Consider the following 72,089-nt stretch of genomic DNA (forward strand, 5'->3'; position numbering starts at 1 on the left):
GGTCAAGATGCTCATCGAAGGCTTCCCAATCATCATCCTCAACAAGTCTCTCAAGAATACCAAAGGCAGCTATTCCTGCGTGAAAGTTCATGCTCTGTTACTCATTGCCAATTGTTACGTTTAGAATAACTCCACAAGACTGTATATCTTAAGCTCAAACTATTGTGACCTTGGTCTCTTTATTGTAACTCCAGAGTGAGGAGGCAGCATGGTAGATTGCCTTTTATATCTGCTTGCCCAGGGTGTTCAGGTGACCTTTGGGTCTCCAACAGCTGCGCCCCCTGGTGGCAAGTCTTACACATTGGTAATGTTTATATACATAACAAAGTCAACTCGAGACATCGAATCTCCCTTCCTGGTTGTAGCTTGTAAGTCCATGGTCGTTAGTTCTGTGACCGGTTGGTTATTCTTCTGGCCGTTCTCTGCAGTGCTGTTCCTTCTGTACCTCGCTTCGGTACCACTCTTCCGTTACCCCACCTAACGATGATGGACGACTGGTGGTGCGTGTACATGTACCTGTACGGATACCCTTCTTCTACATCCGTCTCTTCCTTCCGTCTGTTCTTCTTACATATCCTTCTGTGTTTTGAGCTGCTTCCAGCTCGCATATTTATATCTACGTTTTGATTGATCTCCCACCACTGTGGTTTCTGATAATGTGTTTGTATCGTTACATTGCTTTGTGGCGATCCTGGTTGATTGACTGCAGTAATGGACTCCACTGTTCCCAGTTTGCACATGGAGTCTGCAAGACTCAAAATGACTCCCCATCTTAACACCTCGTTCCCCAAAAATGTGCACCTGTGGTGATTCCTTTGTTGTCTGGTCTTTTTGCAGACTTGGCGTCTCCAGTGAGCTTGTTTTTCCCCATCCTTGGCCAATCAAGTCCAGGGCTTCATGTAACAACTCCATTGTTGTTATGCATAACATCAGTTTTGGTTCCTGACCACAGAGTGTCCTTAATTGGGATGAGTCACCTGTCCTTAGGATGGCGTCTTTTTGCTCCCTTTGTCAGTTTAATTCCAAAAGCTTGTATTAATCAATTTTTAGTTCATGGTCTCCTTCTGTGCTTTTCTGAAGATTTGTAACCTTACAACCCACCTACTATCTATATGAGGTTATGTTGGTCACATTCAAAATCGCAGCCATCTCCATTGTGACTGCTTGCAGCAAATTACATCACTTTATATGCTGGCAACATGTTCCACATGTCAACAAGTCTCTGCAAGAAGAAGTACCTCCTCACATCAAATCTAGTTCTATGTTTATGTAACTTCTACTTATTAACTTCTGGTTCTCCCTAACCTGTCTAGCTTGAATAGCCTATACAGTTGGATTGAGCCGAATCCTTTCATTATTTAAAAAAACCTCAATTAAATCACCTCATGAGTATAAAACCTCAGTTCTCCAAACAAATTGTGGTAACTAAGAGCTTTGTCATCAATGTCTGTCCTTGCTGATAGTAGGCTCCCAAGGTATGGGAAGTGGTCCACATTGTCCAAGGTCTCATCATGGATCTTGATAATCGAGGAGTAGTACTGTGTGGTGGGGCAGATTGTTAGAGAACCTTTGTCTTACGGATGTTTAATGTAAGGACCAGACTCTTATAGGCTTTAGTGAAGGTGTCAACGATTGTTTGGAGTTCGGCCTCCGAGTGTGCACAAACACAAGCGTCATCTATATATTGTAATTCAAAGACAGAGGTTGGAACAACCTTGGATCTGGGCTGGAGGCATCGGAGGTTGAACAATTTCCTACTTGTCCTGCAGACTAACTCCACTCCAGTGGGGAGCTTGTTAAAGGTGAGATGAAGCTTTGCAGCGAGGAAGATTAAGAAGAGCGTTGGAGTGATGACAGTCTTGCTTGACCCCGGTCTGCACTTGTATTGGGTCTGTGGTGGATCCGTTGTTAAGAATCACGGCTTGTACGTCATCATGAAGCAGGCGGAGGATGGTGATAAATTTTTGAGGACAGACGAATTTGAGAAAGAAATTCCATAATCTCTCACGGTTGACAGTCGAAGGCCTTTGTGAGGTCAAAGAAAGCCATGTACAGAGGTTGATGCTGCTCCCTACATTTTTCTTGGATTTGTCACGTGGTGAAGATCATGTCCGTTGTACACCTTAGTGGGCAGAATCTTCATTGCGACTCTGGGAGGAGCTCTTCAGAAACTGGGAGGAGACAATTGAGGAGGATTCTTGCAATGATTTTCCTGTGACAGACAGCAGGGAAATTCCTCTGTAATTACCGCAATCGGACTTGTCCCCTTTCTTGAAGATGGTCATGATTACGGCATCTCTCCTCCTTCCAGATAAGTGAGGCAAGGTGATGGATTCGCACCAAGAGTACTTCTCCGCCATGTTTTAGTACTTTGGCGGGGATTCCATCCGCTCCTGAGGCCTTGTTGTTCTTCAGTTGTCAGATGGCCTTTTCAACCTCATGCCGGGTTGGGATTGTGGTGACGGGTAGCATGCTGTGGGAAGGAGTCGAGAACACTCACATCAAAGACAGAGTCTTGGTTAAGAAGATCTTCGAATTGCTCCTTCCAGAGGGCACTGACTGCCCCTCTGTTCTTGATGAGCACCTCTCCATTCTTGGCTCTCAGTGGGATAGGTGGGCCATAGGTGGTCTTGACTGCACTAAAATATCCACACACATCATGATTGTTGGCTAGTTGCTGGATCTCCTGAGTTTTTTCCACCCACCATCTGTTCTTTAGGTCCTGAGTTATTTGTTGGACCTCGGCCTTCAGTTGCCTGTCGAACTGTTTTCTTTCACTCGAGTTGTGGTGTTATTTTCAATTCAAAATGCTTTGCGTTTGCGATTTATTAGCTCTGTGATCTCCTGACTTGTCACCAGAAATACAGGCACAAGACCTCATGGCAACATCCTCACTCCAGGCACTGTCAATCATCCAAGCGAGAAACCGCAAGCACATCCACATCACTCGAGCCATGACAGGAGCTGACGACTGCTGGACTGACCACCGCCTCTATTATCTCCGTCAACGTAGCCTCAAAACGCCAGCAGCAACAGAAATGGTGCAGCAGAAAAATCAACGTTGAAGCACTCAAAGACCCTGCAAAGAAAGCTCTATTCAGCCAAACACCTCACAGCGAACCTGAGGGCTTCCAATGAACCAGAGCCACAGAGTGTCCATCATGCCTGGTCTGCCCTCAAGTCCACTATAATTAGCAACTGTGAAGAGATTCTTGGGACTAGAATCTCCACTTTTTTTGCATGCTTAACGCCCACTTAATGACCATTTTACCACTGAAATGACGTATAACGCCCATATAGTGCCCATTCTGAGGCAAAATGAAAACTGGCGGGCTTTTTTAGGAGACTTATCGCTGAGCATTATTTTCCCAATGGGCTTAATGCCAAGAAAACTGGAATCATCAGAATGGGTGAATTCAATGCCCATAATATCGCCCAGAGTTACTTTACGCACGGAATTAATGCCGAGATTCAATATTAACGCCCGTCGACTGCTTTTTTGTCGTAAAGAGCATATTTATCCAAACCAGCAGCCATGGAGATCGCCCATCTTCAATTTCACCACCTCGCACACATATCACCCACAATATCGCTCGCTCAAAAAAACGCCCCAAAAAAGTGGAACTAACCAAAACGAACACCAGCGGTGTGGCTGGCATTTGTTAAATCCCACTCTTGCATGAGGAGCTGATATCAGAAAGATTTGACTGAAAGAGTGCTGATGTGAGTGACAATGCTGACACACTGCTGTGTGTGTGCAGCTCAGACATCAATTGTGCCCATCACCTTAGTGCCAGTTAAAGTTTACGTTGATTGATATTAAGTTGTATTTAACCCTTTCATGGTAAGGAATCACCAGTGTGTAACAGTCTAGCTATCTGAGACAATGCGCAACAAGGTTATGTTCAATAACAAAAGTTTAATACCAACATTGGTCTGAAATCATAAGTATCACAGCCAATAACACCCAACTCCCACCCACAGCACACTTTTTTCACCATTGACATAAATCACATGTTCAACATGTCCAGCAACACAGAATACAAAGGCAAGGCAGGAGTGTTGTCCCCAGCCCCCATACATTGCAACAAATTGCATTCACCCAGATAGAGATATAACACAGCCATCACCTGCGCACATGCACCTCACTTTCCTTCCCCCCTCCCCTTCTTCTCCCCACCTCTACCCCTTCCCCTCCTCGCTCCACATTGACTGGCCGAGGAGCTCCTCAGGTGGTGCCTCATTGGGGGGGATGAAGGCAGATGCGGTGGTTGGACGGGTACGGAGCGGGGGGGTGCCGAGGGCCAACATTCTCTGATGCAGAAGCAAGATCTTGGTCCTTGTTCTCATCTGTCATTTGCAGTGGTGGTGCAGAACCTAGGGATGGAGTGCCGCGCTCTGGGGCCACTGGGAGGGCTGTAGCAGCAGTGTTCCTGGCTATCGCATCCAGGGACTCTGCCATGCATGGAATGTACTCGGTCATGGTGGTCAGGTGTTGGGATATGCCCCCAAAGTTTTGATGAGCTGGTCACGAATGTCTACAGTCCTCCTGGACAACTATACCATCTCTCCACTATCATGTTGCACTCGTGGAACAGACCTGCCGCATCCACGAGGCCTCTGCGGGATCGGCGCTGTCCTGGGGATAAATGGGATGCCCTGCGGAGAGGTGCTTGGGGCCGGCCCCTCCAGAGTGGGGGCGGGAATGACCGGTGGACGAATAGATGGCCTCGGGGTGGAATGGGTTCTGAGCGTGCCGATGCATGTTCTTCGAAGTCCAAGCTCTCATCTGTCAAGAACAGACCCAACGGATTGATGAGCGAGAATTGGAGCTCCTCAGCACCAGATGTTGTAGGATCGAACGCTGACTCCTGTCCCATTCCAGCAACTTCTGGTCTCTGTGGTCTTGCCTGGGGCTGCGCTGCTGGCTGAGCTGCAAGACACAGATGATGTTGTTGGAGAAGAAGTGGGTGCTAAGGTGACAAGGTGAGTCCAGCGCTACACACAGCATATGCATGACAAAAGCACCACCACTCTCAAAATCATCGCAGATATCACATTTCATGTCCATCAACACATTGTGCGTTGCAATGATTTTAATTGTGCCAGCAATATTCCTATGACACTTTTAGAAATCATCTATCATATATCATTGGTCGGATATGAGTTGGTGTGGCATCTATTGAATTCACATAACACAATGGTGTAAGCTTTACTTAAGTGGCATCACTTTAGGTTCTGCAAATGTGTCCGTGACTGTCCGGGGTTGCTTCCCCACGAGTGCAAGCACTCGCCCCTCCAACTCAGTAATGTCGCTGGGGACTGGTGGCCTCCCACCCATTCGCCTCTGCATGGACCTCATCATCGATAGCTTCTTCTGTGACAGGACGATATGGCATGAGATCATTGCGAGATATCATTGCTAGGTACTGTCACAGAGACTGTTACAACACATAACCGACAGAAGTAATCATAATTATTATGATTGTTATCATTCTTTACCTAAAGACGTACACCGTGACCACAGACTTTGAGTAATACATTCCCGGTAAAAGTGCAAGACCTCACATCTGCTGCTAGTCACTCATGACTGTTACAAATCAAATTATATAAGTACATGTAAATCAATGTAATATTTACTCTTGAGGATCTCACAAGGTCGTTCCATCGTTTGCGGCATTAGTTGCCGTCACGCACCTCGTTGGTCGCCGACGAGACCACCTGTGCTATCTCGGTTCATATCCTCTGATAAGCTTTTGGGTTGGGCTTCCTATGCGTGACTCGACTTCCTGCAGGAGGGAGGCATTTGCCTCCTCCAAGAACCTCCTGGCTCATTTGCGCTCTCCAATATGTTCCTCTCCCACCTCACTGCTCTCTCCAGCGTCAGTCTCCACAGCGTGCTGTGATGCCTCCTCCTCTCCCTCCATTATAGGACAAATTCAGTCAAATATGTGGCTGGTAACAGCTACTTTTTGTTTGCCTACTTGCTGTGAAGCTCTAAAGTCTCCTTCCTTTCTCCTAAAGCAGCCACACTACACACAGCCACGTCTTCAGTCCCTCTGAGCTCCCTCTCTTTCTGTCTCCTCTTCTGTGCGTGTCATGGTGATCCTTGACCTCCAGAATCGTGGGAATCGAGCGTTGCCATGCCGTTGCTAATGATGGCACTTTATCGCATAAGGTCAAAAAAATGTAATGCTACCGCCCATTTGATATCACTCACGATAACGCCCAATTTCAAAAATGTAAACTAGGTGTTTGAGAATGGGCGAGAAGCCGGCGATCTGAAAACCCTTTTTTACTGCCCGAAAGTGGAGGCTCTAGCCCTTGGTTACACTACCAGAAAACACCAAGGGCTAGAACCTTAACTTTTTTTGCATGCTTAACACCCACTTAACGCCCATTTTACTGCTGAAATCACGTATAACGCCCAGATATCGCCCATTTAGTCACAAAATGGAAACTGAAGTCTATTTTTAGGAAATTTATTGTCAAGCATTGCTTTCCCCATGTGCTTAACGCGGGGAGAAAATATTACCATCTGCCCACTTTTTTTGGGCGGAATCATCAGAATGGGTGAAATCAACGCCCATAATATCGCCCAGCATTAATTTCCGCACTGATTTAAATCTGAGATTCAATAATACCGCCCGCCCACTTTTTTTAGTCGTAAAGAGCATATTTACCGAAACTAACGGCCATGAGATCGCCCAGATTCAATTTCACGACCTCACACACATATCGCCCACAATATCGTTCGCTCAAAAAACCGCCCACAAAAAGTGGAACTGTTCTGAATGAACGGTGTGGCCGGCATTTTTAAAATCCCACTCTTACGTGAGGAGCTGAAATCTCAACGATTTGCCTGAAAGAGCGTTGATGTGAATGACAACGCTGACATACTGCTGTGTGTGTGCAGCTCAGACATCAATGGTGCCCATCATCTTTGTGCCAGTTAAAGTTTACGTTGATTGGTATTAAGTTGCATTTAACCCTTTCATGTTAAGGAATCACCATTGTGTAACGGCGCAGCTATCTGAGACAATGCGCAACAAGGTTATGTTCAATAACAACAATTTTACACCAACATTGGTCTGAAATCATAAGTATCACAGGCAATAACATCTAACCCCCGCCACACCACACTTTTTACACCATTGACATAAATCACATGTTCAACATGTCCAGCAACACAGAATACAAAGGCAAGGCAGGAGTGTTGTCCCCAGCCCCCATACATTGCAACAAATTGCATTCACCCAGATGGAGATATAACACAGCCATCACCTGCACACATGTACCTCACTTTCCTTCCCCCCTCCCCTTCTTCTCCCCACCTCTACCCCTTCCCCTCCTCACTCCATGCCGCCTGGCCAAGGAGCTCCTCAGACAGTGCCTCATTGCGGGGGATGAAAGCAGATGCGGTAATTGCACGGGTACAGGAGCGGGGGGTGCTGAGGGGGCAACATTCTCTGATGCAGAAGCAGGATCTTGGTCCATTGTTCTCATCTGTGGTGGTGAGGAACCTAGGGGTGGAGTACCATGCTCGGGAACCACTGGGAGGCCTGTGGCAGCAGTGTTCCTGGCTATTGCATCCAGGGCCTCCGCTATCCGTGGGATGTACTCAGTCATGGTGGCCAGCTGTCGGGATATGCCCCCCAATGCATCGATGAGCTGGTCACCAATGTCTACAGTCCTACTGGACAACTGTACCATCTCTCCGCTGTCGTGTGGCGCTCGTGGAACAGACCTGCTGCGTCCACGGGACCTCCACAGGGTCGAAGCTGTCCTGGGGACAAATAGTGGATGAGGTGCTTGGGGCCGGTACCTCCAGAGTGGAGACAGGAATGACCGGAGGACCTCTAGATGCCTTGGGGTAGAATGGCTTCTGGAGTATGGAGATGCAGGTTCCTCGAAGTCTGCGCTCTCATCCGTGGAGAACAGACCCAGCGGATTGACGGGCGAGAATCGGAGCTCCTCAGCACCAGATGTAGGATCGTCCGCCGACTCCTGCCCCGCGCCCCCACCTTCTGGTCTCTGTGGTCATGACTTGGGACACATTGCTGGCTGAGCTGAAAAACACAAATAAAGTTGTTAGAGGAGAAGGACCTGCTAGGGTGACAAGGTGAGTCCAGCGCTACACACAGCATATGAACAACAAAAGCACCACCACTCTCAAAATCATCGCAGGCATCACATTTCATGACCATCAACACATTTGCATTCCAATGTTTTTCATTACGCCATCATTATTTCTACGACAATTTTAGAAATCATTTATCATATATGATTGTTCAGATATGATTGGGTGTGGCATCTATTGATTTTACATCACGCAATTGTGTAAGCTTTACTCATGTGGCATCACTTCAGGGTCTCAGATGCATCCGTGGTTGTCTGGGTGTGCTTCCCCACGAGTGTGAGCACATGCTCCTCCCTGTCAATTATGTCGCTGGGGACTGGTGGCCCCCCCACCCGTTCGCCTCTGTCGGGACCTCATCATTGATAGCTTCTTCTGTAAAAGGTGACAGGACATCATGGCATGAGATCATTGCGTGATATCATTGCTAGGTACTGTCACAGATACTGATACAATACATAACCGACAGATGTAATCATAATTATTATGATTATTATCATTCTTTACCTATAGATGTACACCGTGACCGTAGGCTTTGAGTAAAGCATTCCCGGTAAAAGTACAAGACCTCAGATCGGCTGATAGTCACTCATGACTGTTACAAATCAAATTATATAAATACATAAGTATATATAAATCAATGTAATACTTACTCTTGCGGATCCCAAAAGGTCGTTCCATCGTTTGCGGCATTAGTTGCCCTCATGCACCTCATTGGTCGCCGACGAGACCAACTCTGTTATCTCGGTCCCTATCTTCTGGTATGCCTTTGGGGTGGGCTTCCCATGTCCTCCCTGTGTCAAATCACCCCAGGGTGACTCAACCTCCTGCAGGAGGGAGGCATTTGCCTCGTCCGTGAACCTCCTGGCTCTTTTGCGCCCTCCAATGTGCTCCTCTCCCACCTCACTGATCGCTCCAGCGTCAGTCTCCACAGCGTGCTGTGATGCCTCCTCCTCTCTCTCCATCATATGCCAAATTCAGGCAAATATGTGGCTGGTAACAGATACTTTTTGTTTGCTTAGTTGCTGTGAAGCTCTAAGGTCTCCCACCTTCCTCCCAAAACAGCCACACTACACTCAGACACGTCTTCAGTCCCTCTGAGCTCCCTCTCTCTCTGTCTCCTCTTCTGTGCATGTCATAATGACCCTTGACTTCCTGAATCACGGGAATCGAGCAGTGCCATGCCGTTGCTAAGGAAGCCCACACTTTCTGGCAGAAGGTCAAAAAAATGTAACGCTACCGTCCATTTTATATCGCTCGCGGTAAGTCCCATTTTCAAAAGTGGAGACGAGGTGCTTTGCGAATGGGTGAGAAGCCGGCGATCTGAAACCCCTTTTTTAATGCCTACGCCAGAAATATCACCCATTGTGGCGATAACCACAAAAGTGGAGGTTCTAGCCCAATGATTGATTCAATGAGAATGACCAGGAAATCCAGGAGATAATAAACCGCAAATGCAAGGAATTTTTGAATTGGAAACAATACCTGGCCAATACATATTCCAGAATCAACATCACTAAAACAGATTAACTGGTCATTATCACATTGCTGTTTGTGGGAGCTTGCTTTGTGCAATTTTGGCTGTCACATTTCCTATATTACAACAGGTGACTACACTTCAAAGGTATATCATTGGCTGTAAAGGGCTTTGGGACGTCCTGAGGTTGTGAAAGAAGCTATATAAATGCAAGTCTTTCTTTTTTCCCCGACAATACATCTTAATGTGCTTTTATAATAGCCTCACAGCACTGGCCATGGACCTTCAATGACTCATGCACTCAAATACCCAGGTCCTCAATCTGTTCAGTAACCTTTTTATACATGACCCTACAGAGTGCACACATGCTTTGGTGATTCCCATAAGCATTTGGCTATATCTAAACACATTCCCAAATTCAGGCCTGTTCTCCAATCGTTTCTAGATCAGCCTTAAATCTATTTTTCTCAGCTAAGGTACCTACACCCGATCATATCTTTGTATCATCCATGAAGATGCACAGTTCCCCTGACACCTTCATCCAGATCATTGATCAAGATGGTGAAGAGCAATGGCCCTAACACCAATCCTTGTGCCATTCCATTAATAACTACCTTCTGTGTATGAGAATTCAATCGATACCTTATCCAACCCAAAATTGGCCCACCCATCTACAGTTCTCAACCTTATTTAATAGCTTTTTGTATGACATCTTGTCAAATGCCTTTTGAAATTCAAGATACATAGGCTGGAATTTTACCAGCATTGTGAGTGCAAGTTTGGAGGCTGTCAAGATAACAGTGATTGATAATGGGTGGGAAGTCTACTTTCAACCCACTGTCATGTCAGTTTCCCAGATCTGTCTGCGCTTCACAGACCCGACACCAAGTGGCAGGGGAGCCAACTGAAGATGTTACCAGCTTGTTTAAAGGTATTTAAAAAGCATTTATCCAGGTACTTACATTTTTCCAGCTTTTTTACGGGTTTCCCGGTGCTCAGAAATCACGTCAGGTAAGTGTATCGGATTCTCAATGCCTCTCCATTGTTGTGAATCGGTGACAGCTGCAAAAGTGGTACAAAAGCTACCATTTCACTGCTGTTCAACTTCTAATCTTCAAAACTGGAGCCTTCAGGATTTGAGCTGTATGCAGGTTGGAAGTGCTTGCAGTGTCACCTCCTTGGAGCAACCTCTCTCACCATTGACAGATCGCTTCTGTCATCTCAACATCAGCTGCCATTTATTCCATCAGCATCAGTGCCCTTGAAAAAATCTCACCTTGGTCCTCAAAATCCCGCTACGATGAGCCACAACACCAGCATCACTAGGCACAGCAACATCACCAACAACATCACCAACCCTCTCCGCAATCACCTGATGCTGCACAGGACACAGAGCTGCCATGGATGGCCTCACCAGAGCCAGGTTTACTTCACTTGATGCTGTACATCCTGGCTGCCACATGATGTGCCAGATTGGCACCACCCCATACTAGCACCATAAAGCATCCCTGCAATGCCCAAGCCATTCCTTTCTCACTCATCACCATTGTGGGGGGTACACTTATGTCTCACCATTCACTGCAACTCACTACGCCACTTTCAAAGGTGCACACAATTCTGTCCAAGAAGGCAAAGTATTGACAATAAAGATTTCAATGTTTGACAACCCATCAACAAACTTTACATGAACTTTGGCTACCATGTGTGTTGTTAGTTGGTATGATTGGACAAGGATGGGGGTGAGTGTGAGGGGTGGCTAGTGAGATAGGGATGTAATAATGTAGATAGAGAGAGAGGGATGGGTGGAGGTGCAAGGTAAGTTAGTGTGAGTTAAGATGTGGAGGGTAGAGTAGGGAAAGCAGAGTGATGGGGAGGCGATGAGTGGCACAGCAGGATGCGGTTTTGTGTGGCTTTGCAGTCACGTTTCGTGATCTGCTGAGGTCATTGAAACATTTGCACCACTGCTTGTGCTCTGGTGCATTGGTGTCCTGGGGAGGTCTCTTCCACCCATGGAAAGGGAAGAGAATCTCCCTGCGTGCTGTGGAGGGAGTCATGGGAGAGCCTGGGTGCAGCCGTGCAACTTTACATAGTGTTTCTCAGTGTTTGCAGCACCTCAATGCTGCAGAACACTGACAGCACAACTGTCAAAATGAATATGGACATGGTTCCTTTAAGGAAACCATCTGATGACGCATCATCAAATGATGTCATCAGATCCACTTCCTTTTAATTGGCTGGGATCCTTGCAGGGAAGGCTTAACAAGCCTATTCAGGAGAAAGTCATGGGGGGAGCTGACATGAAGCCAGGAGCGGGGTTGCAGCCCACCCCAGACATCGCCTACCTCTCTCCCGGCCCAGTAGGAAAAATCAAGCCTATAATGTCAACCGAGCTACCAACATCCATCAACCTAACTACAGTAGGGTGCCCAGAACGGCATGTGACACTCCAACTGTGGCCTAACTTATGTCTTGCACTCATTCAATATCATTTCCTTGCCTTGTATTCTATGACCCCATGTGCAAAAACAGCTTGCTTTTTTTAATGACCTTTCTTAACTGCACTTTAAAGATCTATGTATATGCACCCCTAGATCTGTCTGTTCCTCCATTCTGGTAAGTCTTACCATTTATGGTATACTCGCCTTCTCTGTTCTTATTCCCAAAATATACTACTTCTCATTTGTCTGTGTTCTCCTGCATCTGTTACCTATTCACTCACTCCGCTAACTTGTTCATGTTCTACAATTTTCTGCATTCTTCCTTACAGTTAGCCATGATCCCTAATCTGGTATCTATTATCAAGTAATTTATATAAATGTTATATAGCCTGTCAGCATGGGGTTTCTGCTAGTTTGGAGAGATCTGGAGAACACCATGCAGTTCTAGTGCATGCCCTTCAGCACAGGCTCGACAAACCGAATAGTATCCTTCTGTGTTGTGACTATTTTATGATTCTATGATATCATGACACTAGAATGTCATCCTAAATCATGTGTGAGTAAAGTGTTTACTTGCAAATGAAAAGCATTCTAACCACAGGCCTTTAGAGGGCTCCAAAGTCTCTTTAATTAGATGATGCTTGGCATTTACCCTTTGAGGAGTCATATTTGTCAAAATAGAAATACCAATTTTACAAATATTTTGGAAATTCTTTTACATTCATAGCAAAAATAAATTGGTATTGCATTTCAAAATATCAGCATTCCTTTTTTTACTTTTCCTTTCTCTTCTGAATTGTGTGCACAAAAATGGAAAGGATTATATTAATATGGTGCTCATACACTGTCAACATGTATTATTTATAGAGGGACAATGTATCTGCCATGAATGACATGCAATAAAGTATGAAATATCTTCCATAGAGTGCTAGTAATCAAAAAAAACATTTACAATTATCCAACTCAATGGGAAACCATCAGTAAACAAAGAATTAAGAGAAGAATTGTCCACAGAGGGAAAATTGCCACAGCATCTGTGCTGTGTCAGAGACGGCCATCTGCATCCGAACATTCCACTGGAATCCTGCCATGCCAATGCAAATACATAGCAGAAGTCCATTTAAACAATATTAGTGTTTTAGTATTTTTTTGATGGTGCAAAATGCTGCTTCGAACAGTAAACCAGAATAAATAAAGCCGTATTTTGAGGCATGGTTCACATGGCAATACCTTGCTAAAAATAAAATCTAATTTTACCCATCGGATGAATGAAATGGCATTATGTCTAACCATTTTGAGTTCATATGTAGATCAAACATAAACACAGATGGGCGATTTTCATTTGTGACCTGATTGATATTGGTGTTCAGGCCTCATTTAATAAGAACATAAGAACATAAGAAATAGGAGCAGGAGTAGGCCATAGAGTAGGCCATACGGCCCCTCGAGCCTGCTCCGCCATTCAATAAGATCATGGCTCATCTGATCATGGACTCAGCTCCACTTCCCTACCCGCTCCCCATAACCCCTTATCGTTTAAGAAACTGTCTATTTCTGTCTTAAATTTATTCAAGGCAGCAAATTCCACAGATTTACAACCCTCTAAGAGAAGAAATTTCTCCTCATCTCTGTTTTAAATGGGTGGCCCCTTATTCTAAGATCATGCCCTCTAATTCTAGTCTCCCCCATCAGTGGAAACATCCTCTCTGCATCAACCTTGTCAAGCCCCCTCATAATCTTATATGTTTCGATAAGATCACCTCTCATTCTTCTGAATTTCAATGAGTAGAGGCCCAACCTATTCACTCTTTCCTCATAAGTCAATCCCCTCATCCCCAGAATCAACCTAGTGAACCTTCTCTGAACTGCCTCCAAAGCAAGTATATCTTTTCGTGAATATGGAAACCAAAACTGCACGCAGTATTCCAGGTGTGGCCTTACCAATGCCTTATATAGCTGTAGCAAGACTTCCCTGCTTTTATACTCCATCCCCTTTGCAATAAAGGCCAAGATACTATTGGCCTTCCTGATCACCTGCTGTACCTGCATACTATCCTTTTGTGTTTCATGCACAAGTACCCCCAGGTCCCGCTGTACTGCGGCAATTTACAATCTTTCTCCATTTAAATAATAACTTGTACTTTGATTTTTACTGCCAAAGTGCATGACCTCACACTTTCCAACATTATATTCCATCTGCCAAATTTTTGGCCACTCACTTAGCTTGTCTATGTCCTTTTTTCCTGGGCCTATATTCTCTATTGGAAGGATAAGGATTCCAGTGACCACACCTGTATTGAGCAGGGAGCTACCAGCATTAATCAAGCTGCTTGGAGGCAGCTTGTCATTTGCGAGGGTAGAAAATCTGGAAAGGTAACACAACTCTAAAGGGGAGGGGAACTTTTCAAAGGTGAGCTGTGAACAGCGCGTTACTGAGGCAGCAGACAGAGCACCCCGATTATCAACGGAGGTCCTCATGGAGCAAATGAAGAACAGGAAAGAAGTCATCTTATAGGCGATGGATGTCCAGTCAAATTAGTCAGTGGCAGTAGAGAGAGATGGCTGGACAGATAGTGCCAGTCATGAGCCAAATGTTCAGGGGACAGGCCATGTCCCAAAGTAGCCAACCTTTCACTTGCGGTGCAGGGGCAAAGAGTGGGAGCATGGAGGATTCGCACAATATTAATGCATCATGGCAGCTGCGTTAAAAATGAACACAGACCTGCACGATGTACCGCTGTGATCACACACCAGTTGCTCATTGATCGAGTGGATGCCCTAGCAATTCATGAAAGCAGCAGGATTGTCTGAAGGTGCCCACTGCTTCAGCAAAGATGGTATCAGCCATCTGCTTATCACAAGCATGGACTGCAAACTGACTGATGTTACCGATATCCTTGTTGCAGCTTAGAAGGAGCCCGAGGCAAAGTAGTCCAGAGCTGCAGTCAAGTTGACTGCAACAAGCAACACAGTGCTAGCTGTGGCATTGTTTGCAGGTCTTGTTGCAGGAGGTGCCACAACTTTGTGATAGCCACCCTAGAGAAGCAGAGCCTCCTTATGTTCCTCATAGAGCTACTGGTATTTTTTCCTGGGCCTATATTCTCTATTGGGAGGATAAGGATTCCAGTGACCACACCTGCTTTTAGCTGCAGCTCTATTTGATTGTCCTCCTGTCCCCACTGCCCCTTTTCCTCTCACCAGAGTGGAACTGCCAGCAGAAATAATTGTGTTACTAGTGTAGTGTATGTAGGCACCTTTAGTAATGACTCCACGAGGCAGGGTATGATACTTAAACTGTGTAGACCTGTAGTCCTTTATTTGCAGCTCCTGAGTGACGACAACAAGCTGTGAGTTCCCTTTTATACTGGGTTACCTGCCGTGTGCAGGCAACCACTAGGTCTCCAGCAGCAGCACCCTCTGATGTATCAGTAAGGTGTGTACAGTATAAGGGTACATTCAATGTGGCATAACACAGTAAACAGGCATGCATACACAACAACTAGAAGCCCCTTAATATTTTGGAAGGTTGTACAGCCACAAGCACTTTAAAATCTGCCAAAACCTCCATAAATTACCAGCCAAATGTCTCCCAAATCTTTGCAGCATTTTAAGTGAGAAAGGTGTATAGTCCTTTATACAGTGCTGTAAAGGCCACCTCCTGACCTCTACCACCCATGTGGTGTGGGCAGGTTGAGGAAGTAGTCATTGCAGTTCTGATTGACATGAAAATGGCATTAGGGATCCTGACACGGTCAGCTGACCCCTATGTGGAATATTTTAATTAGACCCCTGCCTGTTTCTGTTTGCAGCACTGGTCACCTAATTCAAGGTCCACCCAAAAATTGGAACGGGCAGACCTCTAGAGGTAAGTTGATGTTTTTTTTCTCTTCCTCCATTCTTTTTTGCAGGCTTATATGAGGTGATAGCAAGACAATAATCATTTGAAAGTCCCTTCTTGTCCCTTTAAATGAAATGGTAGTGCCCAGATACAGAAGATCAAAATGCTGACCTCGACCGCCATTGATCAGATTGACTATCACTGCAATGAGTTATTTTCTTCCCTTCCAACGAGGCCATAAAATCACAAGTACAAAAGTACATGCACACTCTGCAATAGACTTTAATGGATTGGATAGATATAATCCAACTATGACGCTGGCTGCTTCCTTTTGTTTGCACCAGATTATCAGCATGGATGCATCATGACCAGGGGGTTGTCTACCACCTTCTTCACTCGACTGTTAGTGACAAAACATTGCCACCGGGCTTTGTAACATTTGCCAATTTTCATTAAAAAATAAATACTTGCCTGTATATGACAGTTTATCACATCATTGAAATACCTCGAAACTCTTCACACAATAAATTGGAGTGCAGTATCTCTTGCCCCACGGCGCCTAACACAACCTGGAAAGGCTGTAAAGATCCGGATGGCCCATCAGCCCCGCCCGCAGGGACCATGGGAAAATCTGCAGATTGATTTTACAGGGCCACTACCAAACTCTCGAGGAAGGAAATATTATCTAGTAATAATAGATCAATTCACACGGTGGGTGGAAGCTTTTCCAACCCGCAACGGTACCGTGATCATGGTCACGCGAATACTGGCTGAGGAGGTGATTCTCCGTTAGGGAATACCCGTACAGATTGACTCAGACCAGGGAACTCATTTCACTGGGAAAGTAATAAAGGAAGTCTGTAAGACTCTAGGCATTAAACAAAAGTTCTACATTCTGTACCACCCCCAAAGTCCAGGAATGGTAGAGAGAACAAATCGGACTTTTAAAACCTCACTGGCCAAGGCCATACAGGAAACCGGGAAACCCTGACCGGAATTGTTACCCACAATACTAATGAGATTGCGCGCAACCCCAAATCGGAATACAAGGTTATCATCCTTCGAGCTGATGACAGGACATACCATGAAATTACCTGAGGGTATAATTACGGGAGGATCGGAACTGGGGGTATTACGGGACCGAATCAGACAGCACATAATGGAATTAAGCAAACAGTTAAAAGATATGAGACTGGGGTCATGATGAGGACTGAGGACTTAGGATCCCCGGCAGACGTGCTGCAGGTAGGAGACTGCCAGGGCGAACAGGGTTCACCCCTCAGTGATCAGGCCGTATGAAATCTTGATAAGTGGTGATACCTACGGGTGCGTGGATATGAGAGGAAAAGGGCATTGGAAAGACTGGTCCCAGCTGAAACCAACTGGTATGTAGTGGACAGCCTGAGGCATCCACCCTTTCTCTCTACTGCTGCTCCGAGGGGCAACCCAGATGTACGCGGACGACGGTGAAGACCCAAATGACCCGGACTACAGTCGACACATGAGCCCCGACAGAGTCATAATATACGGGATCTTCCAACCCGGGCAGACAGGATGGCTGCCAAACTACGACGTGCTTCAATACGCGGATGTGGAAGACCTGGTCAAAATCTGATGGATATATTTGTTTTGAAAAACCGAACCATATGTATGCATTGTCCTTTGCATAGTAGGCAAATGAGAGGGCCATTCTCGCTAAAGTATATGAAAGACTCTATGGACCCGTTTAATCTACCGCACGATGCTTTCCAAGCAGTCACCGAAAACGAGCCCGAGATGGGCACAATATGTGTACGGTCAAGCGAGCTATGGGGCCGATTTATCTATAACTGTGAAAACGAAGACGGCTCGTGCCCATCACCCGTGTTAAGAGTGAAATGGGTCGATGAGTGGATAGCAACTACCGGCCCACCCATCACCACTCCACCCGAATCGTTACATTGCCCTGAATTGATGCCGGCTCACCCGAGCGGAATAGTCTTAAGGGCAGAAGGTACAGAATTGTATGACAATGTACCTCATGAGATTGTGCCAGTTATAGTAAACTTAACAGAGTTAGGATTACCAAGTAGATGCGACATAAGACTGCATAAGCTGTATGAGAGATTATTATACACGGTGCTGAGGGAAGCCGCAGATGCCACAGAGGTATCCCGCTTCAGGGAACACTCAGAGAAACCCCATTGACATAAGCAAGGACTAGTCAACGATATTCTAACTGGAGTAAACACCGAGACATCCCTTGTCAATGTCCTAGACATACACGGTGTCCAGGCCAGGGCAGAGCACTTAAAAAGGGTATTGAAAACCCTGCTACAAAAGGACAATCAGACCACCCAACCAGGGTGGAGCTTGGGGAATGGACAGTCCAGAATTTATTAAAGGGGATAATGGTAATGGAAGGACACACGGCCACCATCAATCGGTTGATTGACCAGGAGTATGATGATGCTGTCGCCTCTGTACTGAGGGAAATTTGTCTGGCAAGTAAGACACAACCTGGGTCAAGGTGCCCTATTGGGTAAACAGTACCCACCTTCATGACATTGCACAACTTCCTGGGGCTATAGATGCATGTACACTGAAAGGAATGACAAGGGTATATCCTGTGGTCCAAGGGTGTGTGGACTCACACCAACAACTAATGGGCATGATTCTCTTGATCCCAGCAGTAACCGAGGACGTGATCCCCTACCCACAATATGAGGTCGAGAACCTGGAGCTGATCCGTGGGGATGAGTACCTTCGATATTTCCCCATCGATCAATACGCTATTCGGGGAAGTGGGACCATAAAGGGGGTCGCCCTAACTGGCTATTGACGCAAAGATAGCCTCACCATCTTCCCTCACCCAGTAGGAACCAGGAGCAAAGACGGGTGTGGGTTCAACCAAACAGATGGGTGTGTGGTGGAAGTGTCTCATGTAGACCATCAGCAGACACGCTCCGCTTACCAAAGGAAAAGGGAGTACTGTGTGGCTATAACCGAAACCACCTATGACTATACTGGGTTAGAATGTAACATTACCATGCCCAACTTTTGCTTTAAACCCCGGATTGTAGTAAACATCGGACATGCCTGAAGGTATATATATCCACGCCAGAGAACAGGTGACCCTAAACATCATTGACAGGCTCAGAGTCGAATTAGAACAGTATGGGTAATCAGTGGGGGCACCAATTCCCCACCAGCCAGAAGACCTAAAAGAGATTAAGGCACGTCTCCGGAAGACTCTTAAATGGTATCATGTCTAGAACATGACCTGGATGTGCTAGGCAAGGAGATAGATAAGGAACTTCGAGAAACAGCATGGTACCTCCGAGCATGGAACTGGGGGCTGAATGTGAACATTCACCCTTGGATTTGTATAATCTCTCACATCCTAGTGGCTGTGCAGCTGTTGCTAGCACTCAGCTGGCTTATCATGGCATGCACCTCTTGCAGGAGATGCAGAAACCGGGGAATGGTGAATGCCATCACAGAGGAGCAGGGAAAGCTGCTCGGGAAGAGGATTATTTAGCTTTAGATGCATTATGCATCCCTAACCTAGCGGCTGATCACCACAATCGGGGCGGGATGCATAAGGCAGCTAACTTAATAATAGTTGGTAGCCTTGGGCGGGGCAGCCAAGGACTAAAAGAGGGGGACTGAAGTGGCACAAACCATCCTTCAGCAATTAAGGGGTTAACATCGCACCTTGCATGCTACAGACTTCCACTTAATCAATTCTTAGAAATATAATTAGGACACACACACACCAGTTCAGAGTGACAAACAACACATGACCCGCGTTGTCATGTATCCAAACATGTCTACTGCTTGTACTATTACATATGATGTGCCACCAGAGGGCACTACTATGGGAAACTTGTATACCAACTGTATGGTCACTAAGGTGTGCCACCAGAGGGCACTGCAGTGGGAGACTTGTAGGTTACCTGTACAGGTGTGCCAGGCCTAGTATAAAAGGCAGGCCACCATGTGTGATCCTCACTCTGGAATTACATTAAATGGACTAAGGTCACGACAATTCAAGTACAATACATTGCCTCGTGGAGTCATTATCAGAGCATCTAAAGTCATAACAATTGGCGATGAGATTACAGACTTTCACGTGAAAATGGCTAACCTTGGTACTTTGCAACAGTTCGCCGATAGTGATGATTGGGACGCCTTTGTGGAGAGGCTCGACCATTTTTTCACAGCAAACGATCTGGCAGGCGATAATCCGGCCACACCGGCTGATAAGCGCAGAGCTATCCTGCTAACAAGTTGTGGGCCCACCGTCTCTGGCCTCGTCAGGGACTTGCTGGCACCAGCGAAGACAATGACCAAGACATGCGAGGAGCTTGTAACGCTGATCCAAGAACAACTCAAGCCCAAAGAGAGCATCTGACAGCTGGACACCGGTTTTATACCCACCGACGGCCCGAAAACCAGAAAATCGCGAAATATGCTGCAGACCTCAGGAGGCTGGTGGCACCGTGTGATTTCGGTGACCATCTCACCAAATCGCTGCTGGATATCTTTGTCATCAGAATCGGCCACGAGGGCCTTCTTCACAGGCTACTATTTGCGGATACCACAGTCACACTGCAGAAGGCCATCTCCGTGAGCCAGGCATTCATGACCTCGACCTGCGGCTCTAGGCGGATGACTCATCTTCAGGATTCAAACCCGACAAGTACTGTACACAGAGTGGTGCCTTTTAGAGGCTGGACTGTAGAACGTGAATCTCCTCAGAGGAGAGAGAACAGGCCTCCCTGAGTCCCTTAACTCAGAGTCCACCGAGGGGGGCTAATCGAGTAGCACCATGCTGGCATTGCGGAGGGAATCACAGGGCTCACCAGTGCCGCTTTAAAGACTATGTGTGCAAAGGCTGCAGCACAAAGGGCCACCTTCAGCAAATGTGAAGAAGAAATATGACTCACTGTGTTGATGAAGAGTCTGCAGATGGCCATGAATCCAGCGCGGATTATGAAACGATAGTCAGTGAGGCAGCTCAGCCCCACGATGAGGTATATAGCATGTTTACCTGCACCACCGAATGTTCTCCGTTGAGGATGGAAGTTGAGATAAACGGCGTTGCAGTCTTCATGGAAGTGGACTCGGGGGCAAGCCAGTCAGTAATGTATCAAGAAGCCTTTGAGAGGCTATGGGACAATCAAGCTGAACGACACAAGTTGGTTCCTGTTCAGGCAAAGCTGTGCACCTACACCAATGAACTTATCCCAGTCGTTGGTAGTACGGATGTAAAGGTACTCCATGATGGCACGGTGCACAAGTTACCACTGTGGATTGTTTCAGGTGATGGATCAACGCTACTTAGAAGAAGGTGGATGGAGAAGATCCATTGGAGCTGGGAAGATTTCATCCTTCCAGTGATCGATGTCCCCTGCGCTCAGAGACCAAGCAAGCCCTCACCTGAGGTTGGATCCGGCACCAGAGAGCAGACCAGCACAGCACCCGAGGCACAGACCACTCAGCACGATTGCGTGGAAATGATCCAGCTGAGAAGAACCAAACGCACCTTCCAGGCTCCAGTGGCAGGAAGAAAATTGGATCCAAAGGCAACTTCCCAGAAGCCAGGGAGAAGAGGATCACAGCAGTTGACATCATGGATGGAAGAAAGATGGCGCCCAAGCCATGAGGTGAAGCGCTGAAGAAAAAGATGGCAGCAGCCTGACCACGAGATGCAGCGCTGATGGAGCAACACGTGGTACCAAGCGAAGAAGTAGATTGGGGTAAAGATAGCAAGGCTCTCTTAAAGGAAGCCAGCAACCCACATATACTTAAAGGGACAGGTCCACATTCTCAATCAATGTAATAGCAACTGTGAAATTAAATGTAAAGCTTCTAATTGTTGACCAGAGTATTATACATGTAATAAGCAAAGAAAAGTTGTGCGATTATGATCGGAGTTACAGTTTATCTACAATGCGTAATGAAACGTTGTGCAATACAGGATTTCAACTGTATTCAGTTAATGTAGCGGGCAAGCACCCATCAGGACCACACAGGTCCAGCGAGCTTCCCAATGCTGCAGCCTGCATCCCTGAGAGCAGAGTGATGCACCACGGAGTGTGGCCACAAGCAGCTAATAGAGACAATATAGCTAATATAGCTGCAGAGCAAGCGATCTCAGGAGGGCAACGGCACTGGTATCGATACTCTGCCCCTGATCGGCTCCACCTCTCAGGCACCTGATGGCACCAACCGCCACGAGCCTGCAAGAGCAAACCGCGCTATGGCGCAGCTCCCAGACCCTATCGCCACCAAGGCTACACCCGGGAACGAAGGGTCACCCGCAATGGTTTCCCAAATGGGACCGGGATCAGCCAGGATCCCAAACCAAATAACGCCCAGGCAAGCGAGTCAGCAGTTCCTTGTGCACTGCCAGACGACTGCTCCTCAGGGAACAGCAGCGACCCGGGGCGCAAGGAAAGGACAGGCATCTGTGAACCTGCCCGATGCTAGGAGCAACGGCAGAAGCCCCTAGAGCAGGCAACTTGAGCCAACCAGGTTCCCCCTGCCAACACTGGGCACTGCGCCACCACCAGACTACCTGGACACCATCCAGCAGTTCTGGAACTAGCTTTCCTCACGCACCAGTGCTGACCCCAGCACTGATTCCAAGTATGTATCAAGAATGAACTTCACCAGTCAAATGTACTTGCCTCACAACTGTACCACAAATGTAATGATGTAAATGCAAATTTCTTTTTCTGGACTTGAATGTATTTGAATGTAATGAGCCACCGGCATAACCTATATGTGTGTGGGGGGGGGGGGGGGGGAGGGGGAGAGAATGGAGTGATCATGGATGCACAAACAGAAACCACCAGTAACTCTACTGCCAACGAAACACCACCCACTCACCCAAGATGGAAACGACCCTCCAAGGGTCAACCAGATAGAGCTAAGCCCAGAGCACAGTCAATACAAAGGCGATTTGCACTAAGGACTTGGGGAAAAGTGATGTCATGTATCCAAACATGTCTACTGCTTGTACTATTACATATGATGTGCTACCAGAGGACACTACTGTGGGAAACTTGTACACCAGCTGTATGGTCACTAAGATGTGCCACCAGAGGGCACTGCAGTGGGAGACTTGTAGGTTATTTGTACAGGTGTGCCAGGCCTAGTATAAAAGGCAGGCCACCAGGTGTGATCCTCACTCTGGAGTTACATTAAATGGACTAAGGTCACTACAGTTCAAGTACAATACATTGTCTCGTGGAGTCATTATCAGAGCATCTAAAGGTATAATACGTGTCACAGATGAAAAACAATGGATATGATCAGACGTGATTACACTTAAATTGATTACACTTAAATTGATTACATTTAAAAACTGCTGAATGTTGTTAACCATAACTGTCACGTGCACCTGGTGTATATTCTAAGTTGATCAAGTAAATGTATAAATAAGTTGACAAAATGTTGTTTGGAGACAGTGAATGTTGGACTGAATTGAGAACACAGGCGTGAACTGCTCTCCCTTGCAAGTAAAAATAAACGACTTTTAATTTGTACCAAATGGATTTGTGTGTTGAGTGTTGCATAAACATTCCACTTCCCCTGGTTATGTCCTGTCCCACCAGTAGGACAGACCCACCAAAGGTGGCAGCACAGTGGTATACAGTCAGGAGGATGTGGTCCTGGGAGTCCTCAACAATGTCACTGGAGCCCATGAATTCTCATGGCTTCAGGAAAAGAATGAGCAAGGAAAGTTCCTGCTGATTTCCACTGACCAGCCTCCCTCAGCTGATGAATCAGTATTCCTCCATGTTGGACATCATTTGGAAGAAGCACTGAGGGTAGCAAGGACACAGAATGTACTCTGGGTGGGGGACTTCAATGTCCATCACAAAGAGTGGCTCGGTAACACCACAACTGACCAAGTTGGCCGAGTCGTGAAGTACATAGCTGCCATACTGGGCCTGTGACAGGTGGTGAGAGAACCAACACGAGGGAAAAACATATTTGACTTCATCCTCGTCAATCTACATGTCGCAGATGCATCTGTCCATGACAGCATTGGTAGTAGTGACCACCGCACAGTGATTGTGGAGACAAAGTCCCTTCTTCACACTGAAGACAACCTCTATTGTGTTGTGTAACACCACCACCGTGCTAAATGGGCTAGATTCAGAACAGATCTAGCAGCTCAAAACTGAGCATCCATGAGGCACTGTGGGCCATCAGCAGCAGCAGAATTATATTACACCACAATCTGTAACCTCATGGCCCGGCACATCCCTCACTCTACCTTGACCATCAAGCTAGGGAACAAGCATGGTTCAATGAGGAGTGCAGAAGAGCATGGCAGGAGCAGCATCAGGCATACCTAAAAATGAGGTGCCAACATGGGAAGCTGCAACACAGGACAACATGCATGCTAAATAGCAGAAGCAGTGTGCTGTAGACAGAGATTAATAAATGATTAATAAATGTAATGTAAGATTTCCAAATCTCTGGCATTAACTTGACAGCAAGACCGAGACTTTCGCCTTCATTTTCAGTGGTTTTCTTGGTGGTACAGCTGTTTTTTGATGAAAAACCACCCAGCAAAAGTTTCCTCTTTATTTTTGAAAGAGTTCCGCCCACATTTGGAAAGACCGCTGAGAACCAACCGCCCACGTGCACCGCTGAGAACACTGCCAGGATCGAAGTTTTGCCTCAACTGCCCATACACACCACCGAGGAAACCGCCCACGTGCACCGCTGAGAACACTGCCAGGATCGAAGTTATGCCTCAACCGCCCACGTGCACCGCCCATACACACCACCGAGGAAACCGCCCACGAAAAGCTGCCGGAACAGGGCGGTAGGTGAGTACACTGCAAAGAAAAAGAAAGCAAAGTTAAAGGTTTTTAAAAATTAATTTTTAAACTCTAAAATGGCCATTACATTAAAAATTGGTTTGAGAATGTTTTTAAAATTTTTATTTTTTGTTTTAACTGAAAAAATATTTTTTGAGTTTTCCCCCCTCCCTAGGCTCAACTGCAGCCTTGGACTAGATTTTAGTACTTACCGTCCATTCCGGTAAGAACCACCCATTTCACCAAGTTTTGCTTTTAACCGCCGAGAAACTGTCGAGAATATTGGTGCAAGATCCATTTTCTCACCGGGCGAAATTTTTTACCTTAATCATGGAAATTTTCAACAGTGTTAGTTGCAGTACGTTTTTCTGGGCGGCAATCGGATGTTGAATTGCTTTGTGGAAAGTCTAGCCCCAATTCTTTTAAGACAATTTGCAATAAGTTTATTAAACACACACACACATGCAAATAGCCTATCGAATACAACGGCAGTATTACTATCCGACAGACTCTAATTATTTACAACAGCAACATAGAAACATAGAAAATAGGTGCAGGAGTAGGCCATTCGGCCCTTCGAGCCTGCACCACCATTCAATAAGATCATGGCTGATCATTCCCTCAGTATCCCTTTCTTGCTTTCTCTCCATACCCCTTGATCCCTTTAGCTGTAAGGGCCATATCGAATTCTCTCTTGAATATATCCAATGAACTGTCATCTCTGCAGTAGGGAATTCCACAGGTTAACAACTCTCTGAGTGAAGAAGTTTCTCCTCATCTCAGTCCTAAATGGCTTACCCCTTATCCTTAGACTATGTCCCCTGGTTCTGGACTTCCCCAACATCGGGAACATTCTTCCTGCATCTAACATGTCTAATCCTGTCAGAATTTTATATGCTTCTATGAGATCCCCTCTTATCCTTCTAAACTCCAGTGAATAAAGGCCCAGTCGATCCACTCTCTCCTCATATGTCAGTCCAGCCATCCCGGGAATCAGTCTGGTGAACCTTCGCTGCACTCCCTCAATAGCAAGAATGTCCTTCCTCAGATTAGGAGAGCAAAACTGAACACAATATTCCAGGTGAGGCCTCACCAAGGCCCTGTGCAACTGCAGTAAGACCTCCCTGCTCCTATACTCAAATCCCCTTGCTATCAAGGCCAACATACCATTTGCCTTCTTCACTGCCTGCTGTACCTGCATGCCAACTTTCAATGACTGATGTACCATGACACCCAGGTCTCGTTGCACCTCCACTTTTCCTAATCTGCCACCATTCAGATAATATTCTGCCTTCGTGTTTTTGCCCCAAAGTGGATAACATCACATTTATCCACATTATACTGCATCTGCCATGCATTTGTCCACTCACCTAACCTGTGCAAGTCACCCTGCAGCCTCTTAGCGCCCTCCTCACAGCTCACACCGCCAACCAGCTTAGTGTCATCTGCAAACTTGGAGATATTACACTCAATTCCTTCATCTAAATCATTAATGTATATTGTAAATAGCTGGGGTCCCAGCTCTGAGCCCTGCAGCAGCCCACTAGTCATTGCTTGCCATTCTGAAAAGGACCCATTTATCCCGACTCCCTGCTTCCTGTCTGCCAACCAGTTCTCTATCCACGTCAGTACATTACCCCCAATACCATGCGCTTTGATTTTTCACACCAATCTCTTGTGTGGGACCTTGTCAAAAGCCTTTTGAAAGTCCAAATACACCACATCCACTGGTTCTCCCTTGTCCACTCTACTAGTTACATCCTCAAAAAATTCTGGAAGATTTGCCAAGCATCATTTCCCTTTCATAAATTCATGCTGACTTGGATCGATCCTGTCACTGCTTTCCAAATGCGCTGCTATTTCATCTTGAATAATTGATTCCAACATTTTCCCCACTACTGATGTCAGGCTAATCGGTCTATAAATACCCGTTTTCTCTCTCCCTCCTTTTTAAAAAAGTGGTGTTACGTTAGCTACCTTCCAGTCCATAGTAACTGATCCAGAGTCGATAGACTGTTGGAAAATGATCACCAATGCATCCACTATTTCTAGGGCCATTTCCTTAAATACTCTAGGATGCAGACTATCAGGCCCTGGGGATTTATCAGCCTTCAATCCCATCAATTTCTCCAACACAATTTCCTGCCGAATAAGGATTTCCTTCAGTTCCTCCTTCTCACTAGACCCTCGGTGTCCTAGTATTTCCGGAAGGTTATTTGTGTCTTTCTTTGTGAAGACAGAACCAAAGTATTTGTTCAACTGGTCTGCCATTTCTTTGTTCCCCATTATAAATTCACCTGAATCTGACTGCAAGGGACCTACATTTGTCTTCACTAATCTTTTTCTCTTCACATATCTATAGAAGCTTTTGCAGTCAGTTTTTATGTTCCCAGCAAGCTTCCTCTCATACTCTATTTTCCCCTGACTAATTAAACCCTTTGTCCTCCTCTGCTGAATTATAAAATTCTCCCAGTCCTCGGGTTTGCTGCTTTTTCTGGCCAATTTATATGCCTCTTCCTTGAATTTAACACTATCCTTAATTTCCCTTGTTAGCCACGGTTGAGCCACCTTCCCCGTTTTCTTTTTACTCCAGACAGGGATGTACAATTGTTGAAGTTCATCCGTGTGATCTTTAAATGTTTGCCATTGCCTATCCACTGTTAACCCTTTAAGTATCATTCGCCAGTCTATTCTAGCCAATTTACGTCTCACACCATCGTAGTTACTTTTCCTTAAGTTCAGGACCCTAGTCTCTGAATTAACTGTGTCACTCTCCATCTTAATAAAGAATTCTACCATATTATGGTCATTCTTCCCCAAGGGACCTCGCACAACAAGATTGCTAATTAGTCCTTTCTCATTACACATCATCCAGTCTAGGATGGCCAGCCCTCTAGTTGGTTCCTCGACATATTGGTCTAGAACCCTAATACACTCCAGGAAATCCTCCCTCACCGTATTGCTACCAGTTTGGTTAGCCCAGTCAATATGTAGATTAAAGTCGCCCATGATAACTGCTGTACCTTTATTGCACGCATCCCTAATTTCTTGTTTGATGCTGTCCCCAACCTCACTACTGCTGTTTGGTGGTCTGTACACAACTCCCACTAGTGTTTTCGGCCCTTTGGTATTCCGTAGCTCCACCCATACAGATTCCACATCATCCAAGCTAATGTCCTTCCTTACTATTGCATTAATTTCCTCTTTAACCAGCAACGCCACCCAACCTCCTTTTCCTTTCTGTCTTTCCTTCCTGAATGTTGACTACCCCTGGATGTTACAATAAAAAGGTATAAAGGGTATACTTTACTTCCCTCTGGCAAAGCACAAGCACATGCACATGGCGTTCGTCCTTACTTCTGCTCTGGAGGGAGATTCCTGTTTTGCCATGTGCTAAGGAGAAAAGACAGAGCAATCCTTGGCTTGAGTTTTTATACCTCTGAAGGCCATAGTTTCTCAGAAAGCCTCAGGATTGGGTCTTGGTTCCAGGGCCACTCCTGATTTGCTTCTCCTCATACATGTGTCCATCTGGAGGGCCATTGCCATTCCTTGATTAGGTTAATGGCTTTCCAATTAACACCTTTTCTAGTTTGGTGACTTTCAAAGCCATGTTTCCTTTGTAACTTTAGCTCTGCCCAGCTAGGAGATATGAACTTGGGGAAGGTATCCATTTTGTTTCTTTCAACAATGCAGTCTTTCCATATAATCGACACTTTTACTATTTATATATATACAGAATCAATTTTATCATTACTAAACACTTTTATTCTTACAGTACTGAGACAGTATTAATAAATGATCTCCTAGTAAAGGATGCTGTAGGAAAGAGTGATCATAGCATGGTTGAATTTCAAATTCAGTTGGAGGGTGAGAAAGTTGGATCTCAAATAAAGGCAACTACAAAGGAATGAAGGCAGAGTTGGCTAAAGCGGACTGGGCAAATAGCTTAAAGTGTAAGATGGTTGATGAGCAGTGGCAGACATTTAAGGAGATATTTTATGACTTTTTACAACAATATATTCCAATGAGAAGGAAAGACTATAAGAGAAGGGATAACCATCCGTGGCTAACTAAGGAAATGAAGGATGGTATCAAATTGAAAACAATGGTATACAAAGTGGTCAAGATTAGTGGGAGGCCAGAGGATTGGGAAACTTTTAAAAACTAGCAAAGAATGACTAAAAAAATAACAAAGAGAGGGAAGATAGATTGTGAAAGTAAACTAGTAAGAGATATAAAAGCAGAAAGTAGGACTTTCTACAGGTATATAAAAAGGAAGAGAGTGGCTAAAGTAAATGTTTGTCCCTTAGAGGATGAGACTAGGGAATTAATAATGGGGAACAGGGAAATGGCAGAGACTATGAACAAATATTTTGTATTGGTCTTCACGGTAGAAGACACTAAAAACATCCCAATAATGAATAATCAAGGGCTATAGAGAGGGAGGAACTTAAAACAATAACTGTCACTAAAGAAGAAGTACTTGGTAAAATAGTGGGACTAAATGTGGACAAATCCCCTGGACCTGATAGCTGGCATCCTAGGATCTTAAAATAAATGGCTGCAGAGATAGTGGATGCATTGGTTGTAATCTACCAAAATTCCCTGGATTCTGGGGTGGGCCCAACGGATTGGAAAACTGCAAATGTAACGCCCCTATTTAAAAAAGGAGGCAGACAGAAAGCAGGAAACTGTAGACTAGTTAGCCTAATGTCTGACATTGGGAAAATGCTGGAGTCCATTATTAAGGAAGCAGTAGCAGGACATTTGGAAAAGCATAATTCAGTCAAGCAGAGTCAGCATGGTTTTATCAAAGGGAACTCATGTTTGACAAATTTGCTGGATTTCTGTGAGGATGTAACGAACAAGGTGGATAAGGGGGAACCAGTGGATGTGATGTATTTGGATTTTCAGAAGGCATTCGATAAGGTGCCACATAAAAGATTACTGCAGAAGATAAAAGTTCACGGGGCTGGGGATAATATATTAGCATGGATAGAGGATTGGCTAACTAACAGAAAACAGAGAATTGGGATAAATGGGTCATTTTCCGGTTGACAAACAGTAACTAGTGGGGTGCCACAGGGATCGGTGCTGGGGCCTCAACAATTTACAATCTATATTAATTATTTGGATGAAGGGACCGAGTGTAATGTAGCCAAGTTTTCTGATGATACAAAGATGGGTGAGAAAGCAAGTTGGGAGGAGGACACAAAAAATTTGCAAAGGGATATGGACAGGCTAAGTGAGTGGGCAAAAATTTGGCAGAGAAGTTATAATGTAGGAAATGTGAGATTATCCACTTTGGCAGGAAAAATAAAAAATAAAATTATTATTTAAATGGAGAAAAATTACAAGATGCTACAGTCCAGAGGAACCTGCGTCCTTGTGCATGAAACACAAAAAAGTTAGTATGGAAGTACAGCAAGTAATCAGGAAGGCAAATGGAATATTTGCCTTATTGCAAGGGGGATGGTGTATAAAAGCAGAGAAGTCCTGCTACAACTGTACAGGGTATTGGTGAGGCCACACCTAGTGTACTGCGTACAGTTTTGATCTTATTTAAGGAGGGCTATACTTGCATTGGAGAGAGTTCAGAGAAGGTTCACTAGGTTGATTCCTGAGATGAGGGGGTTGACTTATGAAGAAAGGTTGACCAGGTTGGGCCTGTACTCATTGGAGTTCAGAAGAATGAGAGGTGATCTTATTGAAATATATAAGATAATGAGGGGGCTCGACAAGATCGATGCAGAGAGGATGTTTCCACTCATGGGGGAATCTAGAATTAGGGGGCATAGTTTCAGAATAAGGGGTCGCCCATTTAAAACTGAGATGAGGAGGAATTTCTTCTCTCAGAGGATTGTAAATCTGTGGAATTCCCTGCCCCTGAGAGCTGTGGGGGCTGGGTCATTGAATATATTTAAGGTGGAGCTAGACTGATTTTTGAGCGATAAGAGAGTAAAATTTATGGGTAGTGGGCAGGTAAGTGGAGCTGAATCCATGATCAGATCAGCCATGATCTTATTGAATAAGGCTCGAGGGGCTAAATCGTCTACTCCTGCTCCTATTTCTTATGTTCTTATGTTCTTATGAGATAGGCAATCCCACAGTCACTGAATCAGATCAAAGCTCTGCAGTCCTGCCACATCCAGTCGTGAATGGTGGTGGACAATTAAACAATTAACGGGAGGAAGAGGCTCCGTGACTCATCATCATCCTCAAGATGGTGGAGCCCAGCACGTGCATGCAAACGACAATGCGTTTGCAACCATCTTCAGCCAAAAATGCTCAATGGATGATTCATCTCAGCCTGCTCCTGACGTCCCCACTACCACAGAAGCCAGTCTGCAGCCAACTTGATTCTCTCCATGGGATACCAAGGACGGCTGGGCACATTGGATGCAGCAAAGGCTATGGGCCCTGACAACATTCCGCCTGTCGTGATGAAGACTTGTGCTTCAGAACTATCTGCTTCTCTCACCATGGTGTTCCACTACAGCTATAACACTGGCATTTAGCCGATAATATGGAAAATTGCCCAGATGTATTCTGTCCACAAAAAGCAGGACAAATCCAATCTGGCTAATTACTGCCCCATCAGTCTATTCTCAATCATCACCAAAGTGATGGAAGATGTCATCGACAGTGCTATCAAGTGACAGTTACTCACCAATAACCTGCTCACCAATACTCAGTTTGTGTTCCACCAAGACCAGTTGGCTCCAAACCTCATTACAGCTTTGGTCCAAAAATGGATAAAAGAGCTGAATTCCAGAGGTGAGGTGAGAGTGACTGCCTTTGATATCAAGGCAGCATTTGACCAAGTGTGGCATCAATGAGCCCTAATAAAATTGAAGACAATGGGAATTAGGGAAAAACTCTCCACTGGCTGGAGTCGTATGTAGCACAAAGGAAGATAATTGTGGTTGTTGGAAGTCTATCATCTCAGCCCCAGGACATCACTGCAGGAATTCCTCAGAGCAGTGCCGTAGGCTCAACCATCTTCAGCTGCTTCATCAATGACCTTCCCTCTATCATAAGGTCAGAAGTGGGGACGTTCACTGATGATTGCACAGTGTTCAGCTCCATTATCAACTCCTCAGATAATGGAGCAATCCATGACCGCATGCAGCAAGACCTGTACAACAATCAGGCTTGGGCTGATAAGTGGCAAGTAACATTTGTGCCACACAGCACCAGGCAATGACTATCTCCAACAAGGGAGAGTATAACCACCGACCTTTGACAATCAACATCATTACCATAGCCGAATACCCCACTATCAACATCTTGCAGATCACCATTGACCAGCAATTTAACTGGACCAGCCACATAAATATTGTGGCAACAAGAGCGGTTCAGAGGCTGCGGCATCCCAAAGCCTTTCCGCCATCTACAAGGCACAAGTCAGGAGTGCGCACAAGTCTGGATGAGTAGCTCCATCAACACTCAAGAAACTCAACACCATCCAGGACAAAACAGCCCACTTGATTGGTACTCCACCCACCACCTTAAACATTCAATCCTCCACCACCAGCGCACTGTGGCTGCTGTGTGTACCACCTACCAAATGCACTTCAGCAACTCGCCAAGGCTTCTTCAACAGCACCACCGAAGCTCACGACCACTAGCATCTAGAAGGATATGAGCAGCAAGCGCATGGGAACACCATCATCTCCAAGTTCCCCTCCAAGTTACACACCATCCTGTTTATCGCCATTCTTTCATCATCGCTGGGTAAAAGTCCTGGAACTCTCTCTCTAACAGTACTGTGGAGTACCTTCATCATACGGACGGCAATAGTTCAAGAAGGCGGTTCACCACCAGCTTCTCAAGGCAATTACAGATGGGCAATAAATGCTGGCTTTGCCAGCGACACCCACATCCCAGGAACAAATAATTAAAAAGATGGTAATTTTGACAATGTAGCACGTCTTTCTACCACTCTCTTTTTCCAACATATTATTGGAGGACCATTATCACAAAGTTGCCTACCATCAATCCCAGTGGATTATATAGGATTACGTACCACTGCTCCCAGATATTGGACAATATCCTGCTAGCAGAATTGTTTTAAATTAAAAATGCATCTTAGAAGTTCAATGCTGTGATCATCTGTGATGGGTTCTGTACATTGGAGATGTCTAAGCATTGAACAGTGCAAGATTCTTGGGAAAACCCCCCCAGTGTTTGGACTCATTGGAAAGGAAATTTAATTTGGAACTATCTACCAGAAAGTTTGAAATCCTAAAGTGCACATGGAAGAAACTATGAACTTTAATCGAATTTGGAATTTACAAGACAAGTTTAGTCTGTGTGCGCAGAGCTAAAGAACTAAAGGATAACTATCCTGCAAAGAAGCCAGTTTGCGTATTGAAGCTGTCTGGGGTTTTGAAACTAAAGTAAATTGTCTGGAGAATTGTGGATACTCGAAAATCCTTCTCCCAAGGAGACATTAACATAGCAACAATTGACCCAGAAATAGCTAACCCTCAACCTGATTTGGAAAGCCATTCCAGCATATGCATAATAACAAAGGTCCAGCCAGCCTGCATGAAAACCCCAAGCACAGACAGACATTGCAAATACCAAGCTAATATTTCCATCAAGAAACAGATTTAGAAGATCGACACATCCGAGACAGGTTAACATTTAATGAGCCCGCCAAAATACGATAAAGAAATATCAAACCCACCAAAATTAAACAAAGAATCTGGACTGATTTGGTGCGAAGATTAGAACAGCTCAAAATGTATAACTGGGCCCTGCTTTAACAAAGGATATGCCATGCTTAACAGAAGGTATGCATACAGCAGCATAGCATCATAGAGCATCAAGAAAGGAGAGAGACCATCGCAGCAGTTGTAACTAGCTTCTCCAGCCTCGACGTCCTGAAATCGAAAAAGAAGCAAGAACATCACCATCGCGCCAGCAACCGACCATAACCAACGTGGTACCACCAAAACCACCGCGATCGATCAACTTCGAAACAAAACTCCACAAGGAAGAAACCGAAGAATCGAAAGTTTCCACTCTACAACCTAGGCCTGACTACCAACAGATGAAAACATTATCTAAAGAGACTTTGAATCTATTTCTAACAAAAGAAAGTGGGTACTTACCCCATACATCCAAAACCAGCCCTACCGCATCAGCGGACACCACCCAACTGAAGATTACGCAGTAAGAAGTCCGCTACGACGTTCGGGGTACGGCAAGCCGAATCTACAGAATCCAACGAATCCCGAAATCGCGAACCACCACTAACTAACAGCAAAGGATTGGTAAGCATAGTCCCTGTTTGCCCTGGAGTCTAATCTAGTCAGTGTGAGGTACTGGGAGGTGGGAAGTGTATTATTCACTGTAACCCCTTTGAATGAATGATGTACTGTTCTTTATTTGAATGATTATAAGTTTGACATTGTATTTTCTTGTCTTTAATAAAACCAAAGTTCTTTTGCACCAAACCAGTTGTCTCTTGCACTTTATCACATCCCGCAAATAAATCCAGAGTCTAGAACTCAAGGGAGTGGGAGCGATTCGAACCGCTCAGAAGGTCAGAAATGAACCTGACCCACGAGGCCACCCCTTACAGAAATGGCGATCGCGGCAGGACTCTGGTGTAAGGGATGTGATGCAGAGAGTGCAGTTTTGGAAGAAAGACCCAAGATGGAAGAGAGGATTTCCTTCTATGTGTACAAGAAAGTGAATGTCACTAAGGAATGGGTGCTTGGTCTATTGCGCGCTGTGCATCCGGGAGATGCTACAGCCTAATGGACAGCAAGCAAGGACCATAAAGAATCAGTAGAAAAGGTAATTTGGTTTGTCTGTCCACAGTGACAGGTCCAACTCCTAGATAAAACCATTGAGTCACTATAGGCAGAACTAAGGAAATGTGCAGAGACATCACATGAAAGGGATATGTCAGGAGAAAGGTTATGTAAGCTAAAACATGGAAAGGTGTAGCTAATGGAAAGGTTTAAGAACAGTCAGGACTACTTTCAGTGTCAAGTTACCGAGGTTAGGAATAATAAAAAGATACTGCGGGAGGAAAACACTCGCCTTACCCTTCAAGTAAAAGAGCTGGAGTAGAAGTTAAGAGACGTACAGGCAGCGTATAAAGTAGCTAGCACTAATGGGTTTGAGTGAGGAGACCACGGTCCCTGCCAGAAACAAATCAAGAATTTAACCTTTGCTCTGTCCAAGGCAAAAGGCATGGTATGCCTAATAAGCTCGGGTATGGCCCAGGTAAACCTGGAAGAGAAGGAGGAAACTATTTGACCACCACCTGTGGCACCGGTGATTACAGCGGTTCAGCAGCAGGAGGGGCAAACAAGTTGCGGGACAGACAGGGATAGCGAATCACCACCACCTGTGGTGCGAGGTTCAGCTCGGTTTGGCAGCAGGGAGAGGTGGATGAGCCAGAGCATGAAGAGCCAGAGCCAGGGCCAATGTGCCCAGTCCGGCAACAGAAATTTGGCCCGCCCACCAGTGCTGGGGGTCAGGGGCCCCTGGAAAGTCAATTTGTGGTTCCCCACACTACCCAACAGCTTAGGGCTATGATAAGCCACCTGGGAAAGCTCACTCCAAAGGGAGACCCCTCAGTTCACTTTATGAAAGTGGAACAGGCAGGGGATATCAACGGGTGTGATGATGCCGAGATATCAAAGATGCTCTTCCTCTCACTGGACGGCAAGCTGCACCAGTCCCTCTCTGCCGAGAGCAAAAGGGGGCAGAGGACATGTACCGCCGTCCAGGAAGACATTCCAGAAGCCATGGGCTGTAATGACGGGAGTCCCTTCTCCAGAGTAGAGAAAACAGTGCAACTCATAGGTAGAACCCCACAGGCTTTCGCAGACAGACTGTGGCCTGTGTACCAGAGTGCCTGTGTAGGGGACCTCAATCGGAATCACCTAAACCAGGACGAGAAAGCCCATTAGCTCCGAAACCTGGTGGCAAACAGTTTGCCACGAATAAGAACAAAAGCTGAGGCCTGGTTTGACCCAAGGGATTCCCAGGCCACCGAACAGGGACTGGTCAGGCAACTGATTCTAGCCTACTGGAACAGCAGAGGGACGGAAGAGCACCCACCCAAGGGAAGGGTCCACAAAATCAGACCTAGTCAGGACAAGAGGGAATGGCGCCACGAGGGGGGCAACCCCTCCGATATAAAACGTACCTGCTTCGGCTGTGGAAAGAGTGGGCACTGGAGAAAGGATTGTAAAAACCCATGGAAGAGTAGCGCAGGGAAGAATTCTCCAGCTCCTGCCCAAACGATCGAGACCAAGAAGCCAGTCCCTCCCCACACATTTGATACCTTCCTGACTGCGCTCTGAACAATGCTAGATGGCTCTGGGAGGGTAGCCACTGCCACTGGTACCAAAATCCCATCTGCTCCATCCCAGCCAAAACAGTGACTAGGACAGGCGCAGCCTGTTCACCTGTGTTCCCTCGAGTATGATGCGTGGGGGAGACCGACCGTTCAGATGGAAGTGGAAAAGGGGAATGGGACTTATCTGCTGGATACCGGTGCCTCAAGCACCCTCGTCTATGCAGCTAACCCCGCTGCCTCACCTCTGTCTTGCGGGGTCCCCTACAGCTTGGTGGGTTTCACAGGCGCCAAGCAGGCTGGTTCATTCTCCGTTCCGCTCTCTATTTGTTTGGGAACACTCCCCACCAAGTGAACTTGTGTCCTAATGAAGTGGGAGCTGGAAGGGAGGGGGATCCTGAAGGCTGACTTCATTCCAGGCCATGGGATCCTAGTGGATTTAAGAAACCACTGTCTTTGGCGATCAGCATGTACGGGACAGGAAAGTGAGGTGGTGATTATCCCAGAAAAACATGGAAAAGTGACGGTGTTCACCATGAAGCCAAAGGAGGGTTACGACCTTGAATCACTGGTCAGTAACACTCCGATGGAGTACCAAGAGTATGTGAGGGCACACCTCGCAGCTTTTGCCACTCACAAACACGACTGTGGAAGGATAAATGGGGTCGAGTTTCGCATAGATAGGGACCCCAGACCCGACCGCAAAAACAGTACAACTTCCCCAGGGAAACCCAGGTAGACATGGAAACAGCCTTGGGTTCTTTGGTTAAACAGGGACTATTGAGACCAATAGCTACCCATGTGAACTCTGCATTGTGGCCGATTAAGAAACCGGACAACTCCTGGAGAGCCACGGTGGACTATCGAGTACTCAACCGTAACATTCCCGCCTGTGCACCCAGGGTTGCTGCCATCGCCGACCTCATTGGAAGTATCCCAGCCTCCGCGACCACCTTCACGGTGCTGGATATTTCCAATAGGTTTTGGTCCATACCTTTAAGAAGGGAAGATCAGTACAAGTTTGCTTTTACCTTTAAAGGACAGCAATACACTTGGAACTGTCTCCCTCAGGGCTTCCACAACAGTCCTAGCATTTTTCACCAATGTATGGCCAACTGTTTAAAGAGCTTCAGCAGACCCCAGCAGTTGGTACAGTATGTGGATGACCTGCTCCTATTCAATGATGAGGGGGAGGAGCATGGCCCACTGCTGGCTGAGCTGCTGGAGCTGCTGAAAGAAGAAGGATTTAAAGTGAATCACAAGAAGCACAGATTGGCCTGAAGGAAGTAAAATTCCTGGGACTGGCTGTGCACGCTGGGGATAGGGCCATTGACAAAGCTAGAAGGGAAGCAGTGCACAAGTTACCAGCCCCCAACACAATAACAGGAGTAAGATCTTTTCTAGGGCTAACCGGTTACTGCAGAGATTTCATTGAGAATTATGCAGCCACCGTAGCCCCTCTACTCCGACTCCTACACAAGGGAGTGGAGTGGGATTGGGACGAAGGTTACGAGGCAGCATTTATCCAACTCAAGAAAGACCTGCAGACCGCACCAGCTCTAGGGGCCATCGATGGGGGTAAAAAGTTTTTCCTGGAGGTAGCAGCCAGTGGGGACAGCCTGAGCGCAGTACTGCTCCAAGAGCAGCACGGCCGGCTGAGACCAGTGGTCTACTCCTCCTGGATACTCACAGATGTGGAGAAGGGATACTCCAACTGTGAGCGGCACCTCCTAGCCACTCACTGGGCTGTGAAAAGATCACTGATCTTCACAGGCGGGTCCCCTTATCACACTCCTTACCCACCATAAACCCACCCAAATGCTCCTGGACGGGAGAATCAAGAATCAGTGCCCGCATTGCTCGCTGGATCCTACTCCTCTCTCAGATGGACCTAAGAGTAAAGGGTCTCTGCGAGCCAAGACTCGCACCCAACATGATCTATGGGACAGCCCACCGGTGTTCCGTAGAAGGGGTATGGGAAAGTAACATAGGCTTTCGGGCTGGGTTACACCCCGCAGGCCGAGAGATCTATGTGGACGGTTCCAGCACGGTATCTGTGGGTGAACTACTCACAGGCTGCGGAGTTTATGACCCAGAGGCAGGCATTGTCCTGGCGATTAAACTCCCCAGTACTATGAGCGCCCAGCACGCTGAACTGTCAGCAGAGGTGTACGTGGTCACACATCTCGAAGGATTCCCTACCCCATACATGATTTGCTCGGACAATATGTTCAGATGCAATTCATGTACGGAGTACCTGGCTATCTGGTCCCGCCGAGGATACACATCTGTAGACGGAAGACCCCTGGCAATTAAGCCTTTACTGGAAAAGATCATGACAGCTGTGGGGGAAGGAAGGGAAGGTCTATATACATAAAGTGAAGGCACACTCCACCACTGAACTCCGTAGCGAGGGAAACCAGCAGGCTGACATGTTGGCCAAGCAAGGTGCCCACACGGACAAGCTCTGGGACCCGTACAATCCAGGCCCCATCGCAGCAGTCAGGGGCAGGATTGGGACGACAGGGAGGGCAGGGGTAACATTGCCCCTGGACCTGAAAACGGTTCAGACCCAAGACCCCGTCCTCAAAACTGCCCTGAACACGCTAGCTAAAGGGGAAAGGGTAGACGGCCTGTACGGCACCGCAGCGATTGCCATTAAAGAAGACATGCTGTTCAGGGGGAAGCAATGGGTCGTACCGCAACAATACTGGAGAGAATTCCTCCAGCTGGCCCACGAGGGTCCAGGAGCAGGACACCCCGGACCTGAGACCACTTGGCAATGGGTGGAACAGGCAGGGTGGTGACCGGGACTCAGGGAAGACGTCCGCGAGTTCTGCGCTAGCTGTCTGGTGTGCGCTGCCAACAGCCCTGACCCCCAGAAAATAAAGGTGTCTATGGGACATATCAGGAGGGTAGAGGGACCCTGGCAGTCGATCCAAATCGATTACATCGGGCCCCTACCCACTGCCCAGGGAGGCTACAAGTACTGCCTAGTATTGATGGACGTGTTCACCAAATGGATGGAAGCCTTCCCATGCCAAACAGCCACTGCATTAGGAACAGCCAGGATCCTGGTCAGAGCAGTGTTCTCCCAAAGGGACTACCACAGTACGTGGAGTCCAACCAGGGGAGTCACTTCACCGGGCAGGTGATGCAGGAGACCCTTAAGGTGCTCGGCATCAAAGGGAAATGGCATGTCGTCCACAACCCGCAGTCATCTGGGCCTGAGGAGCGTTGAAACCACACTATAAAAGAAAAGTTGCGTAAAAAGACAGGAGACTCACCCAAGAGGTGGGTAGAGGTCCTACCACTGGTCCTCATGGGGATCCGGGCCAGCCAGTCAAAGAGCACGGGGTACTCCCCGTACGAGCTCATGACTGGCAGAGCCATACGAACCCACCCATATATTAGCCCCGGAACTCACAAAAGATCAGCTTAGGGAAGCGAGCCAGGACAACTTTGTCAGGTACCTGTTTGAACACCTTAAACAGATTCACTTGCAGGCTGCTAACAACATGGGAAAACAGCATCGGAGCGACCAAAATGCTGCTGGAACCCCGCAAACACCACGAATGGGAGGTAGGGGACCAGGTCAGGGTAAGGAACTACGCTCGAGTAGGGGTTTTTGAGGCACTGTATATGGGACCGTACCACATTGTCGACAAGGCAAGCCCCATGGTCTATGCCGTGAAAATGCCCCGCCATACAAAGTGGGTTCGACATAAACCAGTGCAAACTTTTCAACCCCGGGATAGCAGCTAAACGTAAAGGACAGTCAGAAACAATGAACCGTACTAAAGGCAGGGATCCTCAGCCAGCAACCCCTGACTGTGGAGATCCCACAGGGGATATGGCAGACCCACAGACTGCACCTAGAGGGGCGGTGGACTGTGATACTGGAGGAGCTGTCCCCCAAATCATTTGGGACTCGGACGCACCACCAGTAGCCGGAGCCTTAAGAAGAACTCTCCACACGGCACGGCCAAAGACACCGTGGTCACCAGCGCCCCAATTTAAGTGGTTCAGCCCCAGGAGAGGGACCAGCCGCAAAAGCGTACCGAAGATCAGGGACCACCCTGCAAGCAGCGACCCCCAGCCGGTAGCCTCGTTTGACGGGGGATCCCCGGAAGAGATAGTGGTGGGCCAGCCACCAATTGGGAGACCTCGGCCCGCAGTCCTCGACATGGCAGAACCTCCAGGGGACGAAAGGAACTGGGCAGCCACCCCAAAGGAGCGGTGTGCTGTAGCACAGGAGGGGACATTCCCCCAATAGTGTGGGACTCAGACCCACCTCCAGTCAGGACACTCTGGGTCCTGCAGTACAGGCCGACTTACTACCAGCTCCACTGGAAACCCAGAGGCCAGAGAAGAAAGGATAAAAACAGGAATTAACCTGGCCACCCGGAGACGGGTGGCAGATGTACAGAAATAACATGATATGAGTTAGAGTGTGTTTATTAAGAATCTAGCGTAGTGTGATAGAATAAGAATGTTTAGATGAATATAGAAGGTAAGAGTTTCAGCTGACAGCTGGTGACTAAATAGTGAAATATGTACTAGTTATTGGGGAAAGGATAAGACCCCACCTTGGAGGCAGTAAAAGAAGCACTACAAGAATGGTAAGAGTAAAATTACTATGGGATTAAAGTTAAAAACAGACATCCGTTCCCACGGGAACTGAATAAGATAGCCAGTCGATTAAAGACTTAAATGTGTCTGTGAAGAAATGAGCCCAAATTGGAACTCGATCACCTTTTGTCAAGCCAGAGAGCTTTTCTCAGGGCTGGACAATCTGTTTTATGTGCCCCTACAGGAAGGAGAACAACATGAGAAGGGTCCTGTTCCTGTTCGCCCTGATAAGGATGAGCAGCGGCGGCCGAGGAGACGTGGAAGAATCCCTCATCTATGGGTGCTCAGGAGAGAGAGCACTGATCGTAACTGCAGGGGGCGGCACCCCAGGTATGGAAGAGCTTGTCGTTTACGCCCACGAAGGGAAGGTGGCCGGGGTGGCTGGGGCCTAATTCCACTCGCTACTCCAGCCAGGAAGGGATTACCTATGGGGAGGCTTCCGTTCCATGCCCCAGGATACGGGTCGTCGCTGCACAGGTCAGTGTTACAGAGGGAAAACGTGTGTGTTTGACTTGTAAAGGAAAGATTCCCCTGGGTAGATTGTGATTGCTCAGAAAGCTGAGCAAGGATGCGGGGGACCAGGAATCTGACGGGGAAATGACATGTACTGTACCATCACGGGGACACGGGAAGGAGTGAAGGTGTGTTGGAACAAGTGGTGGGAGTCTTAGCAGGGAATTTACGTTTGCATGTGGGGGTCAGAGGAGATCTGTCCTGCAGGCATATCGATTGCCTTCGCCAGGCAATGGCAAGATGAGGGGGAAGGGATGGGGTGGGATTCCAGCCTACATGGGTATGCGGTCCCACACTCCCCACTCCCAATTAATGCCACTGAACTAAGAGCACACATTAAGAAACCCCTGCCCACAACCCCGCCAATACGCACAGTAATAGAAAGGTGTCCTACCACCACCAAGGGACCAGGGAACAGATTAGTATTGGTACCGACCGAAAAGGTGTTATACCAGTGGGTTTCACTATGCAGTAGCTTCAGTTATTTTAAACCTTACCGGGATGCAGTTACCTGCATGGTGCCCGAAAGAAACAGAACAGCTATACCAGGCCCTACTCAGAGAAATGTTCAAGAAATTTTATGAATTAGACTTTGGGAATGTAGACAAAGCAGACCTATACACCCTACACGCTAGGGACACCATGGGCACAGGGAGACCTAGAAGGGGAACCTGGAACGACATTTTTACTGCATATAATACAGGATCCTCTGTGATAAATAGCCTAGATGATATAGAACTGCAAACGCAGATAGATGGTCTAAAGAACCAACTGAGAAAGATCCTGAAACAGGAAAACACAGTAGTAGGCTCAGAGCTACACGAGGACCAGGCTATGATGGTCCCTTTAAAGGAAATTGTGGCTGAGCTGTAAAAACACGCACAGACAGTGAATGCACTCAAAAGGGAGGATAGAAATGCTTCCGACCATGCTGCACAGAATGAGATGTGCGTGCTGTATAGGGTATGGTTGTTGGGCGAGGGCCGCAACAACCTGGAGGTTTTAAAACAGGGTTTAGTCCCCTCCTGAATTAGTAACAAGCACCTCACAGCCCTCCACCCATACAGTAATTCACTAAGCCCGTGCCAGCTCCGCCTAGCTTCTGAAGCCTACCCTGTCCCAGTAGATTGTGGGAGATCTAACCGCACGATCATGGGAATAGTATTAAGGATGCTGATTATGGGTGGGACAGCCTGACCTGCATCGGTATACAGGGTGGAGAACATTGGAGTCATTTAAGGAAGTGTACACGTTCGTTTCACAGTGGTCCCACTGTATGTCATAAAGTGGGAGCACGCTATGATGGGTACTGACCTCTCCGGGTGCCGGAGCTGGGGTGCACACATAATACTGTCCCCCCAACATTTGAACGCCTATTCTAAATCACAGTGTGTGTTTAAAGCTGCTGGTGCACAGCCTATCAACTGTACCATGGAGGTAATGGCACAAGACCATGTTCCTCCGCAGGTAGCATACATAGAGGGTGGAACATATTGTGTCACCACCAGTGCGCCCCGCTACCAACATGGACACTCCTGGTGTCCGGTGAGTGACAGCAGTTTTTGCTTTAAACCCGAGGCATCAGTTCAAGTGGCCCAGGAACGGATTGTCCCCATTCCCAAACCCTCCATTGTTCACCTCACTGTGAGAGAAAACATTACAAACCTGCAGGATTATGTTACACATTTTGGCTATGAAATTCCCCCTCTACCCGAACATCTTACCGCTAGCAGCTGTCGTAATCTCACAAAAACATTTCTATACTCTAGAACAGAAAACAATTAAGATAGGGAGAAAGATTCTAGAGATCACAATTCCACCTTGGTGGGACATTTTCAGAAATATAGAAGTTCCAGCCGGGATCAGAATAGCCTCCCACATTTTGGTTGTCTGTCAACACGCGATTATTCTTTACTTATGGTGTCTCACTTGTCGAGTGAAACACAGAGGTCGTCAGGCCAGGCACCAAAGGGTGCTGTACGCTCCTTGGCCGAACTTGGGAATCGCGCAGGAGGTGTAAAACCATACTACCATGTTTGATTTGTTTTAATTTTTACCTGCTGTAAAACGCAGAAGTTGAGTGTTGTAAGAATGTTACTGAAAAATGTGTTTGACTATGTACCTTTATTTTACTGTAAAGACAGGGTAATGGAGGGGTGTCGGATCCTCTCTATGCTGTAACAGAATTGTAATGACTATTTGTCTATAAACTGCATTGCATTTCAAAGGGGGATGCACGTTAAAGTTTTAGATAGGTAAATACAGGATAGGTTTTTTTAGGTATTGATTGAGGGATAAATATTGCCCAGGACAGCAGGGAGAACTCCTTTGCTCTTCTTTGAATAGTGCCATAGGACCTTTTAAGTCCATTCGAAAGACGGCACCTACAACAGTGCATCACTTCCTCAATACTGCACTGGGAGTGTTGATATGTGGAAAATGCCTGGATGTAAGTATCAGCAGAAGCTGAGATTTGAAAGCAGGTCCCCTCGTGAGTTAAGATCATAATGTACCATAAAGTCAGCCTATCCAGATAGGGCTAGAATTTCCTATCAGCTCGCCAGCGTCCGATTGCCTCCCAAAAGAGCACTAAGGCTGGGAAGATTATTGCCGGCGAAAACTTCCACCTCAAAAATATAAAAACATGGGCCTTGCACCCCATTCTGGGAAAAAAAGTGCAATTTAGGGTCAATTGGGCGGTTCCTAAGCAAAATGGGCGATAAGTTAAAAAATCAATAAAAATTTACCCCGAGGTTGCGGGTTGGGCCTAACAGCAGAAAAACAATAAAAATAACTTTTCAAAAAACATCATCTAAAAATCAAAAAAACATTCCCAAGACACTTTTAAACAAATAACCACAACAGATGTTTAAAATAATTAGTAAAAAACCAATCACTAATCTTTTTCTTGGAGAGCTACTCACCTACCGCCCAGCTCTGCTGATCCTCGTGGGCTTTTAAAAAAACTCAGCTACGGGTCACCCAGACCCAAATATCGCGCCAGGGCGATCTCAGGACAGTGAACGCCGGTGGTCCGCTCCCCAGCGGTACCTTGAAACCGCCGGTGTAACTCAGGTAAGGAATTTTTCGCTTACCTGATTACCGCCCACAATGGCCAATACCGCCCAGAAACCGGATGGTAAGCCATTGCAACCTCCAGCCTATTATTTAACCTGGTCATAAGAATTAAATTCCAGCATTTTTCTATTCATTCTCAGGATGATTTATTGCCTAGTTGCCCTTGAGGTGCTTCGAAGCAGCTGACGTGGCCTAGCAAACCTAATAGGCCACTTCAGATTGCAATTAAGAGTCAACCACATATAACCCGTTGGGTATTTATGACAATCTGACAGTTTTATGGTCACTTTTACTGGTACCAGCTTTTTAATTTCCAGCTTTTTAAAACACTGAATTCAATTTCTTAAACTGCCATGGCGGGGTTTGAACTCACGTTCTTCAGATTATTAGGCTAGAATTCTGGATTACTAGTCCAGTAACATAACCACTACATTACCATACTCACTTAGCTACCAATAACACATTTCCAGTTCCAACATACTGCTTACAGACACTGCTTTAATACAGAAACCATACAAAATATCCTCTCAATTTTGAAAAGAAACTCTGACATTTAAAATAGATATTTGAATCCTCAGATATTAGTTTTCCCTGAGCTGGTGAAATCTGAATTCAAGGCACCTAGCTTCATTAACATTAGGTCTGCATGTCTATGCTAGCAAGGGAAATCAAGTTTCTGTTTTAAATGAAATTACTTCATTTCAATAAATGTTTTACAGATCTTTACATGAAAGGTGTGTTCATATATATTGTTGAGCAGGAGGAGCCAGTGCTTTAATATGCTGCAGTGTTTACTCCCGAGAACAATGTTTTGTATTGTGCAAACAGTGCTGCGTACAAACTGAGAGCAATCACTGATGGTTTCAATCGATTATATTGTCGCAGCACAAACGCAGTAAAAATACCAGCACATGTCTGAAGTAGACAATTATACATTTTATTTACAGAGTAAAATTTTAGCAAAGCCTATTTTTGTGCTTTAGAAATTCAATAACTGGATCATTTTACAAAAGAGTCACTGGCTATTTCCCAGACTGTTTTCTTTTTATTGCCAACTCCAATCAATTTAGCTGTCTTCCTGGGATTACAGAAGGAAGCACAGATGATGTTGTATGTGCTCAAAGCCACCTGAACAGTTGGCATTGCCCTGCTCTTAGTCCCCGAGATCACCAATCCATTTGGCCTGCTGTCAAAGTGGCATTATTACTGCCAAAAGGAAAAGCAATAATATATTCCCAAGATGTGGTATGACATTCAAGATTCCTTCACAGTGTTCTGTCCAGGCCATGAGAATACATTATGAATGATGTACTTCTACAGCCACCATCTGGCCTGTATCTTTCTCAGTTAAAGAAATGCCAGCCATTTGCAGAACACAGGTGTTGCTGAGGATCAGAAGACATGAGTGCCCTGTGAAACAGCTCAATGTGGAATTAACTGCAATTAATACAGCTGGTGCCTTGTCAAAAGAAATATCCATTTCATATTTTCTCAAGGGTCATTTCTAATTAAACATTGAAATTACAATGCTGCATATGGATTAGAACAAGGTGGTGGAAAGAACTGTTATATGAAGATTATATATTTCTGTCAGATATACAGAATGAAAATATAAAAATTTTTAGATTTCTCAAGTGAGTTTGTCATGTGGTGAAGCAGCCAAGGAGCTTTGTACCATTGTGGTGATATAGGAACGTTGTGAACAAGGGAAGCAAGAGAATTATGAGTGTTCCCAAAATGCTTGCCATCTCTAACTGATGTAGATAAACCAATGAGTATAGAGCAATAATTGATGGATGGTAATTCTTTATTAACAGTGGAGTTTCTCAGGTGAGTAAGTTAATTTGTGCAAATAAATCCTCAATTGCAATGTTTGAAAGATACAAAAAATCACTCAGATAACGATGGAGGTTCTCCCACATGAACCAGCAGTATATCATTGACAAAAATTAAAAAGATGGAGCCTGAGGCAACTTAGAAAGACTGCAACCAGATGGAATTACATGACAAAAGTCCTGGTCAGGAAGGGGTATGAACAAAGCTAAAACATCAGCACAGAATACTAGAGAAGTTGTGAAACTCGATATAATCCACATACATTAAAGCACTATGGGAAAAATATCGTCCCTGATAATGGTAACCTTTTAGTCATTACACTCACCCAATTCTGGCCTCTTGCGCATCCCTGAATTTCTTCGCTCCACTATTGGTGGCTGTGCATTCAACTGCTTGCTCTGGCGCCTTAAGCTCTGGAATTCTCGCCGCCTCTCTACCTCTCCCTTCACCTTTCAGCCACTCTTTAAAACGTCTTTGACCAAGCTTGTGGTCACCTGTCATAATATCTCTTCAAGTGACTCGGTGTCAAATTTTGCCTGATAACACTCCTGTGAAGCGCCTTGGGATGTTTTACTACGTTAAAAGTAAATGCAAATTGTTGTTATTGTAAGTCATTGATTTTAAATTGTACTAGTTGATTTCCCATGGAGTTGTACATGGGATGTCAAGACCAAGGGTAGCCTTCAGGTAAAGTGGGGTTACAGAGAAAGAAAAATTGGACCAGCCCCTGCAGATATAAATTAATCCCATTTCAAGTTATAGTTCAATTTTAACTGTTGTCAAAGGGTGGCAGTGGGTCAGTGATCTGTTTTACACCCCGCCATATTTTGGAAATTGGGTTTGTGTATAAAATGGGTGGTTGACCTGCTGCTACCTGTTTCTTGCCTGCTGGGAACAGTTACTATCGACCCTGTGCATTAGTTATTTTGATAGAAACATAGAAACATAGAAAATAGGTGCAGGAGTAGGCCATTTGGCCCTTCGAGCCCACACCGCCATTCAATGAGTTCATGGCTGAACATGCAACTTCAGTACCCCATTCCTGCTTTCTCGCCATACCCCTTGATCCCCCTAGTAGTGAGGACTACATCTAACTCCTTTTTGAATATATTTAGTGAATTGGCCTCACCAACTTTCTGTGGTAGAGAATTCCACAGGTTCACCACTCTCTGGGTGAAGAAGTTTCTCCTCATCTCGGTCCTAAATGGCTTACCCCTTATCCTTAGACTGTTAATACCCCTGGTTCTGGACTTCCCCAACATTGGGAACATTCTTCCTGCATCTAACCTGTCTAAAACCGTCAGAATTTTAAACGTTTCTGTGAGATCCCCTCTCATTCTTCTGAACTCCAGTGAATACAAGCCCAGTTGATCCAGTCTTTCTTGATATGTCAGTCCCGCCATTCCGGGAATCAGTCTGGTGAACCTTCGCTGCACTCCCTCAATAGCAAGAATGTCCTTCCTCAAGTTAGGAGACCAAAACTGTACACAATACTCCAGGTGTGGCCTCACCAAGGCCCTGTACAACTGTAGTAACACCTCCCTGCCCCTGTACTCAAATCCCCTCGCTATGAAGGCCAACATGCCATTTGCTTTCTTAACCGCCTGCTGTACCTGCATGCCAACCTTCAATGACTGATGTACCATGACCCCAGATCTCGTTGTACCTCTCCTTTTCCTAATCTGTCACCATTCAGATAATAGTCTGTCTCTCTGTTTTTACCACCAAAGTGGATAACCTCACATTTATCCACATTATACTTCATCTGCCATGCATTTGCCCACTCACCTAACCTATCCAAGTCACTCTGCAGCCTCATAGCATCCTCCTCGCAGCTCACACTGCCACCCAACTTAGTGTCATCCGCAAATTTGGAGATACTACATTTAATCCCCTCGTCTAAATCATTAATGTACAATGTAAACAGCTGGGGCCCCAGCACAGAACCTTGCGGTACCCCACTAGTCACTGCCTGCCATTCTGAAAAGTCCCCATTTACTCCTACTCTTTGCTTCCTGTCTGCCAACTAGTTCTCAATCCACGTCAGCACACTACCCCCAATCCCATGTGCTTTAACTTTGCACATTAATCTCTTGTGTGGGACCTTGTCGAAAGCCTTCTGAAAGTCCAAATACACCACATCAACTGGTTCTCCCTTGTCCACTCTACTGGAAACATCCTCAAAAAATTCCAGAAGTTTTGTCAAGCATGATTTCCCTTTCACAAATCCATGCAGACTTGGACCTATCATGTCACCTCTTTCCAAATGCGCTGCTTTGACATCCTTAATAATTGATTCCATCATTTTACCCACTACCGATGTCAGGCTGACCGGTCTATAATTCCCTGTTTTCTCTCTCCCTCCTTTTTTAAAAAGTGGGGTTACATTGGCTACCCTCCACTCCATAGGAGCTGATCCAGAATCTATGGAATGTTGGAAAATGACTGTCAATGCATCCACTTTTTCCAAGGCCACCTCCTTAAGTACTCTGGCATGCAGACCATCAGGCCCTGGAGATTTATCGGCCTTCAATCCCATCAATTTCCCCAACACAATTTCCCGACTAATAAGGATTTCCCTCAGTTCCTTCTTCTTACTAGACCCTCTGACCCCTTTTATATCCGGAAGGTTATTTGTGTCCTCCTTAGTGAATACCGAACCAAAGTACTAGTTCAATTGGTCTGCCAATTTGATTATTCTATTGTGTCTTTATTTTGATTATTCTATTATCAATTCTTATGTCCATATTTATAATGGAGACTGCCCACATGAACTTGTAATTATACCCTCTGATGGTGGCGATGCTACAGCACCTCTACTGGCAGGAGAATGCAATTACACTTTCATAAATTTATCGAGACAGTTTCTATTATAAATCAGGACATAGGAATTTATAATGGATAAACTTGACAAGAGGTGTACGTAGACGTAAGACTTTTAATATATTATACATCATTTTGAATGCTCTGGAACTATTAATAAATAACTTCCTGAATAAAGTGGCAGAAGAAACTGACTGTATTGTGTGAGAATGCACAGCTGTAACTGTCTGAACTTAAAGGGAAAGGAAAAAACTCCGTGTTTATCGAAGAAAATAATAGGATTAGTAGAAATTTGATTTGATTTTTTATAAAACATAAATTTTCTTATTGGCACAGAAACCCTTGAGATGTGCCTCTTTCCATGCTCTGATTATTCTGGTGACAGGAAGTGACCCTATGCATCCCATTGTTGATGGATAGTAAACAGCAGGGGTTATGACTTCATAGAAACATAGAAACATAGAAAGTAGGTGCAGGAGTAGGCCATTCGGCCCTTCAAGCCTGCACCACCATTCAATATGATCATGGCTGATCATGCCACTTCAGTACCCCATTCCTACTTTCTCTCCATACCCCTTGATCCCTTTAGCCGTAAGGGCTACATCTAACTCCCTTTTGAATATATCTAACGAACTGGCCTCAACAACTTTCTGTGGTAGAGAATTCCACAGGTTCACAATTCTCTGAGTGAAGAAGTTTCTCCTCATCTCGGTCCTAAATGGCTTACCCCTTATCCTTAAACTGTGAGCCCTGGTTCTGGACTTCCCCAACATCGGGAACATTCTTCCTGCAACTAACCTGTCTAAACCCATCAGAATTTTATATGTTTCCCAAAGGCCGATAAATCCCCAGAGCCTGATAGTCTGCATCCCAGCGTATTTAAGGAAGTGGCCCTAGAAATAGTAGACTTCACACTGGCTTGAGGGTTTCTCTGCAGCTACCTAACCCTGGGAAATGTGAATTTGTGAAACACAATTTTACTGAGTCAATTATTTTCTTCTATAAATTGGGGAGATCATTGAACAAAAAGCTATTTCCCTGTAGATCTTCCCCTTTAAGCCTTATCTTCAGATAGATGGATCTTTTAGGAATGGTTTGATGAACAGTATATAAAATAGCTGCCTGATTCAGAAAACTTGAGATGACCTTCATAGCATCCCATAAAACTGGAGATTGAGGAATAAAAGAACTGAAGAGGCAAAGGTTAGCATGTTTTGAGGACTTGAGTGAAAATTTTTGAAAAGTGACTGATTACTTGTATCCTATTAAGCACAAAGTTGGAGAAATAGACATAAAAATTCACAAATTAAGTTAGTGTGCTTAACTTATTGATGCTTGGGAGCTCTTCTTTGATCCTGAAGGACTGGAAATCAAGCTTGTTTCCCTTTTTATGTATAAATTCCATACATTTGTACTTCAATTGAACGTTATATATTCATATTGTGGAAATTGGAAGCTATACATGCAATCAAATCTAGAAGAGCTTGTCAAAGCCTTGGAGATAATGTATGTATTTGGTAAGACATAATAACTGCCTTCAAACAATAGAGAGCTGTTCCTTGGACAACAAAAAATGTACTTCCAATAAACTCAAAATGCTGGCATGCAAGAAATATCGAGGTGCCACTGTGTAACCTTTCACGGATCAGCCTGGATTATGTGTTCTAGGCTCCTCCTTCCAACTGTGCAAACCTACAGATTAATACATGTTGAAAAAACTGGTGTAAAGATGAGAAGCTTTATGAAATTTTCATGCAAGTTGAAGTATCTCAGACAATAATGTTGGGAGATGCAAATGAATGACTTTTACTTGCTGTTCCAACAATCATGTACAGTACACATGTACAACATTAATAGAGGTCTAAAGAAAACCAGAATCATAGATGCCCAACTCTGGAGCTTAGCTTGCGGCTTAGCATCAAAGGAATAATACTTGAGATGGAGAATGTGCAGTATGTTTTGTATTCTCAACAACTAAAGCCTTATTTCAGATTAATCCTCTGGAACTAAGATAGGCTGTGGAACCAGGGCTGGAAAATTTTAAATGGAAGAAAGGTGCATGAACTGCCTTATAAAATATCTTTTCAGAAACATGTAGTTAGGTGACAATAGAGGTTCCCTGTAACCCATGTACCACCTGAATCTTGAGAGTGTTACAAGTGAAGGGACATGGATAATGCATGAGAAATCTGGTCTAAGCACAAGTCAAATATAGGGCATTGACGGTCATCATACTATAAAGCTGTGAAAGAACTATAGATAGAAAGTATGCACATCAACCAAGCAGAAGAATTTGCTGAATTAGGACTCTGACTTCATGGAGTGGAAGCAGTGAACTGAATTTCAATAGTGGAAGGTTCCTGTAAAAGGTTGGACATATTCAGATCCCACATGATGGTGTTTCAGGCAATTCAAACTTGTACACAAATCACCAGGGGCCAAAATCAATGACAACATTTCCTGATGACCTTCTGAAGGTCAGGGAAAAAACACTGGGTGATACAGGGTGAGCCACAAACCATCGGACTGCCAAATGTTTAAGACAAGGAGAGTCACTGCAAACACAAAGCCCACCGTACATATGACTGAGGAAAGCAATGGAAAAGGTGAAAGGACTGTAACACAGAATAACTTTCATTCACACCAGCAGTTACAATGGGATCCGGACAGTTAACTGTTGGTAGCAACTTGAGATTTAAAAAAATATGAATGCTCGGAATCTGTAGGTTTCTAGATTAAAAAAACACAAAATCATGGTAAGCCAGTCAGCATTTAATCAAAAAAAGACAGGTTCATATTTCTAATGAAGGTCCCCACCAGAAATATCTTAGAGATGTTGATTGACGTGCCATATGTTCAAGCATTTTACTGCTTCTTTTCATAGTAGGTGTTTGTTGTCTGTGAATTTTTGTTCTGGTTGGTTAATTATTCTCTTGATATTCTAACATAGTTGTGGCTCATCCAGAACCTTATCCAAAGTCATGTTATTGTAGTGATGACTCACTTTCACATTGTAGGAAAGTAATTCATTTCCAATATACATTCACAGCAGGCTATTAACCTACCCGTGAGATGATTCGGACAGAAAATGTTTAGCTTTTTATTAGCATTATATTGAAAGCAGTTGAAAGCAGATGAAAGAACTGCTGTGAAATATCACACTGAGAAAACTGTGCTGCAGGCTGCACAAAACATAATCACTATTCCAACATTTAAAAACATAAGAACATAAGAAATAGGAGCAGGAGTAGGCCATTTGGCCCCTCGAGCCTGCTCCGCCATTTAAAAAGATCATGGCTGATCTGATCATGGACTTAACTCCACTTTCCTGCCTGTTCCCCATAACCCTTGACTCCCCTGTAGTTCAAAAATCTGTCTATCTCAGCCTTGAATATATTCAATGGCAGCCTCCACAGCTCTCTGGGGTAGAGACTTCCAAAGATTCACCACCCTCTGAGAGAAGAAATTCCTCTTCATATCTTTCTTGAATGGGCAACCACTTATTCTGAAGCTATGCCCCCTAGTTCACAAGGGGAAACATCCTCTCAGCATCTACCCTGACAAACCCCCTCAGAATCTTATATGTTTCAATAAGATCACCTCTCATTCTTCTAAACTCCAATGAGTATAGACCCAACCTGCTCAACCTTTCCTCATAAGACAACCCCTTCATCTCAGGAATCAACCTAGTGAACCATCTCTGAACTGCCTTCAATGCAAGCATTTCCCTCCTTAAATATGGAGACCAAAACTGCATACAGTACTCTAGGTGTGGTCTCACCAATGCCCTGTACAGTCATAGCAGGACTTCTCTGCTTTTATGCTCCATCCCCCTTGCAATAAAGGCCAACATTCCATTTGCTTTCCGAATTACTTGCTGTGCCTGCATACTAACTTTTTGTGTTTCATGTACGAGAACACCTAGATCCCTCTGTACTGCAGAATTCTGTAGTCTCTCCCCATTTAAATAATATTTGGCTTTTCTATTCTTCCTTCCAAAGTGGATAACCTCACATTTTCCCACAATATATTCCATCTGCCAAATTTTTGCCCACTCACTTAAACTATCTATATGCCTTTGCAGACTCCTTGTGTCCTCCTCACAATTGTTTTCCCACCTATCTTTGTATCATCAGCATATTTGTCTACAGTAAACTTGGTCCCTTCATCCAACTCATTAATATAGATTGTAAATAGTTGAGGCCCCAGCACCGATCTCGATGGCACCCCACTAGTTACAGTTTCCCAACCTGAAAATTACCCATTTATCCCGACTCTCCGTTTTCTGTTAGGCAGCCAATCCTCTATCCATGCTAATATATTAACCCCAACAGGTTAACTCTGATCTTGTGCAGTGACTTTTTATGTGACACCTTATCGAATGCCTTTTGGAAATCCAAATATATTACATCTATTGGTTTCCCTTTATCCACCCTACTCGTTACATCCTCAAAGAACTCTAATAAATTTGTCAAATACAATTTCCCTTTCATAAAATCATGTTGACTCTGCTTACATAAAAACATAATAAATAGGAGCAGGAGTAGGCCATACGGCCCCTTCAACCTGCTCCACCATTTAATATGATCATGGCTGATCCGATCATGGACTCAGGTCCACTTCCCTGCTTGCTCCCCTTAACCCCTTAATACCTTATCGGTTAAGAAACTGGCTATCTCTGCCTTAAATGTGTTCAATGTCCCAGGATCCACAGCTCGCTGAGGCAGCGAATTCCACAGATTTACAACTCTTTGAGAGAAGAAATTTCTCCCCATCTCAGTTTTAAATGGGCGGCCCCTTATTCTAAGATTATGCCCCCTAGTTCTAGTCTCCTCTATTAGTGGAAACATCCTCTTTGCATCCACCTTGTCAAGCCCTCTCATAATCTTCTACATTTCGATAAGATCACCTCTCATTCTTCTGAATTCCAATGAGTAGAGGCCTAACCTCCTTAACCTTTCCTCATAAGTCAACCTCCTCATCTCTGGAATCAACCTAATGAACCTTCTCTGAACTGCCTCCAAAGCAAATATATCCTTTCTTAAATATGGAAACCAAAACTGCACGCAGTATTCCAGGTGTGGCCTCACCAATACCCGGTATAACTGCAGCAAGACTTCCCTGCTTTTACACTCCATCCCCTTTGCAATAAAGGTTAAGATTCCATTGGCCTTCCTGATCACTTGCTGTACCTGCATACTAACCTTTTGTGTTTCATGCACAAGTACTCCCAGGTCCCGCTGTACTGTAGCACTTGGCAATTTTTCTCCATTTACATAATAAATTGCTCTTTGATTTTTTTCTGCCAAAGTGCATGACCTCATACTTTCCAACATTATACTCCATCTGCCAAATTTTTGCCCATTCACTTAGCCTGTCTATGTCCTTTTGCAGATTGTTTGTGTCCTCCTCACACATTGCTTTTCCTCCCATCTTTGTATCATCAGCAAACTTGGCTACATTACAGTCCTTTCTTCCAAGTCGTTAATATAGATTGTAAATAGTTGGGGTCCCAACACTGATCCCTGCGGCAACCCACTAGTTACTGATTGTCAACCCAAGAATGAACCATTTATCCCGACTCTCTGTTTTCTGTTAGTTAGCCAATCCTCTATCCATGCTAATATATTATCCCCAACCCCGTGAACTTTGATCTTGTGCAGTAACCTTTTATGTGGCACCTTGTCAAATGCATTCTGGAAGTGCAAATACACCACATCCACTGGTTCCCCTTTATCCACCCTGTTCATTACATCCTCAAAGAATTCCAGAAAATTTGCCAATCATGACTTTCCCTTCATAAATCCATGCTGACTCTGCCTGACCGAATTATGCTTTTCCAAATGTCCTGCTACTGCTTCTTCAATAATGGACTCCAACATTTTCCCAACCACAGACGTTAGACTAACTGGTCTATAGTTTCCTGCTTTTTATCTGCCTCCTTTTTTACATAGGGGCGTTACATTTGCAGTTTTCCAATCTGCTGGGACTTCCCCAGAATCCAGGGAATTTTGGAAAATTACAACCAATGCTTGATTGTATTATGATTTTCTAAATCTCCTGCTACTACTCCCTTAATAATGGACTCCAGCATTTTCCCAATGACAGATGTTAGGCTAACTGGCCTACAGTTTCCTGTTATCTGTCTCCCTCCTTTCTTGAATAAGGGCATTATATTTGCAGTTTTCCAAGCCGCTGGGACCTTTGCAGAATCCAGGTAATTTTGGAAGATTACAACCAATGCGTACTATCTCTGCAGCCACTTTTTTTAAGACCCGAGAATGCAGGCCATCAGATCCAGGAGACTTGTCAATCTTTAGTCCCATTAGTTTACCTAATACATTTTCTCTCGTGATAGTGATTGTTTTAAGTTCCTCCCTCGCTTTTGCCCTTTGATTATCGACTATTATTGGGATGCTGTTAGTGTCTTCTACCATGAAGACAGACATAAAATATTTGTTCAAAGTTTTTTCCATTATTAATTCCCCAGTCTCATCCTCTAAGAGACCAATGTTTACTTTAGCTGCTTGCTTCCTTTTTATATACTTGTAGAGGCTCTTACTGTCTGTTTTTATATTTCTTGCTAGTTTACTCTTATAATCTATTTTCTCCCTCATAATTATTTTTTTAATCATCCTTTGCCGCTTTCTAAAAGATTCCCAATCTTCTGGCCTACCAGTAATCTTCGCAACATTGTATGACTTTTCTTTCAATTTGAATAGGGCCTTGGTGAGGCCACACCTGGAGTATTGTGTACAGTTTTGGTCTCCTAACTTGAGGAAGGACATTCTTGCTGTTGAGGGAGTGCAGCGAAGGTTCACCAGACTGATTCCCGAGATGGCAGAACTGACATATCAAGAAAGACTGAATCAACTGGGCTTGTATTCACTGGAGTTCAGAAGAATGAGAGGAGATCTCATAGAAACGTTTAAAATTCTGACGGGTTTAGACAGGTTAGATGCAGGAAGAATGTTCCCAATGTTGGGGAAGTCCAGAACCAGGGGTCACAGTCTAAGGATAAGGGGTAAGCCATTTAGGACCGAGATGAGGAGAAACTTCTTCACCCAGAGAGTGGTGAACCTGTGGAATTCTCTACCATAGAAAATTGCTGAGGTCAATTCACGAAATATATTCAAAAAGGAGTTAGATGTAGTCTTTACTACTAGGGGGATCAAGTGGTATGGCGAGAAAGCAGGAATGGGGTACTGAAGCTGCATGTTCAGCCATGAACTCATTGAATGGTGGTGCAGGCTCGAAGGGCCGAATGGCCTATTCCTGCACCTATTTTCTATGTTTCTATGTTTCTATACCATCCTTAACTTCCTTAGTTAGCCACAGATGGTTCATCCTTCTTGTAGAGACTTTCTTTCTCACTGGAATGTATCTTTGCTGAGAGTTATGAAATATCTCCTTAAATGCCTGCCACTGCTTATCTACTGTCTTACTTTTTAATCTATTTTCCCAGTCCACTTTATCGTTACCCTGCACTAGTGCCTTGTTCTTTCTATTTAACTTTCTAAATTTCCTCTCACCTGAGCCCTTCCCCTCACTATTTAGTTTAAAGCCTTATGTACAACCCTAGTTATTCGATTAACCAGGACACTGGCCTCAGCATGGTTCAAGTGAAGCCGATCCCAATGGAGCAGCTCCCTTTTTCCCTGGTACTGGTGTCAGTGCCCCATGAATCAAAATCCATTTCTCCCACATCAATCTTTGAGCCATGCATTCAAGTCTCTGATCTTATTGACCCTATGCCAATTTTCTCGTGGCTCAGGGAGTAATCCAGAAATTATTACCTTTGTGGTTCTGCTTTTTAATTTAGCCCCTAGCTGCTCATACTCCCTCAGCAGAAACTCTTTCTTAGTCCTACCTATGTTGTTGGTACCTACGTGGACCACAACAACTGGATTCTTCTCCTCCCACTCCAAGTTCCTCTAAAGCCCTGAGGAAATGTCCCTAATCCTGGCACCGGGTAGGCAATGCAGCCTTCGGGACTCATGCTCTGGACTATAGAGAACAGTATCTATTCCCTAACTATACTGTCCCCATCACTACTACCTTTCTTTTTAATCCTCCAACTTGAATGGTCACATGTACCATGGTGCTGTGGTCAGTTTGCTCATCCTCCCAGCAGTCCCTGTTCTTGTCCACACAGGCAGCAAGAGCCTTGTCCCTGTTGGACAATAGCTAGGGTTGAGGCTCCTCCAATGCTACCTTCTGGATCCCCATACCTGCCTCACTCATAGTCGCACTCTTCTGTCCTTGACCACAGACCAAATTTGAAGTATTTAACCTAAGGGGTGTGACTGCCTCCTGGAACAAAGTGCCCAGGTAACTCTTCCCCTCCTTGGTGTGTCGTAGTGTCCGAAGCTCGGACTCCAGCTCATTAGCTCTGAGCCGAATTTCCTCGAGCTGCAGACATTTGCTGCAAATGTGGTTTCTGTGGATCACACTGGTGTCCACCAGCTCCGACATGCCACAGCTGCAACACATTACCTGCCCTGCCATTTCTATTGTATTTTAGTTAACTAATTATTTTTTCAAGTTTTGAAATCACTTGATTGTCTATTTATAGTTTTTAATTTAGGTAATAACCTTGTCTAATTTATTCATTTTAGTTATATGCTTTCGGTCTTTACTGTAACTTAGCTCACAGTCCTATGCCCTAGCTTAGAGAAGGAAAAAAAAAGAGAAATACTCACCAATCAATTTCTTTGCGGTGATTACAACAAACTTTTATCAAGTTACTTTGTCAAGTGGTTTTTATGCTGCCTTCAAGTGTTGGAAATGTAAAGCAAAATATGGCTGAATGTGTCATTTAGGTTAGCCTCTTAACTTAGTTTGAAAACATGAGGTGCAAAGCAGCAACATAATTAGATTATTACTGGATAATGACTATAAAATGTTGATCTCCTACTATAATACACACTGATGAATTAAGACATGTCAAAGCTGGATACCTTCCTGTTACCAATTTGTTGCATTATAATATGCATCTTAAATAACAAATATACGTGATAAATTTAAGCGTTGATTCTGCGCTCCCAAATTTCCAGTGTGCATTATTGTTGCACAGCTTGCGATATAGAAACAGAACAATTGGTCACTTTTTTAGGAGTCAGTGATGCACGGCTTCACTATCAAGAGCAGGGACTGGGGCCCAGAATTTACAGTCAGTGGCAAAGCGATGATGATCGCCACTGACCACAAAGAAAGCTGCCCACAAAGGTCTTGCAACCGTTGTGGCGAAAACAATAGCTTTACCAACATTAATTTGATTGTTGCGCTGCCTATTGGAGATCCCCAGTATCCAGGAACAGTGATATCATCAAGTTGGCTAAGCAGCCAATCATATTGAAAAATTCTCACAGACAGCAAACCAGGAAATAAAAGGCAGCTTTTATTCACTTTACATTTTTTTTAAAGAGACAAAATAAAAATGGGGTTAAGGTGGAAGCTGAAATATTATAAACACATTTTATATACATATATATATATATTATATATATTAAATTAATATTAAAATTCTAGTAATTTTATCATAATGGAGATATTCAACATTCCACAAATATAAAATGAATTTTCAAGGCCAGGATGGTTGTTCATCAATAGTTATAACTCAGAAAGCCTTTAACAACCCAGTTACACCTCTTTGAACAAGGTTTAACTTTTTATGAGGTATTTAACAGCAATATTAATGTTTCATGGACACCCTCAAAGCCTCCTTGATAAAGTGCAACATCCTCACCGGCACCTGGGAATCCCTGGTCCCAGACTGCACAAAATGGAGGAAGAGCATCCAGGAGGGCACTGAGCACCTCAAGTCTCATCACCGAGAGCATGCAGAAATGAAGCACAGACAGCGGAAGGAGCGTACGGCAAGCCAGGCTCCCCACCCACCCTTTCCTTCAACCACTGTCTGCCCCACCTGTGACAGGGACTGTCATTCCCACATTGGACTGTGCAGCCATCTGAGAACTCACTTTTAGAGTGGAAGCACATCTTCCTCGATTCCAAGTGACTGCCTATGATGATGATAGAGTGGAAAAGGGGGAAGTTTTCATCAGTTCAAGTGATTTCAGTGATTGCTGGCTATGGGGAGTTCAACACCACAACCTTTGGTGGAGCAGGGAATGATATACTGCAACTGCAGGATTTCTACATTTATCTGCGCATGCGCTCAATCCCTTGGAAATTTCCAAGCTTGGATTTTACTGTCAGCTATCGCCACCATTACCCCTCTGCAACTGACCGTAGTTTCAGGAGTTGCTGTTGCACTTTCAGCTAAAGTAGCAGGAGCAGCTCAGAGGACATTTCTGGCCCACGTTTGGCATAATCCCTGCAAAATTCCACTCAAGCAAGAGCACATTTACTGATAAAATAAATGTTTGCATGCACTGGTGGTGCGATCAGAAAAATGCCTGGAGGTAAGAGGATATGGTAAAATCATCCTGGTACCATGTGTGAAAGCATGTTAAGGGCCGTAAAATTATTTTGAAATTTAATTATTTTGTTAGATTCTTTTCCTTGCAGTTTATGATGTTGCAGAATTGTTCAATTGTGTTGTAACTTTGTAGCACAATTTCACCCATCTTTGATATAAGTCACTTATTTTCTAAGTTAGAAGCAGCATTCACTAATGTGAGATACAATTCTGAAAATACAGCACATTCAGCACAGGGAACGTGCAGTTTCCATTAGCAACTGCACAATTTGTTACTTGGCAACCTACGTATGACGTCTCAACAATAGTTTATTAAAAATTCATGTTCAGCATGTGGTCGTCACTGGTAAAGCCAGAATTTATTGCCGATCACTAATTGCCTTGAGGAGGTGGTGGTGGGCCTTCTTCTTGAGGTCTCATGATATCAGGTCAAGCATGGGCAATGAAACCTCCTGCTGAATGCCACCGACTGCCTTCCCTCAGCTGATGAATCAGTACTCCTCCATGTAACACACCACTTGGAGCAAGCACTGAGAGTAGCAAGGGCACAGAATATACTCTGGATGGGGGAGTTCAATGTCCATCACCAAGAGTGGCTCAGTAGCACCATTACTGACCAAGCTGGCCGAGTCCCAAAGGACATAGCTGCCAGAAACAACACGAGGGAAAAAACTTGTCCTCACCAACCTACCTGATGCAGATGCATCTGTCCATGACAGTATTGGTAGAAGTGACATCCACACAGTCCTTGTGGAGTCAAAGTCCCATCTTCACACTGAGGATACAGCAGCAGCAGAATTGTATTCCACAATCTGTAATCTCATGGTACGGCATATCCCTCGCTCTACCATTATCATCAAGGCAGGCGACCAACCCTGCTTCAATGACATTTGCAGAAGAGCATGCCAGGAGCAGCACCATGTATACCTGAAAATAAGATGCCAACCTGGTGAAGCTACTACACAGGATTACATGCATATTAAACAGCAGAAGCAGCATACTATAGACAGAGCTCAGCAATCTCACAACCAATGTACTGGATCAAAGCTATATCAAAGCTAGTTGTGCCACATCCAGTCATGAATTGTTGTGTATCCGTAAAGCATGCACTCCCATGTTCCACCACCAGGGAGGGCAACCCTGAAGTCCAAAGGGATCCCAGAATCCCTTGGGAGTACTGTATATAAGCCAGCTCCGAAGGCCTGTTCCTGACTCTGGAGTGTCTTAATAAAGACTGAGGTCACTTTAACCTTCCTGTGTGCAGTCTCATCTGTGTTAGGAACACAATAACTGGCAATGAGAATACGAATCCAACGCAAAGATGCAGCAAACTGTGGGCATCCTGGAGAAGTTCTCGGAGGGTGAGGACTGGGAAGCCGATGTCGAACAGCTACACCAGTACTTTGTAGCCAATGAGCTGGATGGAGAGGAAGCACTGCAAAAAGGAGAGCGGTCCTCCTCACGGTCTGTGGGGCACTGACCTATGGCCTCATGAAGAATCTTCTGGCTCGGTGAAACCCATAGATAAGTCATGTGAGGTTCGGGAGCATCTTAGCCCGAGAGAGAGCGTGCTGATGGCAAGGTATCGGTTCTACACGTGCCAGTGATCTGAAGGTCAGGAAGTGGCGAGTTACGTCACCAAGCTAAGGCGATTTGTAGGACAATGTGAGTTTGATGGCTACCTGGAGCAAATGCTCAGAGACTTTTTTGTACTGTGCATTGGCCACGAGACCATCCTATGAAAACTTTTGACAGCAGAGAAACCGACCCTCAGTAAGGCCATTGCGATAGCACAGGCTTTTATGTCCACCAGTGATAACACCAAACAAATCTCTCAGCACACAAGTGCTAGCAATGTTCATAAATTAACTGGAACTGTGTTTGTGAGCAGAAATGTACAGGGCAGAAACCATGAGTCTGCAACTGCCAGCAGGCCTCAGGTGATCCAGATGACTCAGAGTCCGCAACAAAGGATGAATGCAAGGCAATTCACACCTTGTTGGCATTGTGGAGGCTTCCATTCAACCTATTCATGCTGTTTGCAAGAGCTGTGGAACAATGGGGCACCTCCAACGAGCTTGCAGACGAGCTGCAAGCTCTGCAAAACCTGCTAACCACCACGTGGCAGAGGAAGATCGGTCCATGGTGGATCAAAGCAATTTTGAGCCTCAGAGAGAGGAGACAGATGCTGAAGTACACTGGGTGCACACATTTTCGACGAAATGTCCACCTATAATGTGAAACGTAAAATTGAATGGCTTACCCGTAGCCATGGAACTGGACACTGGTGCTAGCCAAACCATCATGAGTAAAAAGATGTTTGAGAGACTGTGGTGCAACAAGGCACTCAGACCAGCCCTGAGCCCCATCCACACGAAACTGAGAACGTACACCAAAGAGCTCATCACTGTCCTGGGCAGCGCCATGGTCAAGGTCACCTACGAGGGCATGGTGCACGAACTGCCACTCTGGATTGTCATGGGCGATGGCCCCACACTGCTTGGAAGGAGCTGGCTGGGCAAAATCCGCTGGAACTGGGATGACATCCGAACACTATCACATGTCGATGAGGCCTCATGTACCCAGGTTCTGAACAAATTTCCTTCCCTTTTTGAACCAGGCATTGGAAACTTTTCCGGGGCAAAGGTGCGGATACACTTGGTCCCAGAGGCATGACCCATTCACCACAAGGCACGAGCGGTACTTCACATGATGAGGGAGAGAGTGGAAATCGAGCTGGACAGGCTGCAACGCGACGGCATCATCTCCCCAGTGGGATTCAAGGAGTGGGCCAGCCCGATTGTTCCAGTACTCAAAAGTAATGGCACGGTCAGGATTTGTGGCGATTATAAAGTAACTATTAATCGTTTCTCGCTACAGAGCCAATACCCGCTACCTAAGGCAGATGACGTATTTGCGATGCTGGCAGGAGGCAAGACGTTCACCAAGCTCGACCTGACTTCAGCCTACATGACGCAGGAGCTGGAGGAGTCTTCGAAGGGCCTCACCTGCATAAACACGCACAAGAGACTGTTCGTCTACAACAGATGCCCGTTTGGAATTTGGTCAGCTGTTGTACTCCATTCCTTGACTAATAAAGGCAAGTATTCCATATGCCTTCTTAACCACCTTATCTACCTGACCTGCTACCTTTAGGGATCTGTGGATCTGCACTCCAAGGTCCCTTTGTTTCTCTACACTTTTCAGTATCATACCATTTAATGTGTATTCCCTTGCCTTGTTAGACCTCCCCGAATTCATTACCTCACATTTATCCAGATTGAATTCCATTGGCTACTGTTCCGCCCACCTGACCAGTACATTGCAATCCGCAGCTTTCTTCTTCATTATCAACCACACAGCTTATTTTAGTGTCATCTGCAAACTTCTTAATCACACCCCCAACATTCAAGTCTAAGTCATTGATATATACCACAAAAATCATGTTTGACAAATTTGCTGGAATTCTTTGAGAATGTAATGAGCAGGGTGGATAAGGGGGACTGAGCGGATGTGGTGTATTTGGATTTCCAGAAGGCTTTCAATAAGGTGTCACATAAAAGGTTACTGCGCAAGATAAGAGCTCACGGGGTTGGGGGTAATATATTAGCTTGGATAGAGGATTGGCTAACTAACAAAAAACAGAGAGTCTGGATAAATGGGTAATTTTCCAGTTAGAAAACGGTAACTAGTGGGATGCCACATGGATTGGTGCTAGGGCCGCTGCCTATTTACAATCTATTAAATGACTTTGATGAAGGGACTGAGTGCAATGTAGCCAAGTTTGCTAACGATACAAACATGGGTGAGAAAGCAAGTTGTGAGGAGGACACAAAGAATCTGCAAAGGGATATAAGCTAAATGAGTGGGCAACATTTGGCAGATGGAATATAATATGGGAAAGTGTAAGGTTATCCACTTTGGCAGGAAAAATAAAAAAGTAAATAATTTTTTAAATGGAGAGAGATTACAAAATGCTGCAGTACAGAGGGACCCGGGGGTCTTGTGCATGAAACACAATAAGTTAGTATGCAGGTACAGCAAGTGATCAGGAAGGCAAATGGATTGTTGGCCTTTATTGTAAGTAGGATGTAGTATAAAAGCAGGCAAGTCCTACTACAACTGTACAGGGTATTGGTGAGACCACACCTAGAGCATTGCGTACAGTTTTGGTCTCCGTATTTAAGGATGGATATACTTGCATTGGAGGCAGTTCAGAGAAAGTTCACTAGCTTGATTCCTGAGGTGAAGGGATTGACTGATGAAGAAAGTTTGAGCAGGTTGGGCCTATCGTCATTGGAATTTAGAAGAATGTGACGTGAACTTATTGAAATATATAAGATACTGAGGGGGCTCGACAAAGTAGATGCAGAGAGGATGTTTCCCCTCATGGGGGAATCTAGGACGAGGGGGCGTAGTTTAAGAATATGGGGTTGCCCATTTAGAACTGAGATGAGGAGGAATTTCTTTTCGCAGATGGTCATAAATCTGTGACACTCTCGTCCACAGAGAGCTGTGAAAGATGTCATTGAATATATATAAGGTGTAGATAAACAGATTTTTGAACAATCGAGGGGCCAAATGGCCCACTCCTGCTCCTATTTCTTATGTAGCAAGACCTTCTACAACAAGTGAGAGTCTAACCATGTCCCCTTGAAATTCAATGCCATTACCATCATTGAATCCACCACTTTCAACATTCTGGGGATTACCATTGACCAGAATCTAAACTGAACCAGCCACATAAGCACTGTAGCTACAATAGCAGATCAGAGGCTGGGTATCCTATGGCAAGTGACTCACCTCCTGACTCCCCAAAACCTTTGCACCACCTACAAGACACAAGGAGTGTGATGAAATACTCTCCATTTGCCTGGATGGGTGCATTTCCACAACACTCAAGAACATGAACACTATCCAGGACAAAGCAGCCTGCTTGATTGGCAGCCCATCTACCACCTTAAACATTGACTCCCTCCATCACTGAAGCAACATGGCTGCAGTGTGTATCATCTACAAGATGCTTTGCAGTAACTCACCAAGGTGTCTTCGACAGCACCTCCCAAACCCGCCATCTCTACTACCTCGAAGGACAAAGCAGCAGGCGCATGGGAACACCACCACCTCCAAGTTCCCCTCCAAGTCACACACCAACCTCACTTAGAAATACATCGCCATTTCTTTCTTGTCCCAGGGTCAAATTTCTGGAACTCGCGACCTAACAGAAATGTGGAAGTACCTTCACCACACGGACTGCAGTGGCTCAAAAAGGCAGCTCACCGCTACCTTCTCAAGGACAATTAGGGATGGGCAATAAATGTTGACCTTGCCAGCAATGCCTACATCCCATGAATGAATGAAAAAAACACTATCCTAACCTGTGCTATTCAAACTTAAAACATCATTCTTCCTCTCATTCCCTTGGCCCAACATTAAATATTGCTGTGAAGGTGCATTTAACCTTCAATCATATAGAAATCCTGTCACTAGTTTATGAACATGACTGGAGGGAGTACATTGCAAATCGAAGCAATAACATCATTATTTACAATGCCAATGTCACAAAGGTCTCAGGCATTGCAAGCATATTCTCTTCAATATTGTCACTCGCATTTCTGTAATGGTGGGATGGTAAAAGCTCCATATCACTTAAACTACGAAAAACTCTCCGTGGTACAATCAGAGTTAAGCTTTTATCTTTTCAAACTTGCATTTGGAGCATTTGCAGAACACTAATCTGACATTGGTGATGGTTGTGTTGGGAACAATTTGAGATGATCAATTAGAAGCATCAAAAAGAAGCATATTGGCAGAATATTAACGCATATTAACTTGTTTTTTTTCCTATAGTGTATTGGCAAATAAACCTGATCACAACATTGCTCTAAACTCACTGGCCTATTACTGAGTTACTTAGCTGCATAACTTCTTTGCATATAAGGGAGACTATTGGCCTGGAAATTCCGATCTCCCCGGGTCCGTACTGAGTGTCTATGGACCTGGGAAGGCATCCCAAAAGCCGATTTTCAGCGCACAATGTGCATCTGCTGAAAACCGGCTTTTTCGATCTGTCAAGCTGGAGCTTGTCAGATCCTCCACAAATCGGGTGCTCGGACATTTGCAAGGGCGAGATTGCAGTATTTATCCATATCCTGCCCAGCAAATGTGCGCAAAGTTCTTGCGCCTGATAAAGCAGGCGCATAGCCTACTTTCACAGGCGTAAGAGTTTAAAAACATACAAAAATATAATTAAATTAAATTTAAAAAACACATTATTTTTTAAAACCCTGCCCACTACATTGCATTTATTTATAACCATAATTTAAAAAAAAATTCTCCAAGATATTTATTAACTTTAATTTAAATTAATTTTAATTATAAGAGGCGTGTTTTTTATTTTTTATTACATGTGTTTAGTGACTTTGTTTTTTTTCTCATCACTAGTAATGAGAACTCATAGATACGGAGTTCTCATTGCTATTAATGAGAATGCTGTGGAATACTGTACCTGATTGGCTGGGCAGTCACACGTGACTGTACCTTCTGCGTGGGAACCTGGAGAATGGGAGCACGCTTCACAGCGCGGGATGAGAAGGCCTCCCCACCGGAATCCCACGCTCCTCCCGGACCACCAGGTAAATTCGTAGAAATGTTTCAGGTCGGAAGTAATTGCTCGTGGAAGCCTCCGACCGCAATTTCAGGCTCAATATATTTTCCAGATATTAGAACTAATCAATCACCAATAACACACTAAATTAAAATGTGCATTTTGGTAGAAAGAGCCAAATTCATAAGTTTTGTACTATGTAGGGGGTGGTCTCGGGAGTCAGGTTCATTTCTGACCTTTCTGAGCGGTTCGAATCGCTCCCACTCCCTGGGTTCTAGACTTTGGATTTATTTGGGGATGTGACAAAGTGCAGCAGACAACTGGTTTTGGTGCAAGAAACTTTGATTTTATTCAGGAACGAACGAAAGTACAATGTCAAAACTTACAATCTCTAAAATAAGGAACACTTTATTATACAAACAAAAGGGGTTACAGGAAATAATACAGCTCCTATCTCCCAATGCCTAAATCTGATTAGGTTAAACTCTAGGGCAACAGGGATAATGCTCACCAAGCCTCTTATTGACGGTTAGCGGTGGTTCGCGGTTTCGGGGTTCGCTGGACTCTGTAGGTTCTGCTTGCTGTACCCCGAACATCGTGGAAGACTTCTTACTGCGTAGTCTTCAGTTGGGTGGTGTCCGCTGATGCGGTAGGGCGCGTATTGGATTTATGGGGTAAGTACCCACTTTCGTCCTTCAGTAGTAGGTTTTAAAGTTCTTTTAGGTAATGTTTTATCCGTTGGTAACTCAGGGATAGCTTGTAGTGTGGAAACAGCTTGCAAATCTTTGGGTTTTCGTCGCGTTGACTTCGGTTTGGAAATCGTTGGTCGCGGTGGCTCAATATTATCAATTTGGTTGCTGGTAATATCTTGGTGGTTGTTTCATGAGCCTCTTGTTGCCGCGGCGTGCTTGGTGTTCTGGTCATTTGCGATGCTGTCTTGGTTGATGTTCTGAAGAACCAGGTTAATGCAAGCTGGCATGCTGATCTCGAAGTCTGTGAGGTCTGAAGCATACAAAGCTGGTGTAGAGGCAAAAGTGTGGCCTTGGCTGTAAAACAAGGCCTCAATTATACTTTTAGAGCCTTTCTAATCTGCGTGCCAAATCAAGCCTGATTCTTTGTCTTAGTTTTGGCAGGCTTGGTAATTCTTTGTTGAATTTTGGCGGGATCGTTAACGATAACTTGTTTAGGATGTATCAACCCGTTGAATTCGAGTTGCGATTGTAAATATCATTTTTGGTGTTTACATTGTCTGCCTAGGCCTGGGTTTTCCATGCAGGCCGGATGGGTGATTAGCATTATGCATGTGCTGGATGGGTTTCATGCTTAGAGTTATGGCTGGCTATCTTTGGATCAATTGTTGCTATGTTAATGTCTCCGAGGGAGCAGAGTTTTGGAGTTTACACAATTCCCCAGACGATTTGTTTAGTTCCAATATCCCAGACAGCTCCAATACCCAAAGACTGTTTTTTTCAGAGGTTAGTATTCCCCTGGTTTTTGCAGTCCTTTTCCCTTGCAGACCCATGCATCTTTTAAAATCACAAAGTTCATTCTAAGCGAGTCCAAAATGATCCTTCCTTAGGGTTTCTTCACACAGAGGGGGAACATTTGAATTTTGAGAAAACTTCAAGTTTTATAACTAGCATTCCAATTATTTTAATGTTGCATTTGTGAATAATACAGCATTTTGTATTTGTCATCTCTGCACAGCTGTAGGGTGTGTTTGTTTTACACTCTACCCTGATTCTTTGACCTCGGAACTTATAGGGAAAAGGCCAACACATGGCACAAAGTTTAGGCTTAACCTAGTGTCAGTTTTATTACACAAAAACTAACTAAAACTACAGAATTAGACTTCTGAGAGAAATCGACTGAAGACATACAATCACCCTTCCAGGTTGTAGCTATTGTAAGTTTGTGGTCGTTGGTTCCTTGACCACTTGGTTCTTCTTATGGCCATTCTCTGCAATGATGTTCCTTCCGTGTACCTTCCGTACCTCGCTTCAGTATCTCTCTTCCGTTTCCCCGCCGACCGATGATGGACGATTGGTGGGGTGTGTACGTGTACCCATATATCCTGAGCTGCTTCTAGCTTGCATATTTATATCCACGTTATGACTGATCTCCCGCCACTGCGGTTTCTGATAATGTGCTTGCGTTGATATGTTGTTTTGTGGTGATCCTGGTTGATTGACTGCAATAATGGACTCGATTGTTCCCAGTTTGTACACGGAGTCTGCGAGGCTCAAGATGACTCCCCATCTTAACACTTCGTTCCCCAAAAATGTGCACCTGGGTGACTCCTTTGTTGTCCGGTCTTCTTGCAGACTTGGGTCTCTTGCAAGCTTGTTTCCCTCCCCCCCCCCCGCCACCCTCCCCACCCCACCCCCCACCCCGGCCAATCAAGTTCAGGGCCTCATCAGTTAACTTATGAAAATGTAACACCTCCATTGTTGTAATGCATAAATTCAGTCTGATCCCTGACCACAGAGTGTCCTTAATTGGGGTGAATCACCACATGCCCTCAGGCTGATGCCTTTTTGCTCCCATTGTCCCGTTAATTCCAAAAGCTTGTATTAGTCAATTTTTAGTTCATGATTTCCTTCTGTGCTTTTCTGAAGATTTGTAACCTTACACTCCCTCCTTTAATGTCTCGTTAATATAATATAAAACCAGAGACATTACTCGTGGGTTTCTTCTTTTTCCATGAGCCCTTTTTGGGTGTATTGCATTCTCAGTCAAAAACTCCAGATCACATTCTTTTTTTATAAGAAAAACTGTTCTTTTTCCCGACAAACCAATGCTTTTTTTTTCTTTTTACAACAAAAATGTTCGGCCTTGATCTGACTTCATTTTTACATAGAAATATCTTAATAACCCTTCAAGATCCCCTTCCTTCATCTTCTGTTTTAACTTACAGGATAAGATAAATAGGTACAACACTATCACCAACTGTACAATGACTAGTGCGTGTGACACGATTCGAACCCAGGGAAGAATTTCAATATTGAATCCCAAATCCCATTGTGGAGGGGCCATCATTTCCCCAATCTCTTCCCTTACTTTCTCATTTGTTTGGTGTAATGTGTCATAGTGTTTGTGGAATAGCTCAATATCCTTTAATAACTTGGTCAAATGTTCGGGTAACGGCGGGATATCGTATCCAAAACGCAATATGTAGTTTCTCCTATTCTGTGGATGCATTAACTTTTCCCCTGTCTGTTTTCCGTAGCCACCACCATCCTCCAATGGGGGTAATCATTCCAGACAAACTCCTCTACCCTCTCTCACCCGTACCTTCCTGGTTGTGATGTTTAGCCTGGAGCAGGATACTGACACCTCCCCAAGTTTGTTTCCGGTTTGTCTGGAGTACTTGGTCGAATTTGACCAACCCACCCTGGCCAACTCCCAGTGTGAGAATAGGCATTGTGCCCTTGTTCTCTGTATGGCTCCCCCTTGAGTTACAGTGGGGCCGGTTCCTCCCATGCAGCTGTATGTAAGGAATGTCTCGGTGTCTCCCCGATCTTCCCATCCTTTAATAATAAGGGCCATCCACAGGCCTATCCACAATGTCCATCTCATCTCATATCTCTGGCTCAGTTCGTTCCTATGAAGACAATAATGAAAGAAATACTTTTGCTCTGTGGGGGGCCTCCCCCTCACAGGTCCTCCTTAAGTACACATATGTACATAACACCTTTTTGCGATCACTGTTTCCCTTTCCTTTTATCCTGATGCTTGGGCTTTCGGAGGCTCGGGGGTGGAGATGGAGGAGGCGTCCAGGGCACCCTAGGTCGCAGTACCTGACCACTCTGTCTTACTGCTCCTTCCCTACTTCTCCATCCTCATCATCCCACAGCATTGGTGGAAGGCTTGCATTGATCAAACTCATTACTGTTCTTTGGGCCTAGACCCGCTTTTTACTTTTCTCTCCGGGGTTGTACGGCTTACACTGGTATATATGGACCCATTTTACACGTTTTGGCAGCTGGATCGCGTACACCATAGGGCTTGCCTTGTCTACAATGCTATATGGTCCTTTGTACAATGGTTCAAATGCCCCTATTTTGGCATAATTCCTGACCATTACCTGATCCCCTACATTCCATTCCTGTGCAACCTGGGGTTCAAGCAGCAGTTTATTCTGCTGGTGCTGCCTGCCCATATTGTTAGCTGCTTCCCAATGCAGCCCCTTCAGAGTAACCTCTTTAACCTGCGTTTCGGTCAGGACTGGTGCTAGTATATGGGTCAGGGTCCTTATTAGTCTCCCTGTCATCAGTGCATGTGGGGAGTGTCCGTACTTTTAGAGAGACTGGCTCGGTGGCTCATCAGTATTAGTGATAGGATCTCAACCCATTTCTTCGGGGTATTTCCTATCTCCTTTCTAAGCCTCTCTTTTAGGGTCTGGTTTGTCCTTTCTACTGGACCTGACGATTGGGGGTTATACGCCACATGCCATTTCTCCTGTATCCCTAACAGCTTTAGGGTGGCCTGCATTACCACTCCGGTGAAATGACTCCCTTGATCTGATTCCACTATCAGGGGCAGTCCCCATTCAGAAAATACTTCTTGCACCACAATCTTTGCAGTGACTACTGCGGTGGCCGCCCTACAAGGAAAAGCTTCTACCCATTTTGTAAAGAGATTTATTAACACCGAGCAATATTTATTGCCTCTGCCTGAGGTGGGCAGTGGCCCTATGAAATCTGTCTGTATAGACTGCCATGGCCCCTCTACCCTCCTCGTGTGTCCCAACGGAGCCTTTCTCCGGTGGGGGTCTGGATTGTTTGCGGCACATACTAGACAATTCTGACAATAATCCTTTACATCACTTCTAAGCCCGGGCCACCATCCCAAGGTTTCTACTTTATTCCATGTTGTTTCTGGCCCTGGATGTCCAGCTCCTGGAACCCCATGCGCTAGCTGCAAGAATTCTTCCCTGCACTGCCCTGGCATGATCCAACTATCTCCCTTAAACAACATTCCCTGCTTTACTAATATGTCTGCAGCTCCCAAAGGTCCCGCCTCAGACTTCCCGTCTATCTTGTCCCTAATCACTGCTCTAAGATCTGCATCCCGTAGCTGAGCCTGTTTTAAATCAGGCGGCAATGTTACTTCTTTGGGCCCCTCTATGCCTGTTACAGCCATGATCTCTCCACAGTGATATGGATCCCAAGGTATCCCGTCTCCTGCCCCTGTTTTGGCCAGTGTGTCTGCCTTTTCATTCCCTTTCTACTTGGGCTCTGTCTTAGAGTGTGCTTTGACCTTTTGGATGTAGTAATCCTTCTGGTCCCTACCCCTGACGTCCAAAATGACTTTTGACAAAGGAGCCGTCACCAACGGTTTTCAGTCTGAGGACTTAAACCCTCACCTAGCACATATGGCTAAATACTCTATACAGGTAGATACAAGTGAACATGGAGTCCGAACATATCATATAGAGAGTTGGGAATTTGTCAGAGTGTGTGACTATGTATGCTACTGCTGCTAGCTCGACCTGCAGCACAATTAAAGTGTTGGGGAGTTTTATGGCTTTCTCTGTCCCTGCCTCAGGATCGTAAATCCCACAACCTGTTTTTCTCTCTTATTACTGAACTAGATCCATCTACATAGATGTCTCTGCGTGTCGGCTGTTCTCCTGCTTTGAATCCCATCTCTACATCCCACACTCCTTCCACTGAACACACATGAGCTGCCCCCGGATAAACCAGGTTCTGGGCTAACTTTGGTTTACCTGGCCTCTCGACCGTCAAGTCTAACTGAGTAAGCAACAATGTCCAGCGAGCAATCCTGCTACTGCTCACTGTTCATTCTACCATCCAGTAACATTTGTGTCGGGGTGTGACAGGTCAGTAAAGTTACTGTAGGCAACCCTGTGAGTGGCCAAAAATGCTTTGCTGCCCAAAAGGTTGCTAACAGATGTCGTTCGCAGTTTGAAAAGCTCTTTTCTACTTTGGTGAGAACCCGGGAGGCGTAGGCCACCGGTCTCAGCTTGCCGTGTCACTCCTGGAGTAACACTGCACTCAAACTTTCCCCAGTCGCTGCTACCTCCAGGCTAAAGTCCTGGTCCCCATTTGCTGCTCCCAACGCTGGTGCTGTCTGTAACATGTCT

Source organism: Pristiophorus japonicus, chromosome 2 (assembly GCF_044704955.1).
Source record: "Pristiophorus japonicus isolate sPriJap1 chromosome 2, sPriJap1.hap1, whole genome shotgun sequence".
Taxonomy (NCBI): domain Eukaryota; kingdom Metazoa; phylum Chordata; class Chondrichthyes; family Pristiophoridae; genus Pristiophorus; species Pristiophorus japonicus.